The sequence below is a fragment of the Arvicola amphibius genome, chromosome 3 (assembly GCF_903992535.2).
Source record: "Arvicola amphibius chromosome 3, mArvAmp1.2, whole genome shotgun sequence".
Lineage (NCBI taxonomy): Eukaryota > Metazoa > Chordata > Mammalia > Rodentia > Cricetidae > Arvicola > Arvicola amphibius.
The window spans coordinates 52,333,915-52,405,472 of NC_052049.1; the positions used below are offsets into that span (position 1 = coordinate 52,333,915).

General features: G+C 43.6%; 2 protein-coding genes and 1 non-coding gene across 3 annotated transcripts; 1 reads left to right on the forward strand and 2 right to left on the reverse strand.

Annotated features, from left to right (window-relative positions):
• The first annotated feature begins 5,663 nt into the window (after positions 1-5,663).
• Positions 5,664-34,164, forward strand: Aggf1 (angiogenic factor with G-patch and FHA domains 1). The gene is made up of 14 exons (XM_038323533.2): positions 5,664-6,053; positions 9,183-9,285; positions 9,802-9,995; positions 11,704-11,868; positions 12,656-12,844; positions 16,321-16,642; positions 17,494-17,620; positions 17,964-18,015; positions 22,679-22,780; positions 24,173-24,338; positions 25,239-25,321; positions 29,415-29,542; positions 31,174-31,273; positions 33,173-34,164. The coding sequence occupies exons 1-14, from the start codon at positions 5,859-5,861 to the stop codon at positions 33,371-33,373; spliced, it is 2,127 nt and encodes a 708-aa protein (XP_038179461.1). The 5' UTR covers positions 5,664-5,858; the 3' UTR covers positions 33,374-34,164.
• Positions 34,165-44,775: 10,611 nt separating this feature from the next.
• Zbed3 (zinc finger BED-type containing 3) lies at positions 44,776-45,631 on the reverse strand. Its single transcript, XM_038324414.1, has one exon. It carries the CDS (start codon positions 45,629-45,631, stop codon positions 44,936-44,938), a length of 696 nt encoding a protein of 231 aa, XP_038180342.1. The 3' UTR covers positions 44,776-44,935.
• A 4,244-nt stretch (positions 45,632-49,875) lies between these two features.
• On the reverse strand, positions 49,876-50,014 carry LOC119810956. Its single transcript, XR_005284891.1, has one exon. It is a non-coding gene; the product is annotated as a small nucleolar RNA SNORA47 (small nucleolar RNA).
• Between the last annotated feature and the right edge of the window lie 21,544 nt (positions 50,015-71,558).

Here is a 71,558-nt window from a genome sequence, read left to right on the forward strand (position 1 = left end):
TAGCTTAAGCCCCAGATGCAGAGCCTGACTAGAGCTAAGCAAGGATTTTACAATTAACATACATCCCTGTCTTAGTTAGGGTTTTCTGTTGCTGTGAAGAGACACCATGACCACAGCAACTCTTATAAAGAAAACATTTAACTGAGGGTGGCTCACTGTTTCAGAGGTTCAGTCCATTATCATCGTGACGAGGAGCATGGTTGTGTGCAGGCAGACATGGTGCTGGAGCTGAGTGCTACATCTTTCAGGCAACAGGAAGTCAACTGACTGTCACACTGATTAAAGTTTGAAAAAAAGACCTCAAAGCCTGCCCCTACAGTGACACACTTCCTCTAACAAAGCCACACCTGTAGTGATGAGCAGCGGGCTGTTTTCCTGCCTTTCTTCCCGCCTCGCTCCCGGCTGCTTGGCTAGCTTATACCCCAAAATAACAACACACAAACTGTATTCTTTTAAACACTGCCTGGCCCATTAACTTCAGCCTCTTATTGGCTAATTCTCACATTTTGCTTTAACCCATATTTAATAATCTGTGTAACACCACGAGTGGTGTCTTACCGGGAAAGATTCAGCATGTCTGACCTGGCGGCTGGCTCCATCGCATCTGACCCAGAGAGGAGAGGCGTACTAACTTCCCTTCTTCCCAGCATTCTGTTCTGTCTACTCCACCTAAGGGCCAAGGCAGTTTTTTTTATTAACCAATGAGAGTCCTCCATCACACACCTCCTAATAGTGCCACTTACTTTGGGGGCCATTTTCTTTCAAACCACCACCAGCATCAACTTTCGTTTTGGTTTCAGAGACAGGTATTTTGCTATACTGATCAGGTAAGCCTTGAACTCCTCGGACTGAGATCCTCCTGTTCCTACCTCCTGTGTAGCTCAGATGACAGGTGTGAGCCACCACTTTCAACTTGGTGATTTTTGAAATGTTTATAAAATTGTAACATAAACATATAAGTATTTCAGGTATGGGTAAACAAAGGGGGTCACCTGGTTGGCTTCCACTACCTTTACTCCAGTATTTAATATTACACTCATCCATTCCTTTCTTAAATTTCCAGGGAAAGAAGCAGGTAATGGTCAATTGACCGAAGTAATGTGGCACCATTAATCCCTACTATGGAAATGTTATGAGTCCCCAGATATCCTTATGTGACATCCAGCAATAAGCTTGGTAGCGGAGAATTTGCTATCCACCCATGCAATATAAATCACTGCAGGTGGCTATTCATTAAATTCCAAATTCATGACTCCCTGAGTGAAATTAGATATAAATCAGGCTGTGTTGGGTGGACAACATTCCATGGCTGGGGATTGTGGTGGTATCTCAGCTGTTTGGATTCCATCTGGTGAGACTCACAGGCACCTGCCATGGCTCTCAATCAGGCAGAGCATCTGTTCGCTATTGCTGCCTATAAAACCCCCCAAAACCCAGTGGACTTAAGCCTTTGTCTCTTATCACTCAATTCTCCTAAGCCCACCCGGGAGCGACATAAAGGTGGACCGATCACCACCGGCACTGCTATTGCTTCCCGGGTTTCCCAGGAGCCCCTGTGCTATCAGGGCTAAGCTGGCCATCTCAATGGGGACATATCTGCTCCTGTGTTCTCAGCTTTCTCCTGAGACCAGCAGACATGCCTGAGCCTCTTCTATCCACAGTGATGGGAGGATACTCAGGTGCCGGCAGTATCTCCAACCTCTTGTCTGTTCTGGCACATCATCCCATTGGACAGCTTTCAAGGTGGCAGGGGATTCTCTCTGGCTGGGGAGGGGAATCACAGAATCATGTGGAGAAGAACGTGGATACAGGACAGAACCAAACTGGAGCCATTCAGAGGACCTTTCAAGTGTAATGGGTGCATCAGCGTCACTGGGCCATGGGATTCAAAGGCATCTCCTGAAATGTGAGTTTTGGGGTATGTATGAGGTTGTCTCCGCAAGTGTCTGATTTAGTTATCTGAGTGAAGCAGTGCCTCTAGGCCCAGACAGCATCAGCCCAGCCCACCAAGGCCCCGACAAGCCAATGCTGAACTCTCACCTGGGCTGCTGACGGCAGCTGGAGCACTGGTCTTCTGACTCTGCCCTGTTGAGTCTAAGGCAATGGTTCTCAACATGTGGGTTGTGAACCCTTTGGAGATCACATATCAGATGTTCTGCACATCAGGTATTTACATTATGGTTCATAACAGTAGCAAAATTAGTTGTGAAGTAGCAATGAAATAATTTTATGGTTGGGAGCTACCACACTATGAAGAAGTGCACTAAAGGGTCACAGTATTAGGAAGGTTGAGAGCCACTTAGAATCTAAAGCCTTCAGACTCCAGCTGGATCTACTATCCAAACTCCGAGGGTCAGAACCCTTGAGTACACTGCTGAATTCCTGCATCTCCAGTTTGCCTACAGCAGGTGGCCAGACTTCCTGGCCTCCATAATGAGAAGGGACCATTAATTATAATCAATGTTGTTTATACTTTTCTCCTTTCCCCTTCCTCTTCTTCTCTCCTCCTCCTCTTTCTCCTCGTCCTCGTCTTCGTTGTCTTCTTTTCTTGCTCTTTGTTGGTTCTGTTAATTTGGAGAATCCTGACTGGGAAAGACATATCAACAGATGGTATACAAAAAGGCAGTTAAACTTTTAAAAATCAAAGTAAAAGAGCAAACAGAGAAAAAGAGAAGGGAGAAAGTAAAGAATAGGGAGAAGGAGGAAGTAGAGCAGTCATACTGATGATAAAAATGAGAAGACCCTGGAGCAGCACCAGTAACAAACACTAATTATGAAAAAGATGCTGCAATGAAGCCACAGAAATATGTTATCTTTCTAGGCTGGCAGTGGTGGCGCAGGCCTTTAATCCCAGCACTCAGGAGGCAGAGGCAGGCGGATCTCTGTGAGTTCGAGGCCAGCCTGGTCTACAAAATGAGTTCCAGGACAGGTTCCAAAGCTACAGAGAAACCCTGTCTCCAAAACAAAACCAAAAACTAAAAGAAAAAAAAAGAAAAAGAAATGTTATCTTCCTATTTTTTGAGGTAATCTCTGTAGCATAAATTCTAATTATTCTTAATAATTAGAATTAAATTAAATCAATTAATTAAGACTTGGAGTCAGATATAGGAATGAAGGCTGAGAGATCAGAGAAGCAGAGCAGTTGGTCACTAGAGTTCTTTCCTCTACCAATGCTCAGGCCAAAAGGGCGATACTGTGGGCAGACTCTCTTCAGACTGCACTGAGCTCCTGTATCCTCCTGCCTTGTATTCCTCCCTCCACCCAGCCATATCACTCCTGTCTCCACCTTCCTCATGCTGGGATTAAAGGCGTGAGATCCCAAGTACTGGGATCACCTTTGTGTAAGCTCTGTTTCTTTTCCAGACTGGATCAGTTTCGTGTAGCCCAGGGTGGCCTTGAACTAAGAAAGAGCCCTCTGCCTCTGTCTCCCAAGTGCTTGGGATTAAAGGTGTGCACCACCACTCCCTGGCCTCTAGTGGCTTAGCTCTGCACTCTGATCTTCAGACAAGCTTTATTTGTTAAAACAAAAACAAAATATCACTACAAGTCTCACTAAGTAGCCCAGACCTCAAACTTTCCATCCTCCTGCCTCAGCCTCCCAGGACTGAGGTTACAGGTAAGCATTACACACCTGCCTGATTTTCTCATTTGAAATTTTGATTTTTTTTAAAATTAAAAATGATTTTATGTGTATGCATGTGAGTCTCCTTGTCTGTATGTGCACACATGCACACCACACCCTTAAAGGTCGGGTGAGGACATCCAGTCCCCTAGGACTGAGTTACAGACTGTTGCCAGTGTCTATTGTCAATACTGGGAACTGATACCAGGCTCTCTGCAAGAGCAGCAAGAGCTCTTAAACACTAAGCCATCTCTCTAGCACCTGGATCATGACTTGTAAATAAAAAGTATTCACTTAAAGAAACAGGCTTGATGACAAACTTTTCTTGATGCAAAAGTAGCTTCTGAGACAGAGGCCCCCGTTCCTGTGCAGCTCTGCAGTTCTCGCTAGCTGCCTGCTGCCCAGTGTGCTCTTACCACAGCATGGTGTGAGAGCTGTACCTGGTACTCGTTCTCCTGCCAGATCTGACTCCGGCCACTTGTCTTCTAGGGTGCTCTCTTCCTTTTGAACATCTGAGCAAATGTCCTGCAATCCACACGTGATCAATAAAGCCAAAATGAAGCTCCGTTCCCAGCACGTATAGGCTCTGCTCCAGTAGTTCCCACCCGCATATCCAAGCTGGAGATCCATCCATCACTTAGCTTTTATCTTCACTTTCCGTGTGTGAGTGTTTGCCTGTGAGTATGTATGTGAACCACACATAGTCTGGTCCCTTCCAAGGCCAGAAGAGGGAATTAGATCCCCCAGAGCTGGGTATTGGGAAGTAAACCCACATTCTTTACAAGAGTAACAAACATCATTGACCTCTGAGCCACATCTTCACTATTGACACAGTGCTTTTAATACCTTGAGATTTTTGCTGTTTTCACTTCTCCCTGTTATAAGAGCTATCAGGGGTGGCCTGACCCAGGATGGGAGATTTTGGAGGATACTTAAGACAGTTAAGAACAAGTTCCTGTTTGTCCTGTGTTAAGTCCTTGCAAGCTAAAGTTTCTTTTTGTAATTTAGAATAAGTTTCTGTTTCTTACATCTGATATAAACTATTTGCAACCACATTCACATGGTGTATATCCTTACCAGTTCCTTCCCTTTTATTGTATCTTTCTAACAATGTATAACGTCTAACTTCCTTGCCTGTGTGAACACCTGATATCTCCTGTAAAAGGAACTTCAAGAGGCCAGCAGGGGCTGCTCTCTCAAATCCCAATTTAGGGTATGACAGCCATCTGGCCAATCCCAAATGCACCCAAAAATACAGCTTGCTTTAATTGGATAATTGTGGATTTGGTCTTTTCCCCTCGCGATCCTCAGATTTTACACCAATACTGTTGTTGGTCAACTTTGCCTGCTTCTGTAGTTAGCGACAGTAATTAGTGCAACAAGTTTTTCTATGATGTTGACTTGGAATCAGGAATGGTATAGCTGGGTTACAAGGTTACTTTGTATAAAAATAAGTATTTTTATTCAGATTTTTAAAAAAGGCATCCTATACAACCAAAGCAATTATATGGTTGCATTATGAGAACAGACTAATACTCAAATGGGAAAGACGGAGATCTCAGAAGTAGACTTTTAGATAGATAGAGGAACCAGACAGATGACAACGGTGGTCTGCAAAAAACTATGCCATGTGTGAATCCCAGTAGTCCCGGCAGAGCACGAAATGTCAAAGTTCACATAGTAAGGAAAATAGAAGAAACTTCGGTTTTGGATTAGGAAACATTTCGCGAATCTGACTCGAAATCCTAGATTACAAAATAAAGGAAACAACAAGAAGTAAAGATACAGACTGCTGTTTGGCTCCATAATACTAATCTATAAACTGCAATTTCTAGGCCATCAGGAAGAGAGAACCGCGCACCTGCGCTACTAGACCCTTGTAGCTTCCCGTCGCTTCCTTTTCCCGCCTTGGCCCCACCCACCTCCGGCTCAGCGTTTCCGGCCCAGCCCGGAACTAGAGCGCTTCCGGTTGGTCCTCGGATTCCCCGGCTCCTCCGAGTCTGTCACCAGGCGGGTGTCCTGGCTCACGGCCGCGCGGACCGGGCGGGCTCGGCTTCGTCCCCCAGCTCGTAGCCCGTTCGCCGACTTGGGGGCGCCATGGCCGGGGCCCGCCGCGGCAGGCCGGGCGTGAGGCCGCCTCTCGCTGCCCGCGCGCTCCCGTGGCCGCTGGACCGACTGGCACCGGTGTCGGCGTGAGCAGCCTTCGGGCGCCCGCGGATCCCGCGCTCACGGCCGCATGGCATCCGAGGCGCCTTCGCCGCCGCCCGCCTCTCCCGAGCCGGAGCTGGCGCAGCTAAGGCGGAAGGTGGAGAAGTTGGAGCGCGAGCTGCGGAGCTGCAAGAGGCAGGTGCGGGAGGTGGAGAAGCTGCTGCAGCACACGGAGCGGCTGTACCGGAGCGCCGAGAGCAATAACCAGGAACTCCGCACGCAGGTGCGCGCTCCGCCGGGGCCAGAGCTTCTCTATGGAGTCTTTGAGATCAGTAAAGCCCAGAGCTGTTAAAAACCCCGAATACCTTTAGAGCCCGCTGAAAAGTGCAAGCAAATTTGGACGACTGTCTGAGCAGGCGTGAATGAATTCGAGCACGGGCTACAAGCTCTTGATTCCTGACCCACTGGCAATGGGCGTGTTTGTTTGTTTATTTTTCTAGGTCGCGGTTTCGGTGGAGTTTTGGTTGAGGCGAAGGCTCACTTGGGCCTTGAGCTCGCTGTGGAGGGTGACCTTGAAATTCGTAGTTTGACCAGGCCTCCACTTCCCAAGTGCTGGGATTGTGGGCTCGCCTTGTTTGGTCTCTGTTTCCCCCAGGTTTGGAACACGGAATGTCACTTCATAGTCACCTGACTTAGAGCTCAGAATGTTGACCACGATTGACTCAAACTCGTGGTCATCCTGTCTCATCTTCCCAGGCTGGGATTTAGGCATGAAACAGCACCCACCCCAACCTTTTGACTTTGCTTAAGGCTGAGCTTAGACTCCCATCTCTTATTTTTAACACCCGGATTGCTTATAAAAATCTGGTAATTAATAGCGTGCAGCAGAGGTTACACAATTTATTTTACACACGAATGAACATATTGTCTTGGGTTTGGGTTCATTTGTAGAGAGGTAAACCTGCCTTTCATACAGATACTAGTAGTGTGTTTTATCTTCATAACCTATAGTAAGGATAAATACTTGACAGTGGTGCTTAAAAAAATACATTTTTAGCTTGACCATTGAGTAGTTGCATATTATCCTAACAAGTTATTTCCAGATACTTAATTTCAAGTTAATATGTTCTCCATAATTTAATGCTTAATAAAACTACATCTCCAGGGTAGATACTGAAGTGTCCTCAGACTTTGCCATACTATTCTTTATGTGGTATGTGTGTGTGTTTGTGTTGGTATATTCCTTCCTATGTGTACATGAAAGCCAGAGAGACATCAGGTGTCCTCTCTTCTCCCTCATTTCTTTGAGACAGGGTCTCTTCCTTCACCAGGACTTGACATTTTTTTTTGGTTAGTCTGGCAGCCAGCAATGCTCAGGGATCCTCCTGGCTCTGCCACCCACAGTTCTGGGGTTACAGATGTGCTGGAGACCAAGCCAGCTTGTTCTTGGGCACGGCAAGTGCTCTTAACCACGACCGCATTTCTCTCTCTCCAGTCCCTGACATAGTATTGTTAAACGAGCTCAGAAACTAGCTGCTGGGTTGAAATGACTTCTGTACCCATTCTTTAGAGTTACACTTCTAATTCCTAGCCTAGAAATATTAGGTTAGTTTCTACAGTGTGTAGAGACCTCAGAGAGAGAGAGAGAGAGAGAGAGAGAGAGAGAGAGAGAGAGAGAGAGAGAGAGAGAGAGAGAGAGAATAGAAGTTAGTGGCAGAGTATTTGTGTGTTTGTAAGCAGAAGGCCCCGGGTTGGATCCCCAACACTTCCCTCCCCAGTTAAATAATAGTCTCCAAGTAGAGTTTTGCCTCTTTCTGATAGTTGTGCTACCTTCTAGTCAGTATTCCCTCCTAGGAGGGTGGGGTGTGGTTATCTGTCTTCCCAAATGTTTAAGTAAGTTTTTTTCTGGCGCAGTGACTAAGGAATGACCTAATAGAGCTATAATATGTGCTGGTTTGAGCCTTAACAAGCCTTTTACAAGTTACTTTGTCTGTTAAGATATTTCACGTGTAACATTGACATCGGGACAACTAATCTGTAAAGCAGCTGTGTAAATTAAGACAAAGTTCCTATATAAATGCAGTAGATAGTAAGTATTCCAGTTCATAGCTGTGATGGCGGCAAGCAGTCAGCCCCAGGGCAAGGCCCTCGGCCTCCTAGGGTAGAGAGTGAATGACAGGGATGAGTCTGAGAGCCAGTGTCTCCTTCCGTAACAGTTTTCACTAATTTGTTTTCTTTTGCCTGGTTCTAGTCTTAGTAGTAAGAGCAGATCTCACAATTCGTAAAGTGCCTAGGTGAACCTCTATGTAACTCCTCTCTCTGCTTTTTCTGTGTTTAAGCTTACTGGTCATCAAATATTTAGAAGCTTTTTCATTGGTTTCTTGCATACAACACCGATTGATCTCCTGTCCGACTGATGAAGTACGTGGATTGAGGCAGTTCTCATCCACTCATGGGCATGTTCACACTGTTGCCCTGGCCTGCATAGCATCTTGGCAGTGGTGCCTCAGTGCACAATGCACACAAAGGAACAACGCCACTTTGTCATGTTCACTGTTTCGTTCTGCGGTAGTTGTTTAGTGATAGGAACAGAGGATAGAGTACACACAGCATAAAATAACATTGCTGTATTGAAGTAAATACAGGGTCACTCAGTGGTAGTTGAGAATTCAGTTCGGATCAAACCGTGTAATTTTGAAGCAAGAACTGTTGGCCTTTGAGACTATGAGAATAAACCTTTGCTTTGTTTTTGTCCATGCAAGGGGTAGAACTTGCCTGTATTTGAACTGTATTTAGTTGGACTTTCTACATTGCTGGAGACTGAGCCTAGGACCTCATGATCATTGGGCAGGTGTCTACCATCAAGCTCCACCCCTAGAGTATTGGAGGGATGATTTTTGAGTGGTTTGCCTTTTTTTTGTTTTGTTTTGTTTTAGGCAGGGTCTTACTGTGTAGCCTTAGCTGGCTTTGAAAACTCAGCGATCCACCTGTTGGAGTGAAAGGCCTGCACCACTGTGCCCAGCTGCGATTTGGGTGTTTTCCTAGGAGTATGAAAACAGCCCTGAGTGGGTTACAGTGGCGTGCACAGTTGGTCTTAACTCTCTGGGAGGCTGAAGTAAGAGGATTATTTGAGTCTGTGCGTTTATTATTTGCCTGCTCTGCAAAATAATGAGATCTGTGTTAAAAAGGAAGGAGAAAAGCGGGGTGGGGGAGATAAGAAAAGTCAAAAGTCAAGCCAAGCTGTAACCTGTGAGTAGTTAGTTGTTGGGTTACCGAAAAGGAAGTGGCTGCTTTGGGCACAGCTCCACAACTTCTGCCAGGAAACATGCCTTGCACTGCCATGAGAACCATAGAGAGTACTGTGTGTGTTATTGGATCGCTGTATTTTCCCTAAAGCTTTGTTTCCTTTCAGGTAGAAGAGCTCAGTAAAATACTCCACTGTGGGAGAAATGAAGATAGTAAGACGTCTGATGTAGAAGTCCAGACAGAGAACCAGGCTCCTTGGTCAATTTCAGGTATTTGCTGTCTAGTTTATGACATGCTAAAGTCGGATTTCTTTAAAAATAAGACAGACAAAATACGTAAATATGAAGGCTCTGATAACACTGATTTTTCCTCTATATCACTTGGTTATTTATTTTTTTGTTTTGGTCAATTTATGGGTGACAAAATAGAAATATAGTATGTCTCTAATTTCTTTAATGTCTATATGTTTTCAATGCTAAGTATTCTGTTCTTGTTGCTTGAGTCGAGTTTTCAATATGGAGATAAAGCTAGCCTGGAACTTGCTGGGTAGCTCAGGGTGGCTTCATTTTTATCAACCTCCTGCCTCAGGCTCTCATCAGTCAGTAAACCACCTCTGTCTCTTTCCCCTTTTAATCTGGTCTGGCCCGTGGCCAGGTTTAATGGGTGTTGTTTTGTGCTACTCAGTGTTTCAGTGGGTGCTGTTTTGTATTCACTACGCAGGGTTTGCAATTAGAAATTAAACTTCTTCCATACACCCATCAGCTGTTTCTATGTCTTTGCTCCAGATTATTATTACCAGGCATATTATAATGATGATAATCTTCCCAGTAAAGAGACGGAACTGACTGTACAGCAGAGTCAGTATGTTCAAGCTTCCACTAAAGACGAGTCTCAAGTAGACAGTGATAGTCATGCTGGTACTGATGGAACAGACTGTGTTAAATGTGGACAAGAGGATCATTTCATCTCTGATTCACAGGTAATGAAAGGCTAACCATGAAACCTGGGCCAGGAATTTATCCTTAAATTGCTTATGGAGAAAGACAGAATTCCTTGATCCACTGTGATGGACACAGGAGTTATAAACAGTCTTATCTATGATTATGCAAAGATTATCGGTTTTGTTTTGTCTTTTGAAATAAAAGTTTTTGTTGCTCAGGTTGTTCTTGAACCCCTGAGCTCAGTTGTCCTGCTTCAGCTTCCAGTGTGTTTATTTATTTATTTATTTTTTTTCTTTTTTCTTTTTTTGGTTTTTCGAGACAGGGTTTCTCTGCAGCTTTTTTAGAGCCTGTCCTGGAACTAGCTCTTGTAGACCAGGCTGGCCTCGAACTCACAGAGATCCGCCTGCCTCTGCCTCCCGAGTGCTGGGATTAAAGGCGTGCGCCACCACCGCCTAGCCAGTGTGTTTATTTGTATCTATACGTTCAGCTATGGTTGCTAAAAACCAGAACTGGGAATGTGTTTTTAGTTGTGATTGTTTTTCCTGTTATGATTACATAACATAACTAAAGGACTATGTGTCAGTCTATCTTAACTCAGTCCGTGAACCCTGGAGTTCAGTGAGATGACCCAGGAGGTTAAGGTGCTTGTTGTACAAGCCTGGCAGCCTGAGTCCAGTTCCTAACCCTGGAACCTCCTCAAAGGCAGTGGGAGAGAACCAAGGGCACATGTTTTTGTCTCTGACCTCCGTGTGCATGCGGTGGCACACATCCATAGTCACACGTTATAGGAAAGCTTTGAAGGACTCTGGACACAAGGACAGTAATTTTTTTTGTTGTTTTTTAAATATTTATTTATTATGTATACAACATTCTGTCTGTGTGTATACCTGCAGGCCAGAAGAGGGCACCAGACCCCATTACAGATGGTTGTGAGCCACCATGTGGTTGCTGGGAATTGAACTCAGGACCTTTGGAAGAGCAGGCAATGCTCTTAACCTCTGAGCCCTCTCTCCAGCCCAGTAATGGGTTTTATACTTTATATGTAAAGTGTCTGTTATCTTGACATGGGGTCTCACGATGTTGCCACACTGCTCTTGAATTTGGCACAAACTGTCCTTACAACTGAGCCTGCCAAGTACTGAGTACTATAGGTGTGTGTCCCCAAACTGGCTATACCTGGAAGTAAAAGGCAGCGTTCTCTCTTCCTCCCTCACCTGCTAGCTTCAGGGCCTTTATATTAAGTGCCTCGGCATTGTTTAGAGTTTTCCTGAATTTGGTTTTACAGTTTTTGAATTAAGAACCTTTATCTGATATATCTCATTTAAGCTAGTTTTCTTCTCCATCTCTAGTTTTAAAATATTTTTATCTTTGAACATATTTAACAACTAGATCATTGTTTAGGGAGTATTTCATAGTCTCTGCTTCCCTGTGTTATCAAACATTTAACTTTGAATAATTGTTATCATCTTACTTTAGTGGTTTTAAAATTCAGACAAGATTCTGAGGGTAAATGTAGCATCTGGTTCTCATGTGCAGTGTCCTGTCTGTTCCTCAGCACTGCAAAACAAAACAAAAAGAAAAAAATTCAGAGTCAAGGTTAAATTGAAAAATACTTTAAAATATTTTTTAAAAAGTGGTTCAGATTATAATTGCTGGCCATCTATTCCCATCACAAACTGAAAACAAGCTGAAACACGGCTCTAAGTCCTGCGCTTTGTGTCACTGGTGTGATTTCTGTCTCATCAGGAGAGTGCCTCTGTGTTAGCCTCCGAGGGCCCGGCCTTGGAAGGCGCCTCACTAGCGGAAAGCTTGAGAGCTGCAGCGGAAGCCGCTGTGTCGCAGACCGGCTTTACCTACGATGAGAACACGGGGTTGTATTTTGACCACAGCACTGGTTTCTATTATGATTCTGTGAGTATCTCAGATCTTTTAAATTCCACACTGTTGTATTTTTAGTTGCCTGAGAGCAAAAATGAAGGCCAAGCTGAAGTAAGAAAAGTAAGAATTGGCATTTAAAAATTATGCTTGTGGGCTCCCATCCCTGAAATTCATTCTTCCTGTGGTCTTGTATGTTAATGATGGTGTCTGTTGTTTTTAAAATTTGGTTGACTATAAATGGAGATACCTTTCATTTCAAATATTTCTGTTTTTCAGTGTTTTATTCTCCTTGCTTGTTTTCCTTCAAAGAAAAAAACAGAAAATTAGTGAAGACAGTTGTTTACCAGTTTCTTACAAGTTACCCTTCCCCAAATTTCTTTATTTTTATTATTAAATGTTGAAAGTCGGATTTCTTTTTTTTTGTATCGTTAAGAGGTTTGGGAGTTTGGTACCAGGTTGATCTCATTTTCAGCTCTCTGATCTGTGCCTTAATTTTCATGCCTTCAAAACAGGTCCTTTCATTCTTTTGTTAATATGGTCAGTTGGACCATATGAAATTGCTATTTCTTATAAAGCAAAACACCGTAAACAATGATAGTTTCATTTGATGCAATTAAGATTAATTTTTTTCTTACTAAGGAAAACAGAGCAGTTATTAATTAATAAAATATTTTTGAAAATTTCAAGTTTTTTTTCTAATTCATTGTTTTCTAAAAATACTATACTTGCTAAGACAAATATATTCACTATATTGGAATGTGTTTGACATTTTTGTTTATTTCTCTATTCTGTTTCATTAACGAGTTCTTGACTTTGAAAGGAGAATCAGCTGTACTATGACCCTTCCACGGGGATTTATTACTACTGCGACGTGGAAAGTGGGCGGTACCAGTTCCACTCGCGAGTGGATTTACAGCCCTACCAGACGGCTAGCACAAAACCCAGCAGAGATAAAAAGCTGAAGAAGAGAAGAAAGGAGCCAGGATCTTGTACAGCAAATGACGAAAGGGTAATGCTTTCTTAATTTTTATATTTTACAGTGCTTTAATATTACAAAATCAGTCACTAGAAGTAGGTGTTTTATAAATTTGGAGGAGATTTAAGATATTTAAAATATTTTACATTGTTTAGCTCATCCAGAAACTGATCTAGTAAGTTACATATTGTACAGTTCACAGAAGAAAAATAATTTGTGTATTGGTACATACAGATTCAGTTTTCTTCAGTAATTTCTCACCTATTAAATTGTAAACTTAAATTATGTTCCTGGTAAATATGGGCTAAGGTACATATTACGGTTGAAAGGTTTTTTTTTTGTTTTGTTTTAAATGATTTATTGTTTTTGTATTTAAATATACATGATGTGTTTGTGGGTACACAGGCATGCCTGTGTATGTGTAGGCCAAAGGAAGGGAGCAGATCTTCTGGAGCTGGAGTTTCGCTGGGTTATGAGGGATGTGGGTGCTAGGAAGGACATTTGGGTCCACTGCAGCACTTGGAACTGCTGAGCCATCTATCCAGCCTCTTTTGTTTTTGGAAAGAGGTTGACCAGAAATCTTTAAGATGTTTTATTTTCATTAGGTAGAGAATGTATTTCTAGTAATTTATATTTCAAAAAATTAAGATAATTTCTTTGCATAATTAATGCAACTGTATGTATAAGAATTGGGGGGAGGGGCTGGGATGTACCTTAACTTTGGAAAGTTTATTATGTTCCATGTGTAAGGCCCTGAGCTTGATCCCTGGCATTGCAGAAATCATGTCAAGTGCAGTAAAAAAATTAAGACTAATGGAATGAGACTTTGGTTAATTAAGAACATGATGACGTAGCTAGCAGTGGTGGCTTTAATCCAGCTCTCAGGAGGCAGAGGCAGGCTGATCTCTTGTGATTTTGAGGCCAGCCTGGTCTATAAAGTGAGTTCCAGGACAGCCAGGACTGTTACATGGAAAAACCCTGTCTTGGAAAACAAACAAACAAACAAACAAACAAACAAAACAAAGGACATGTAAAGGAAAAGAAATTTATATCTGAAGGCTGAAGGGAATTTTAAAATTAGTTAGTAAACCATAGTACTTAAAGTGTTATGAATGCTCTTCTCTTATTTCTGCTCCCTCCATGGCTGAGGTGGGTGGTGTGGGGAGTGTGTATCTCTGCCCCCTGGATGGCTGAGGTTGGTGGTGTGGGGAGTGTGTATCTCTGCCCCCTGGATGGCTGAGGTTGGTGGTGTGGGGAGTGTGTATCTCTGCCCCCTTGATGGCTGAGGTTGGTGGTGTGGGGAGTGTGTATCTCTGCCCCCTGGATGGCTGAGGTTGGTGGTGTGGGGGTGTGTTTACTGCACTCACATTGTTTGAATTGTGTGCTTTGGGAATTTTATCTCTTATTTTCTAAACCCAAAGAATTTACTTGAAATAAATTCTGTCAATACTTGGAATTAAGATTCTGTTGGAATTATTTTCTGTTCTCAATGTGTTTTCTCTTTGGAATAAAAACGTATGTTAGTGAACTCTAGTCATTACTTTGGGATGTCCATTGTAATGCCTTGTCCTGGTTACTAGAGTCTAAGTGTTGAAGGGCGGGGCTGCAAAAGCCCTCTTCCTAGCAGGAAGAAGAGTGAGAGGGAGCTGTGAAGCATTCCAATTAATGCCCTTCCTTTTTAAGATATTCTCTCCTCACTTCTTACAGATGAGGACATGTAGAAGGAAGGCAGTGGGCTAGGTATTGGGGAAAATATTTATGTATAGACATATATAAAAATACATGCAAATATATGCACATATGTGTTTATGAATATATACACATATTTACATATACATATATGTACACACATGCGCGTGCACAGATGTGCTTCATTTTCTTGTCTCTTATTGGGTGTTGATTTAAAAGTCTATACCAGGAAATTCCTATGAAAAGCGCCTCCAACAGTTTCATTTATTTTCTCTCTTATGTTTTCCAAGAAGTAATGATGATGATGATAATGATGATGATAAAAATAAAAATAAAGAACAGAAGATTGGAACATGCTTTTTAAATGTAGACATAGCTAAGGTATTTTTAATCTAATTTACATGGCCTGTAAAGCTCCTATTAGCTTTTTAGCTCCTTGCCCTTGTTTTTGCCCTTGGGGAGTTTGTATTGCTGGGAGATATATGTATATGTATATGTGTGTGTGGGGGGGAGGGATTTATACACACACACACACACACACACACACACACACACACACAGTTTATCACACTGCAAATGCTCAGCCTGTCTCCAAACTCTATTTATGCTGCTGTTAGAAATATGCTGTCATAGTTTATAAAATTACGAGTGAACTCCCTTGGTTATTTGCGGCATGGCAGAAAGAGAAACGAGAGTGTTACGTTCCAAAGGGAAAGAGAGTGATTCCTCTGTGTGCTTCTTCTCGGTCTAATAATGTATTGTCTGCTGTGCAGAATGATGCCTAGAGTTAGTGACTGTGTAACTGTCATGTGTACTGGAAATTGAGCCTGGGACCTTGGCATATTAGACACACACCTCACTGCTGAGCTGTGTCCCTAGCCCATGTATTTTATTCTCTGAAAGTTACTGTCAGAATAAACTTTGTGTTACGACCACAAAAAGTACGTAATGCACATGTTCATTGGCTTGATTTAGTCATTCATTCTATACATACTTTAAAATATATGTAATGAAAATACATACTTTTAATTTGTTAATTAAGAATAGTTTGTTCATTTTTTATAAAGCATGCCAAAAATTAGTAGTAAAAGGTTTATTGTAGATAGGTTGAATTTTTAGAATTAAAGGCATATGAATAACACATTTGTATTTTAAGTTTTTGTGCATTTTTAATGTAGTTAAATCTAAAATGTTCAGTTTTGCCAAAACCTCAATTTTGATAACATTGGTTATTTATATTAGTGTTGTTTATTAAAATATTTCTGTGTTTTATGTACACCGTCTTATTTAAAAACTCAAAATAAAAATTTAGAGTTGATACATTCTCAGGATTCACACTATTCAGTAAAGGGAGCCACTAGCTACATGTGGCTAGTGTAGGTTCTATGTAGGAGGATATTCTGTATTTGCAAGATTTTAAAATCATGTTACAAAAGTAAATATACTTTTTAAAAGTTTTTAAATGTGAGTAATACAAAGTTTAGAAGTACAAATAGAAGTTACATTACATTTTTTTTTTTACACAGCTTTTTTATAGGCTAGTACACAAGCCACATAGTAGGTAATGAGGGCCTGTGCTGGGAATATTGGGCCTTGAGAATAGATGGAGGCTGTGGAGTGGCTAGCACTTGGATGTTGTCCCATGTGACGCTTTGCTGGGTATCAACAGTGAATGTTAAGTTCTACAGTGATAGCGTCATGAACCAGCATGTGCAGACTCCTGTTCTGTCGCTGTCCTGTGTCCTCCCGCAATCGATGGAATTTGATAGAATGCTCTAAGATGGCAGTGTTGTCATTGCTTGCTGCTTTCCTCTGTCTAGGATTGGAATTCAGAAGACCAGAAAGTCTGCAGTGTTGACCATATAAACTGCAGCGAGGAAGACAATTCTGCAAATGTGAAGAAGAAGGCCAGAACAGACACTCACCACAGAAGTAGTCCCTTAATGCCTGCTGTTCCCGTTAGTGGGAGCACTGTGGAGTCTCCTGGAGATGAGAATTCAGCGTCATCTAAGGATGAGAAAATTAGAGAGAGTGAGAGTGAACCAGAAGAAGGTGAAATTACAGACTCTCAGAGCGAGAATAGTTACGATGAAGACAGTACCAGTGAGAACAAGGAGTCCTCAGAAGACTCGGAGGATGAAGGTATGCAAGGAAATAATACACAGTGACCATAAAAAAGCAAAACTGCTGTCGGAGAGCCGACAGGGTGTCCGGTTATTTTGATGACATTGGAAATTATGAGAACAATTCTTCGTTGGTTTTTAGAAGGCAAGTCCTGAGAAAATGATCACTGTGTTAACTTAAGAAAGCCGTATTGTATTGAAAAGCTTCCACTGAAGATAAGACTAAACTCCCTCAATTCTAAGACATGTTAAGGCTGTGCTGCTCATGTCTGCTTTTGCAGTTGGACAGGAAAAGTCAATGGCCATTAAAGGCATAGCTCATGACGTCACTTTCATAGGAATTATGGTCATTCTAACCTTTTTGCTTGATATGAAGATGCAAAACACTGTAATTATAACACAAATTATACTTAAATTTGTTCTATAATAATAGTCATGATAGTCTTATGTGTCAGTGTATATATATGTATGTATGTATATATGTACATATATATGCTTGGGTATGTGTGTGTGTGTGTGTATACACACACACATATGTATACACACATATACCTAGTAGAATTTGAAAAGTTTTTTGCTTGTTGCTGTACTGGGTATTGAACCAACATGCTGGGCAGTACTCTACTACTGAGTTTGGACCTATGTAATTTTAGTTAGCTGTGTGAAAATAATTTTTTCTTCCATTTTGTTTTGTTTTGTTTTTGAGATAGGGTTTCTCTGTGTAACTGCCCTGGCTGTCCTGGAACTTACTCTGTAGACTAGGCTAGCCTCATAGAGATCCACCTGTCTCTGCCTCCTGAATGTTGGGATTAAAGGTGTATGCTACCACTTCCCGGTGAAAAATTTCCATAACACTTAATGTTTCTCCAGCTCTTACCTTGGTAGATGAAGAGAAGATCTGGCCCCCCTGTATCCGGGTGATTGTTATTAGGTCTCCAGTGTTGCAGACGGGCTCGCTTTTCATCATCACAGCTGTAAAGCCAGCCACGATTGGGAGGTAAGGTGCTTCATATTGTTGTATATGAAAGTCTTCACTTACTTCACAAAGTGGATGAGCTGCATTGTATTTCAAGCACTGTTCTATGTGCTCTGGAAACAAAGAAGACTAAAGCCATATCTTCATCATATGAAAGCACAATTAGACAAAAAAAATGATGTAAATAAACATTGTAGGGAAGATGCCAACTCTCATGTGTCAGTAAGTGCAATCCACAACTAGACCCGCTGCGCTAGGCTTCCATTTAAACATCTGGTAGAAACATGCCTTGACCCTATCATTGACACTGCTGTGTTTGCACATGTTCCCCAAATCACTAAAGTCCCTTTCCTTACTGCCATAGGGAAAAGGATATGGAACATACTCTCCGAATCCCTGAAGTTGGCGTCAGTAAGGTAAGACCCTTTTTCTCAGTTGTAGCCCTAAGAGGGGAAAAAGGTGTGTGTGTCTGTCCTTAGCTTGTATTCCAGCACTTGGTCAGCAGAGGCAGGAGGGCTAAGAATTTGAGAACAGCCTTGACTAAACAGTGAGTTCTGAATCAGCCTGGGCTATATAACAAGATCTTTTTTTTTTTTTTTAAGATTTATTTATTTATTATGTGTACATCATTCCTTCCATGTGTGCCCACTTGCCAGAAGGGGGTGCCAGGTTTACATTATAGATGGCTGTGAGCCACCATGTGGTTGCTGGGAATTGAACTCAGAACCTCTGGGATAGCAGTCAGTGCTCTTAACCACTGAGCCATCTCTCCAGCCCACAAGATCTTATATTTTAAAAAAACAAAACAAAACAAAAAAAACCCAAAGTCATTTTAGTAGCAAACTTGACTTCTTTTTAGTGAGAAGGTTAATAGTGTAGCAATAGTGGTGAAGGCAGTATCTGTTTGTTTCTTACAGTGTTTGAGAAACAAGTTCTTTATCACATTTTGAAAATTATGGAACTTTTGTGTTTGGATTTGGTTTAAGACAAGGTCTCTTGTAGCCCAGGCTAGCCTTAGACTCTCTAAGTAGCAGAGTCTAGCCTTCTAGCCTTAACCTCCGGATTCTTCTACATCTACCTCCTAAGTAATAGGCATGGCCACCATCCATGGCCAGGGATTATTGCTGTGTTTTGTTTTATACAAGGTCTTCCTCCCCTTGTTCTAGGCTGCCCAAATAACCTGGCCTCTGTCTCCTGTATTAGCAGGAACATAGGTGTGTATTGCCACACCTGGCTAATTATGTCCTTTCTAAGTTTGAAGCAGCAGTTACACAGCATGGATTTAACTTAGATAGCAAATAGTAAAATCGTATCCAGTTAACCCATTTATTGAGTGAAATAAATATGTTGCATTTTGTTTCAATTAAAAACTATTGAACTTTGATTCAGAGCATTGCTTTGAACTCAGATGCTTTGCCACCCGTGGATAATCTAGGACCCCGTTCCTTCTTTCCTCAGAGTTTCAGTGACTTCATGTTGTCACAGCAGAGGGTTGAGTTTGTAAACAAACAGTTGCACCTTTAAAATAGAGGGAAGGCTTAGCTTCTGGGACCCCTCATGCTGTGTGTTTCTAGTTCCGTTTTTACTGTCTTCCTGTTAGTGTTGAGAGTTGAACCCTGAGCTTTGTGAATAGTAGGCAAGCATCTGCCCCTACAACTCCCAACTTTATTTTTACTTAATGGAGCAATGTGAACCTTACAGAGACTTTCTGTATTTTTGTCTATTAAGACTAGAATTTATGCCAGGTGGTGGTGACACACACCTTTAATCTAACACTCAGGAGGTAGAGACAAACAGATCTCTGTGAGTTCGAGGCCAGACAGGTCTTCATAGTGTGGTCCAGGACAGCTAAGGCTACAGAGAAAAACCCTGACTCAAAAAGCTTAAAAAAAAAATGGAATTCATTTCCCGTTATTATTAGGAAAGGCCTCCCCAGCACTTGGAAGCGGGGAACTCTCCTCATCTACCTGTTCACTTATTTGTGCCTCCACAGAAAGCCCGAGGTGTAACTGCAGTAGTAAAGAAATCCATCCCCCCTCTCAGCTAGGCAGGAATGCAGGTGGCTATGTGCAGAGTTTCTTGCTTTCATTTGGTGTTAAAGAAACATTCTCTTGTAGGCAGATAATCTAGGAAACATGAGACTGATAGCACATACTACATATTCCCAGGTAGATGAAATCAGTATATTGATTTTTAAAATCTTTCAGGTTGCCATGAAAGAAAACAGAGACAGCCGGGCGGTGGTGGCGCACGCCTTTAATCCCAGCACTCGGGAGGCAGAGGCAGGCGGATCTCTGTGAGTTCGAGGCCAGCCTGGTCTACAAGAGCTAGGTCCAGGACAGGCTCTAAAAAAGCTGCAGAGAAACCCTGTCTCGAAAAACCAAAAAAAGAAAAAAGAAAAAAAACAGAGACAAATACTTGGACATTGAAAAGAAGCCTTTATGAGTTTTTAGAACATAGTAACATTCATACATAGGTAATTTTGACTAAGTTTGAAGCTTATGAGTTAAAAAAATTAAAAAGGCAGACAGTGGTGGCCATCACAAACTGTGACAGGATTTATTTACATTCTCCAAGCCCATTGTGATGTCCAGTGAGTCAGAGATACAGTCTGTTCACCCTGGAGACAATGTCATGGCCAACGTGATGTCATCTAGTCTTTAGAATATGCAATACAAATGTGAAGCCAATGTTGAGTTTTTATTCACAGTCATTAAAAATTGTTTCTATTGGGAGCTCAGTTTAGAGGAGCTTTGTGGAATAAGATTTGGCAGTGTGAAAACATTTAATACTTTAGTTATTCTAGGTGTATTAACTATAGAAAGTCATACACAGGCAGAGGAACTCGAGTGGCTGGGGAGACAGCAGTTAGGAGCACATGCTATCCCAGAGGTTTGACTACTATATCAGGTGACTCACTGCACCTGTAGCTCTAGCCCTAGGGGATGTGATGCTTCCCTCTGACTTTGTGGGCCCCTGTGCAGACCCGCACATGGACCTACACCATATGCATAGTTAAAAATATTGAAGGAAACCTTTTAGAAAAATATTTTCAGTAGAAATCAGAGAATCTCAAAATCAGTGGCAAACTGTCTTTTTATTTATTTATTATTTATTTTAAATTGTTTTTATTGAGCTATGTATTTTTTTCCACTACCTTCCATTCCTCTCCCCTCCCCTTCTACCCTCTTCTGTGGTCTCCATTCTCCCAGTTTACTCAGAAGATCTAGTGGCAAACTATTACATATTGGTAGAGTCCTAGGAATTTTAATTTTGATAAGAGTCAGATTTGATTAAGGATATCTATATTCTTTATATATGTATATATTTGGTTAAGGGTGTGTGTGTATACACATACATACATACATACACATACGCACATTAATTTTTTTTTTAATTTTAGGACCGGGTTTCTCTATGTAGCCCTGGCTGTCCTGGAACTTGCCCTTTAGACCAGGGTGGTTTCAAACTTAGAGATTCACCTGCCTCTGCCTCCCAAGTGCTGGGATTAAGGGCATCCATCACCAGTGCTGGTTAAGGATGTTTAAAGCAACAAGAATTCTCACAGACAGTGGGAATATAATTGATACATCCATTTTGGAAAGCAATATGGCAGGGTTTAATGTAAGATTAGAAATGTGCATATAGGTGCCAGCTGACGACAGGATGGCTCTTTAGGTTCAAGTGCTTGCTGCCAAGCCCGGCAGTGTGAGTTTGATCCCAAGAAACTGCATGGTGGCAGGAGAGACCTGGCTCCCACAAGTTGTCCTCTGACTCTACACATACACCCTGGCACGTCCATACCCTGAAATACCCAGTGTACACCTAGGGTGCCCCACGTACACAATACACACAAAATAAATAAATGAAAAAATTTGCATATAGTGATTTGACAGTTCCATTTCCTAAATATCTTAGAGAAATAGCTGGATTGTGTGTAGATGCTGTACACACAAGAAGTCTCAGAGCAGGTTTTTTAGCTTAAAAAAATGTATGTGTTTTACTTGAATGTATGTCTGTATACTGTAATTGGATTTTTCTGTGGGCCCCCAGCTCACAAATAATGACACGGAGACTTACCACTTATGAAAGCTCAGCCTTAGCTTAGGCTTGTTCTCACTAGGTCTTATAATTTAAATTAACCTGTTTTTTATGTTTCACCATGTGGCTTTTTACCTTTCTTATATTCTGTATGTCCAATTCCATGTCTGGGTGTCTCCTCTGCGCCTCAGTTATCTCCTCCTACTTCCTCTTTGTGCCCAAAAGTCCCACCTGTGCCTTCTGCCTAGCTGTTGGCCATTCAGCTCTTTATTAAACCAATCACAGCCATACATCTTCAGTGTGCAAATATCCCACAACAGTGTATTACTTGGGTGTCTGTAAGAGGCCCAAAGAAGGTAATAGATTTCCTGAACTGGGGTTGCACATGGTGTAAGCCTCGGTGTGAATGACCTGCCATGTGGGGGCTGGGAATCAAACCCTGGTCTTCTGGAAGAGCAGCCAGTGCTCTTAACCACTAAGCCACTTGTCCAGCCTGATCACAGCAATATTTTTAAAGATAGTAATACCCTAGAAAGCCTAGATACCCAGTTTTAGAAGCATTGACTGTGGGGCTGTTATATAACAAAGGGAACAACTGTAGCCACTTCTTAGACAAACTGCATGTGTAATGCTAAGCCACGAAGCAGAGCTGCAGGATATATGATTAACGTGCTTTGCAGTGAAGGAGGCTCAGTCCCTGTCGTGAAGAACGGAGAACTTGCTTCCTTAGGGAGTTCGTGAGTATTTCAACAGTTTGTATTGAGAATTGTAATGATTTTAATAGACACTGATAGTACTTACGTTAAAAAACAGAAGAGTCAGGATATATATGAATTTTTTGTCATAGTTGAAGGTGGAAGTATAGCCTCCATATTTTCTATCAGAGACCTGTAATAATTTGTATTGAGAAAAGCATTAAGAAAAATGCAAGAGAAATGATCAAAGACTAATAATAGCCACACCATTGTGCACTAGTGAAGTTAGCTCTGGGTTGAAAACGTGCAGTGCTTTATAATTGCTTGGTTGCTTTTCTTTAAGTTTCATGCAGAAATTTATTTCGACCATGACTTGCAAAGCTACGTCCTTGTGGATCAGGGCAGCCAGAATGGTACCGTTGTCAACGGGAAGCAGATTCTTCAGGTGAGTGTAGCGATCGCCTCCGCTTCCTTGTTAGGGCTCAGGTTCCGGTCCTTGTAGATAACATTTGGTTCAGATCAGAGTTCAAATCCAAGTGCGTAACTCGGTTGGAAATTTCCAGAAAGGGCTAGATATAGTAGATGTTGGTCTGGTGGGTTTTGGCTTCTAGTTTTGTCTCTGTTGCTACTTTTAGGTATGAATGTATAATGAAATTTATTTAGATTAAATATTCTTAAAAATTTTTTGTGTGTGCACATGCATGTGGAGGTCACAGAATAGCTTCATGGAGCTGCATCTCACTGGCCCAGGACCGAATGCATAAGCAGCTTTGGTGACCCTCTTTTTTCCTGCTGCTGCTGTGGATTGAGCTCAGGTTCCTCCTGTATATTGAGCAGATGCTCTGCCTCCAATGGACCATTAGGCATCCCAAGCTGCCCTTTGTGCCCTTCTCTTGTATTAATAAAAATAATGCTAAACTGGGGATTTGCTGAAAACCAAATACCCTGACAAAGCAACTCCAGGAAGGAGAGAACCGTCCATTATAGTGAGGAAGGCCGGCTGTGAAGCAGGTGGTCGCGTTCTGTCAGTCTTCAGGGAGCAGAGAGAATGCTAGCTCTGAGCTTACTTCCTCCTATTTTCTCAGTCTAGGATCCTAGCCCATAGCATGGTGCTGCCCATAGTTGAGGTGGGTCCTGACAGGCATGCCAGAGGTCACCCTGAACTCTTCTACGTGTGGTGTGCCCAGAGGCAGCAAGTGCTTCTAGATCCTGTCAAGTTGATCATCTAAACCATCATGGAGGCCTTGTTCTTGTGCTTTAAAAGTGAAAGAAGGCAATTAAATTACATGAAGGGCTGAGAGGTGGCTCAGTGATTAAGAATATTCAGTGTGTAATCATGAGGGCCAGAGTAGTGATCCCAGTGCCCATGTAACAAGTTACACACCCAGCTGAGCTCTGGCTCTGAGCAGTCTTAACACCCCCTCTTCACGCACATGTGCGCCTGCGCGCGCGCACACAAACACACACAAAGGTAAATATTTTTAAAAGAAGGCACTTTTCTGTGATTACATACTTTGCTAGTAGATTAAGTCCAGAGTGGGCTGGTAGGTAAGAAAATTGGTGAGTTTTGATAAGATCAAAATATAAATAGCCTTTGGGGAGTACTATAAGGAACTGTGGGATTGATCCCAGAGTTTGGTTCAGGGTAAATACATCTTCTTCCACTAAGCTACTGTCACGGTAGAGTGTTTTGACAGCCCACCCATCAAGCTGTGTAAGTGTGCATGTGTCTCCTTTCCTGGGTTTTCCTCATTATCATCAATATCTCTTACCATAGATAAAATGTAACCATGTGACTATTTTGTGTTTTCTGTTTCATTAAAAATTTCTCATCTAGCCAAAAACTAAAAGTGATCCTTACGTCCTTGAACACGGCGATGAGGTGAAAATTGGGGAGACTGTGCTGTCTTTTCACATTCACCCTGGCAGTGAGACCTGCGATGGCTGTGAACCAGGGCAGGTCAGAGCTCACCTTCGCCTCGATAAGAAAGGCGAGCCTTTTGGTACGTGACACACACTAAGTGTGGGTGTGATACTTTTTAGAGCTTTAATTCACTAAGTGTTTAAAATGCAGTGTGGCCTGTCCCTCTCACCTCCCACCCTCCATATCTCTGCCATGGCTGAGATAGGTGAGTGTGCCCGCCTGTGTGTAGTGATGGGGTTTGTGGACAGGAGGCGCTTCCCTGAGTGCTGCTGCAGCGCTGAGCAGTGACTCGTTTGGATTTGTCCACTTGTGTGCGGCGCCTTGACTTCAAGTCCTTTCCAGAAATTGTATTTTTAAATTGGCTTTCAAAATAGTGGTTTCCAGAAGGGATTTCGTACTCCTTCTAAGGTTTGACTGACCTGCACTCTGACCTCTTCATCTTCTCCCACCCACACTTAAACGTTTAGCCGTCTTTCTTTTTTTGGGAGGGTGGTGTTCTGAGACAGGTTTTCTCTGTGTAGCTTTGGAGCCTGTCCTGGAACTCTCTGTAGATCAGGCTGTCCTCAGATTCACAGATCTGCCTCCTGAGTGCTGCAATCCTCTCGTATCGCATGTGCCCCCCTTTGCCCTCCCCCCTCATGGTCCCTTTCTGCCTTCTTGGTCCTGTAGACACATTTAAAGTTTTTCACATAGCAGAGTGAATAACACATTTTGTCTTATTTTAGTATTTATTATTTGAAAAAGACATTTTGTCTTTTATTTCTGGTCCTGGGTTAGGTATCTCGGTATAATATTTTCCACTTGCTGATGAATGGATAGTAAAATGTGATATACACATGGAACTTTATTCTACTCTACTAAAAAAATAAGATTATGAAATCTCCAAGAAAAATACACTAAGTGAGATTAAACTAGTGTGCTTTTTTAGTATTAGTTTTCTATAAAGTTTATTATATTCAAACTCAGTTTTTCCTTTTAGTTGGTCCAGCATTAAGTAAGGAGGAAAAGGAGTTGGAGAGAAGAAAAGCACTAAAGAAAATACGAGTAAAGTATGGTTTGCAGGTAACAATGTTGGATATTGTTTCATTTGTTCAATGTACTAAGCACATTAAATATGATTAAGTACTATTTACCGTGACTACTTAGGTAATGTCTGTAGTTCGGGTGTTCATAACTTAACTGCTGAAGTTGGAGTTGAAAATGTAGTGGTTATGTTTAAGTAGACAGTTACAGTTTCCAAGAAAATCCACTGAGCAGCTGAAGGGGAGGCTGCTGCTGCAAGCGCCGGAGCACAGCTGTGTGGACCTGACTTGAGTCCAGAAGTAGACCCGTGTGTTTGCATTCATATAGAAAACCTGATGTTTAAAGTGATATAAACGTAATGAGATGGAGAAAGGATGCCCGCCCCTCTCCCCCCGACAAATGGTGCTAGCTAGAATGATTGGATGGCCAAATGCAAAGAACAGAAATCAACGAGTGAACGATAAGAACAAGAAGACTGTTGGTCCATGTTATACACCTTGTAAAATGTGTTACTGATGTAAACGTAGAAATGTAAAACGTGTTTGCAAGGTAGTTCACTAGGTAGAGGCACTTGCTGCCAAGCCTGAGGCCCTAAGTTTGGTACTGGGACCCGCATGGTAGAAGGAAAGGACTGACTCTCACACACTGTCCTGACCTCCATGGGTGTGGGTTAGCACATGGGTAAACACAAAAATGACTGACTAATCTTAATGTAACAAAGTCTTTAAAATGTGAATGAAAGAAACATAAAACTTGTGGGAATTTGTCCCCATCAATACTAGTTATTGAATTCAGGACCTCTAGCATGCTAGCACTGAATTATATCCCTAACCTCAGGAAATCTTTCTTTGAAAGAAAGGATTGGGTTGCTAGGCATGATGGTGCACCCCTTTAATCCCAGCACTCAGGAGGCAGAGGCAGGCCAGTCTCTGTAAGCAGAGATTGCTTGTTCATTCCCGGCCACCCAGACCCGAATAATCACACGATATTAATTATAACACTGTTTGGCCAATGTCTCAGGTGTATTTTTAGCTAGCTCTTACGTCTTAAATTAACGCATTTCTATTCATCTGTATTGCCATGAGGCTGTGGCCTACCAGTAAGGTTCCAGTGTTCAGGCTTCTTTCTCCTTTGGCAACTACATGGTGTCTCTTTGACTCTGCCTACTGTCTCTATATATCTCTTCCAGCCTGGCTATATTCTGTTCTGCCATAGGTCGAAACAGCTTCTTCAATAGTCATTGGTAATAAAACATATTCATGGCATACAGAGGGGAATCCCACATCATCTCCCCTTTTCTGTCTAAATTTAAAAGGAAGGTTTTAACTTTAACTGAGTAAAATTACATATAACAAGACAGGTATCAAGTAAGAATTGCAGTTATAATATTTAGTCCATTTACATTTGGCTAATTAAGGAAAATATTATCTTCTGTCTTTGTGAGTCTAAAGTTTTATTTCTAATTTATCTTTTATTATAACTAAGGAAAACTATATCTGTCTTCAACTCTTCAAAGACCCCAGAAGGACATACTATTACCTAAATAAACAGGAAGTACATTGTAAGCAACTTCCAAAGTTCTAGAATTGACAGAGACATCTTGCTGCCTGGACGGTCGGGAAATCCATTGTCAGCCTATAGGCCCATAGTATCCAGCAGACTTTTCCATGAAGCAGGAAATTTGAAGATCTGTTCTGCCTTGTACTGGCAAAGCTCATCAGTTGCTTTCTTCTGTGTCCTGCAGAATGTCTGGCAGACTGTTTCATGAAGCAGGGAACACTGAAGGACTATCTCACCTTCTTTTTGGCAAGTTTAGCAGTCATTTTTCTGTGGCTCCTGCATGTCCAGTTCATACAGAATACCATGAAGCATTCCAGGCAAGGGCAGTGTCTTGCCCAAATGGCTAACAAACTCCATAGGAGCCTCTTTGATGCCCATCGTCCTCTTGAAGTAGACTGGTGCTGCCAGAAGCAGACATGTCTCACTGTTGAGAAAAGTCTAAGTTCTTAAAACATTTTAAATTCCATATTCTATAGGTCTTTAAAGTGTTGAAGATTATCTATAAAACTGAAATATATCTCTGTATATCTAGAAAACCTAACTAACATGACTACAAGTTTGACTATTATAGAAGACTATTGATCTGTATTTTTAATTACACATTACATTTTTAAATGAGCTGCATAAACACATACCTTAAACAAGAATAGAAATATGCATATAGCAAATTGACTTAAATTTGTATCAATAAATCAAAGGCTATGCTAATGTAAAGTATTTCTATATCATACCCCTCTTTAAATGGAAACAAACATTTATAAACAATCATTTTGGGAATTTGGGCATAGTTTTTCCAAAGTGCTTCCTGCTGTTTGTTGGACAAAGTATTTTTAGGGTTCATGGAGACCTTTTGGGGTCTTGTCCTATCAAACCACATTAGCCTGGAAGGAATCCACAGGTTCTCATCCTCTGTGGAAACAAAAGCAGATCCTCTTTTCCAAAGCAACATATCCTTAGACCCAAATTCTGAAGTTAAGATACCTTTATGTTGGATTAACTTATCAGCCCCCAGAAACAAATGTCTCTCTGCAGTCAAAAAATTTAAAGAAAACACAATAATATGCATAACCCAGACTTTCTATGCATGTTCATCTTTACATGGCTCATTTTTCTTTACTCCTTTAATCTATGACTGTCTGTACTCTTTTATTGTCTCTTTAAAGACCTTGTTTTATTTTTTTAAGCTATTTTTTTATTATTGTCTATACTTTTTTTTTTCTCTCTCCCACGCCTACTGTACATTTTTAAAACATTCTGTGTCTTGTTTAGAGGCCTTTTATGTCTGAATCTGTCCTATTGTGTATCTGAAATGTTTTTCTGGCAAGGAGCTTTTTGTTTTGTTTTTTGTTAAGTGGGCATGGCTAGGACCATCTCCATGGCCCTGCCTGTTTCCCAGTCCAACATGGTAGAGAGCAGAAAATGGGACAAAGTTATGAACTCAAAGCCCTTCCCAGGGACATACTTCTGTAAGGCTCTGACTGCTAAAGGTTCCATTACCTCCCAAACAGCGCCACCAGCTGGGGACCAAGTGTTAAATATATGAGTTTGTGGGGGTAGGGGCAACCCTATGTTTAAAAAGAAGGGTACTAGATTTTAGCAGACACTTCCCAAAGAAGATACTGTTGGAAAGTAAAGATACCCTCCCTCCCCCCCCCCAAAAAAAATCAGACAGATTTCAGTAAGCATCTATAGAATGACTGTACCAGTCATTCACAGGGTTATCAGGAAACTGATGCTCTTGTACGGCTGGTAGGAATGTTGAATGGTGTGGCTACTCTGGGAAAACAGTGTGGTAAGTTTTTAAAAGTTAAAAGGGCTTACGATGTTTGCCTGAGAGAAGTGCAGTTTTCTACGGAGCCTGAGAGCAAATGTTTGTTCTTGTGTTTTAGTAACACTTTCAAACAGAGAGAGATTCAGATGTCTTTAAATAGGGATAAACAAACCATGCTGTAGTCTTATAGTGGAGTGCCATTTATAAAATGCAGGGACCATTGAAACTAGGTGTGACCTGGGTGCACCTTTACCATGAGCCTGCCCTACTGTGTTAGGTTCTTTGGGATCCCTAGAGAAAGGGGGAAATAGATTTTTTTCTCTCAATCCCAGGGGTTCAGGCTTTATTATTTTGTGTGCACACCTGATGTGTATGTGGGCATGCTTGCCACAGTGCCTCGTGGAGGTCAGAGGATAGCTCTGTGAAGGTGGTGCTCTTCTATTTTCATAAGGAATAGGAATGGGGCTCAAGTCTCCAGGCCCCAGGGCAAGTGCCTTTACCTGTTGAGCCATTGAACACTGGTTCATATGACAGTAGAAGGCCACAACAGTACGTGAAAAGTAGACTGGATTGTCAGCATATTATCTCCTTGTTTTTTTTTGTTTTGTTTTGTTTAATTTTTGTTTTATTTTGTGATACAACTTTTGAAAGCATGGAGCGAAGACAGCATGTTTAATAATGGGCGGCATAGATAGCCACTTATTTTCATTTATGTCTGCAGAGACGCCATTGAACCATGTTTACTAAATTATATTTTTATTTGCTTTCTTTTTTCTCAATCAATGGTTTTTGATTGTTAAGAATACAGACTACGAAGATGAAAAAACGTTGAAGAATCCAAAATATAAAGACAGAGCTGGGAAACGCAGGGAGCAGGTTGGAAGTGAAGGGACTTTCCAAAGAGATGATGCCCCTGCATCTGTTCACTCGTGAGTGTTGACTGATGCCTGTATGATGGTTCTTGTTAAGTTTTTTGACTGACTTGTTCTTTTCTTACCGTAAAGTGGCTTTGTTAATCAATGTGAAAAATGTGATTTTGAGGACTATAATATGACCACACTTTGTATTAAATTAGGTGCATTATTTTTCATTCTAGATTGAGTCAGATTGAATCTTCCATGCAGAAATAAAATTAGAAAATTGTGATTTTTCTCCCCTTGTTCTCAAAGTGTACCACTTGTGCACACCAGGTTGTAGCACGAATAATGAAAAACCAGAGACAGATACTGGGGTTCAACCTGAAGATCAGGAAAACAAAGCAGTCAGCCACTGGCTCTTACCTCTACCTCAGACCAAAAATAGGTGGCCCTGCCTCCATGAATCCTCAGATTGAGTCTGAATATCAGACCTGTCTCTTCCCATTATATATTCTTCTCTAGTGCTGGGATTAAAGGCATGCACCACCACCACCCGGCCTCTATGGCTGACTAGTGTGGCTGCTGGGATTAAAGGTGTGTGCCACCACTGCCTGACCTGTACGGCTGACTAGTGTGGTTGTTTTACATTCTGCTCTTCAGGCAAGCTTTATTTATTAAAACACAATATATACCGGTATAAAGTTTAAATAGTTACAGTTGCGGTAACTTTTCAGTTACCGTGGGTAGAATGGGATGTCCTGCTCTGCATGGAATCAGTTGATGCAGCAGGCAGCAGGGTAAACACAGTAAAAACAGAACATTTCTTATGTTGGAGAACATGAAGATTACACTAGATTTAAATTAGACGTAAAGAGTAAAGCAACTTGGGCTGCTTTACTTGGTATATTATAAAAGAAGCTAAAAGTCACTGTCACACAGTGAGAAAGTAATAAAATACAAAATCAAAACTCTCCCATTAGCAAATCCATCACACAGAATGCAAGTAGGGAACAAAGGGTTTGTTTTCCCTTTTTAGGGATATGTTCCTTTGTGTAGAAAGTCATACTATTCTGTGCTGGCTGTTCCACCTTGTGGAACTGTGGAAATCCAGCTCACTGAGAGTTCACATTTTGTGGACAAGAAGTGCAGAAGTGTCAGTAACCTTTGACCTGTGCTAATCCCTGCCCTGCTCTCCTTCCTGAAGTCGATCTCTGTCTGTCCCGACAGCAGAGCTTCCACCGATTCTGAAGCTTTAAGTGATGGAGCAGTGCAGTATTCATGTGGCATCCGCATCCTTTTGTCCACTGTGGCTTTGTTTGATGCAGCTTCCTTTCATTGCCATAGAACTTCCTTTATGAATTCCTCAGTCTGTCTGTGTGTGGGTATCTTGTTAATGTGAGTTGCTCATGATTTGTTGCCCTTAGGTTTGCTTGCTTGCATGTATGTCATTACGTGCATTTCCGTCACATATGTCATTACGTGCATTTCCGTCACATATGTCATTACGTGCATTTCCATCACATATGTTACTACGTGCATTTCCGTTAGCTGCATCTATGGAGCAGCATTTGTGTCCTCTACTTTATGAGTTATTATCAGTTTTTTAAAGTAGCTGTACCAGTTACTTTTAATGCATGAGTTTATTGTACATATGGCCTTAAAAGTCTTTCTAAATCAGTTATCATCTTAATTTTCCTCTACAGTGAAATTACAGATAGCAACAAAGGCCGGAAGATGTTGGAGAAGATGGGTTGGAAAAAGGGAGAGGGCCTGGGAAAGGATGGTGGAGGAATGAAAACGCCGGTAAGATGTGTCTTCTTTCATTTGTAAATATTTGACGGTACATTGCCAGGCTCTGGGGCTATAGTAGTAACCCAAAACAGACACAGTTAAGGCCTTTATTGTGTTCTCACTTAACACATGTGGGTTTTGTTTGGTATTTTGTGCTTTGGGAAAGCCTTATTAGATTTTTTTTTTTCTTAAATCAAGTTTGTTAAAGCGTTATTTCCTGAGTCAAAGGTTTTCTTGTGCTTTTTAGTTGAGGGGGCTTCTGGGTTGTTTGTTTTACCATGTTGGGTGCTAAACCCAGGGCCTTAAACATGTTAAACAGGCTCTCTTGCCAAGCTACTCTCAGTCCTTTTAAAATTTTTAAATGACATTCTTACTAGTCTGGTGCTGAACATTACAGGACCAATTAGTGTTCGTTTCCCGTAGGCTGTAGGTGGATTCTGCATTAGCTGAAGAAATCTATTGTGCTTAAGCAATCCGGGGCTCTGTATGTACAAAACAAAGAGTAATGTCCAGAAAACAGTGCATCAGTTAAATTCTGTAGTCCCATAGTTGATGGGAGATAAGTTTTCTTAAACACACATATTCTCTCCCTCCCTCCCTCTCTCTCTCCCTCCCTCTCTCTCTCCCTCTCTCTCTCTCTCTCTCCCTCTCCCTCTCCCTCTCTCTCTCTCTCTCTCTCTGTCTCTCTCTCTGTCTCTCTCGTACTTTAGACAGTAGAACTTATGTAGTACTTGATAACTGCCCAAACAGACGGCCCACAGCATGGATATGTACCAGTGTTCTCATGTTCATTGTAGCACGATGGGAAGAATGTCTTATTATTAGACCCTGAGTCTTCAGGCGTGTTTGAAGTTACATCATTTGTGTAAGGTGGGCATGATAAGAACCATATTCAAGGGTGTCCTGTAGGTAAAGCCCTAAGCTTTATACAAGGCACCCATCTGGTAGCTTCCTAACATGAGAGCCCTCATCTCCTGACAGAACTGATTCTCTTCATGGCTCTGGGTGCACAGCCCTGGACACTGAACCCAGAGCCTTGTCCATGCCAGGCAGACACTGCAGTGTCCAGTGACTCCCAGGCCTCCTCTACCCAGTGCTTAGTCTTTTTGTACATTTACTTGGGTGAGGCTAGGCAGTGGTTTAAACAGACCGTGGCCTTTAGTTTTGACTGGAATGGAGTGATACACTCTGTACCATTCCGGTGTTTCCCTCCTGTGTCTATGGACTGCGCAGTCCAGTACAGCTGCGAATGCAGCCGAAATAAAACTTACATAAAACATAATGGGACTTTTTCATCACAATCGAAAAGGCCATGGCTGTCTAAGGACCATTTTTTAAATAGGGTTAGCTGTACTTAGGTCTGGCAAGACAGTGCAGACACAGTCAGCTTAAGCTCCATGGGAAATAGTGTAGTAAGGAGTCCGCTTGTTTGTCCCGGCCACCCAGAACCGAAATAACCACACAGAAACTATATTAATTAAATCACTGCTTGGCCCATTAGCTCTAGCTTCTTACCGGCTAACTCTTACATATTGGTTTAATCCATTTAATCTGTATATTGCCACAGGGTTGTAGCTTACTGGGTAAAATTCCCAGCATCTGTGTCCGGCGGCTCCATGGTTTCCTCCCTGACTCTGCCCTTCTTTCTCCCAGCACTCCTATGTCCTGCTCTATTAACAGGCCAAGACAGTTTCTTTATTTATTAATGGTAATGACAGCACAGAGAGGGGATTCCCACATCAAAATAGTACATGTATTCCTATATGTATTCATGCATTTGACATGTTTTCCTCGCATGAGCCTTTAATAAGTCAAAGAATTATAGAAAGCCGTCTCTACCCAGAGTGGCCCATAGCAGGTTTTGGTGTGTTTGGGTTCTAAAACAAGTTCTCTGTTCAACTTTCATAATAGATCCAGCTTCAGCTTCGACGGACACATGCAGGCTTGGGTACAGGGAAGCCATCCTCAATTGATGATCTCCACTTTCTCCAGAATAAGAGCAAAAAGAACTGGGACAAAGCTAGAGAAAGGTTTGCAGAAAACTTCACAGATACCAAACCTCTGAAAGATGCACCAGGGGTCGTGCCGTGGGTGAAGGGGACTGCAGAATGAAGGTCTGCAGGAAAGACTGGAGCTTTGAAAAGAGTTTGGAAACTTTTATTGTACAAACTTGGGTCCCCAAAATGTCAGTGACAGGAGGGAGCTCGTCAGATGGCCCTCCTCCACACACATGTGCTTTACAGTTTGTAGAGAGCATCTTCCCTGCCAGGCAGGAGCTGAATGAACTCACACAGGACGTGGACTACGGTTCACGGAGCACAGGTGGGGCTTGTCAGACTTGGTTGTTTTATCCTGTCATTTCCCATAGTGTAGAGGGCCGCTAGACATGTAAGCAAAATCCAAGTGACCAGTAGTGACTTCAGTATACATTTGTCCTGTCTCCCTGTGTCCATTGTTATAAGATGCACAGACAAATTCTATGTGTGTACTTGTTTACACCCGTAGAACTTAGGTTTTTGTTCTTTTTAAGTTGAGAAACCGTGAGTAGTGGAGCAAATCTTATCCTTGAAATAACTGCGTAAATTTAAGAACTGATGAGCAGGTAACGTGTTATAGAAAATTAGTCTCAAACTGTTTTCTTCTGTGAAGAATGTTGATTTGTACTATATATTCAGCATTTGCCTTTGGGTTTTTCCTAGCTGATGAAATATTTGATAGAGACCACTGGGTGTGTATTGGCGTATTCAATGTGCTAGCATTTTTAGTTTTGATAAACACCATTGCAGGCAATGGGATCGTGCCAGAGAAATCTGACAGCTAGTGCAGATGATCACTTAGCCAAGGCTTCAAAAACAAACATTTCCTGGAAATGTCTTCAAATGCAATAAAAAATTTTTAAAAGACTTGATTTCTTGAATAAATGAATAAATATTGGTCTCCTTTGTATACGCAACCAACCAGAATTGTCCTCTTTGCACTGGCAGACCAGTGGCACAAGGACAAGCCTTTGGGGGCGGTGTCTCATTCACAGCTCTTCACTGGGAAGTTGACGCTAGAGCTGTCTCTTTTTTTTTGGCAGTAAGTATAAACCGTAGCTCCCATCTGCAAAAAAGAAAAATGTCTTCAAGATTCAGAACAAGTACAAGAAATTTTCATAATGAAAGATACAGTCGTGGAAATAATTCATAATGAAAAGTTGCCCGTGGATCTCACCCCCTAGTGGTACAGGGCATGTGGGGGTGGGCGCTGAGGAGTGAGTTATGACTGGAGGAGAGAAAGAAGACCGGTTGACAAGGCCCCAGAGGACTGGGTGGGAGAATTTGGTCGTATAATTCCTCATTTGGATACTGTTTCTTTGTGTCCTTACACATGCATGCACGCACGCACGCACGCACGTGCACACACACACACAGACACACACACACACACACACACGCAGCTTGGAAGCAGCAGGAGTGCTCTGCTATTTCTCTAAAATAGAAATCAAAATTATATTTTGGTGCTGGTTTCCCGACCTGGTGGCAGCAGACATTCAGAGCAGGTTTGCCTCTGCTGGTTCTCCCTCGTGAGCTCAGTAAATGACTGCTATTTCCCACCTTTAGTCTACTTTGGAGGCAAGTGCTTTTCTAGGAGTTTTTGCTAAGAAAATGGAAAACTAGAAAACAGCAGTAAAAGCTGAGATGTATGTGCATAGTACTTGCATTATTAAACCACTTGGCAGGTCTAAAGCTCAGGGCCTCACTGTTATTGTACTGAATAAATGTCTGTTTCTGTCTGGAATTTTATCATACATGTCTCTATCATACAACTAAAGAGATGTATGCGTAACCAGTTGGTAAACTATCAATGTAGAATATATGTGAGCTTCTATTGGCTTAGAAGCATAAATGTGAGCTATATACAATTTGGATCTTGCATAAAGTTGTTTTAAATGCAAATTTTAAGTAGTACTTTATTCACATCGTACAGATTTGCTAATTTACATAGTAGCTTTTAAGTTCTTGTTTAAATTGAACTACAAGTTACTGAATTTTAATCAACATCTTATTTTTGTCCAGAACATGAGAAATTTACAGTTGGAGACTGAAGAAGCCATCCACTGTACCAGAAATCATTTTCTGGTATTAATTAGCTAATGGAAGCTCTCCTCAAAAAGAGAGGATTTTCCCCCAGCTTTTGAAACAGGGTTATTTCAGCATTTCCTTTTTACTGATTCTGAACTGAGATTGCTCCACCCAGCTCCGAAGGCTTCCAGGTTTTCTTGTGAAAGGGCAGGCATTAACTGGGCATGTTTCCCCAGGGCATCAAGGAGTAGAAATCCCAAACATAGGAAAACAGAAGGCATGAGGAACTTTGTAAAGTTGTGGAATTGAAGGGGTACACGGCTGGTGCCAGGGAGCAGTTTTAAACTAGCCCCTAAGTTGTCCTTAGGGACATGTCGACACAGTCTCCCAGGAACCTGGCCATATGTGTATTTTTCTCTTAAAATGTCACCTTCATGCTGCCCTGAGTCTGACTCAGCGTTGCAGAGAATGCTTTGGGTTCCTCAGAGTGAGACGGCACGCCTGTGTATACTGCTCATCAGAGCCCAGGTGCTGCCCGGTCCCTCCCTGCCTTGTCATAGTTTTGGTTTGTGGTAAAGCGACTTTTGGAACTCTGGACATCGCCGTGTCTTGGAGGACTATGCATGGGGAAGCACGGTACAAGATGACAGCCCTTTTCTGTCAGGAAGCCAAGTGTCCTCAAGCTAACACTGCCCCCTTTTTTTCCCCAAGAGACTCATTCAAAGCAAGGAACAGGTGGTCACAGCTGGCTTAAGCCAATCATGAACCAGCAGCAGGTGGAGCCGAACTTGTTGCTGTTGGAACACAGTTGAGGTTCCGTGGGCAGCGAAGTGAGGCGGTAGATCCTGAGTAAGCAGGTAACCTAACTCTCCTGAAGTAGAGTGTGGGGTTGGTTAAACCGTGGTGCAGCCTCACTGCCTTGTTACCCGTTCAAACTCCTGTACACTGATAAAGAAACATTTGGCTGGGCTGGAGAGATGGCTCAGTGGTTAAGAGCACAGGCTGGTCTTCCAGAGGTCCTGGGTTCAATTCCCAGCAACCACATGATGGCTCACAACCATCTGTAATGAGATCTGGTGCCCTCCTCTGGCACGGGGGCATACATGGAGGCAGAATGTTGTATACATAATAAAAGTAAACAAATCTTAAAAAAAAAAAAAACATTGGCAATGCTTTCTGACCTTTAAAGGCAAGTTGTAGGATGTGCGCTCACACATGGACTTAGCGATCCGAGGAGGCAGACTTTTACTTCCATTTTACTTTCTCTGTGTGTGAATTCTAAGAGCTCATGCATGCCTGCATGAGCGCTCTACTGAGCTGCACCCCAGGGACTACTGAAAGAGTTAAACTGGGAAGGGGCTTTCACTGGATTGCCCTTAGCAGGGTGACTGGTTGATTGGAGGGGGAAGAGGACGGCTGGAGACGCAAGTCCTCAGCCTACAGCCAGTGCTGTGCTGTCATGGAAGGCAGGAAACCTTGTTTGTGTTTCTCACCGTTGTTTTCTTCAGCGCCTAGTTCAGACCTAGTTGGTAGGTCGTTGGAAATTAATTCATGGCTGGAATGCAGTGCGCTTTGGCTGTGTATCAGGGGCTGCACTAGGTACTTAGCTTGTATCCCCGGCTCTTAAAGAATTAGAAAACCCAGGCTGAAGAGGTAGTTTTGTTTGTTTTGGGGGTGGGGGCTGGGGTAGAGTCCCCAGCATCGTCTGTATTTAAAAAAAGAAATAGAAAAGGTAGGGGCTTTATTTTGTTGAAGGTCAAAGCCTGCTTGCTGGAAGTGGCAGAGACACCCCATCCTGCTGGCTGCGGGTTCCTTTAAGTGGGTAGAAATCTCAGGTGCTGCAGCAAGAAATATGTCAAGTGCTCTCTCTAGTGGCGCTCTTTGACTGGTAGCGGTGAGCCGCTGGAGTGGGCAGGCAGAAGCTGGGTCACAGTCCGTGTGCACCCCGCTCCCATGTCTCTAACCCTGCAGTGCCAGTGTTAACAGTTCTTAGTCTGTGGTCTGAGACCCTCGGTCCAAACGCTTGTCAGCTCCCTGGGTCTCTTCCGGCACGGGGGTTGCAGCTTTTCTTCTCTGACTCCTTACAGCTCCTCATCCTTTAGCCTCAGCCCCCACTTTCTTGTCCTCTCTCTCGATTTCCCTTCTTGCTCTGGCCACTCTCAAACTGTTCAGCCACTGGCTCCGAATGCTGCACTTTATAACTTCCACACTGCGGCTCCTGCTGGGCCAACCAGGGTACAAGCCAGCATGTCTCAGCGAGCTTGTGGAGATCCCGGGGCCTGGTGCCTCTGCTGTGGCTTCCCTCCCTCCACCCCCATCTCTCCTTGCCACTAGCTCAGGTTACACTGCTGAAAGTAGGTAAGACCATTCTAAAGAAAAGCCTGTTGTTGGGCCTGCTTTGCCCCAGCAATGGAGGCAACAAAGGAGCGTGCCTCTCAGCCGACCGGCGGAGTGAGTCTGAGCAGCCGGCTTGTGTAGCTGGGGAATGTCTGCACTATCACAGTTTGTTTTGGACAGTCAGTCACAGCTCCACTCATCGATGCTTTGGATTTGGACCAACCACAGCCTTGTTTCTAGACACCCGTTACGTCTCACTGTTCGACCACCAGGGGGCGTGCTGCCCCTCTGGCCAAGATGGAAATAGTTGCAGGATTCTTGTAGAGTTCTGCTAGTCTTATGGCAGCAAGAGTCTAGCACAACTGTTTTGAAGAGCCTGGCTGAGGTTAGCGCTGCATCCACAATACCACCATCAGGAGCGATACCAATAAGTAACATGCCACCTCTGCTTTGCCTGGGTCTTAGTCAGGGTTCCTATTGCTGTGATAAAACACCATGATTGAAAGCCCGTTGTGAGGAAAGGGTTTGTTCGGCTTACACTTCTACATTCTAGCCCTCATAGCTTGCTCATACTGTTTTCTAATAGAGCCTAGGACCACCGGCCCAGGGATGGCACCTCCCTCAGCGAGCTGGGTCCTCCCCATCAATCTCTAATCAAGAAAATTCAGGCATTCCTTAACTGAGGTATTGTTTCAGGTTCTTAGCGAGGCCACAGAACAAGGCACATGGACAGCCTGCTGCCTTCATGGAGCCTATGTTTATTTTCAGCTAGAACTGGGCAAAATGCAAAGGCCAAATGATCCGTGAAAGGCCCGATAACAACATGGTTTTGATCCAAAGAGTTTTCATTCATATCCAGAGTTTTAAAGCTAGATTTCTGGGGGTGGGGGGGGGGAGGAGTTTTATTCCCTTTTCATGTTTTCAGATCTGTCTTCAAATCTACTTAGAGGAGTCTTATGAACTTTGTCTTTAACTATTCTTAGTCATCCTTTTGAGATTTGAGACACAAAGATAACAATAAAATCTTGCTGAGGCTGTGGACCCTCATTTGATGGTGCAGCATCTTATCTTACGGCCTGAGCGTGTAGAAAGACAGCAGCATAGACATCGGGTCACACCCTTCCCAATCTAGCAGTAGATGAGGGTCACACCAAAAATCAAGACAGAAACCGTGAGTCAGGCTGCAAGGTGTTGGTGCTGACTGAGACAGTCCCTGGAGGCCACAGAGGGGAACAGGAGAGCAGGGGAGGCCCATGTGTACGGATATAAGGACGTCCCTGTCTGCTCAGGAAGAAAGTGCTCGCAAAGTTATTCTTTGGAGAAGTGAGCTCTCATCATCTGTGTGAACTCGCCATGGTATAGTACCGCTCAGTGAGCAGAAGACAGAAGTAGCTTGCGGAATGTTATTAGATGTATTTGAACAAGTGAGAGTGAATTACTTAACTTCCCATTACTGGCAGACTCAAAGGTTAGAAAGGTCACCAGCTCATTCACCTGAACATAACTTACCTTGACCAAAAGCCCATGAGAATCATTCTGAGAGAACAAGGCTTTCATTACCATTTAATACTTCTTTCTTAAAGCTCTATTTTAATTCTATGAAGTCTGGTCTCGGAAATATCATAATTAAGGCTTTCATAAGAAACATTTAATACTGTTTAAGGACATAATGGCTGCTAGCGTTCCGTGTCATAAACCAACTAAAACGGGCTTTAATCTCTTCTGTAACTATGATGCCTTACTTAACCCTAAGGCATGGTGCTGTCAGGCCCTCTTATTAGTCACACGAAAGTAATTATGGCTGCACCATCATTTCCTCTTGTTAGTCAGAAACATTAACCTGGCTAATCATGCACCATAGTCTCTGGGCTCTAGCACTATTTTTAAATATGAAAAAATTTTCTTAAAGATGCATATTTGCTAACTCAAAGAATATCTTTAAAAATGGGCTAGAGAAACAACCTAAATGCCCCTTGACCAAAGAATGGATAAAGAAGATGTGGAGTACTACACAGCAGAAAAAAATGACATCTTGAAATGTGTGGGCATATGGATGGATCTAGAAAACATCATATTAAGTAAGGTAACCCAGACTGAGACAAATATAATATGTACTCACTCATAAGTGACTTTTAGACATAAAGCAAAGAAAACCCAGCCTACAACTCACAATCCCAGAGAACCTAGACAACAATGAGGATCCTAAGAGAAACATACATGGATCTAATTCACATGGGAAGTTGAAAAAGACAAGATCTCCTGAGTAAATTGGGAGTGTGGGGAATTGGGAGTGTGGGCAGAAGGGGAAGAAGGAGGAAGGGAGGGGAGTGGAGAAAAAATATATAGCTCAATAAAAGCAATAAAAAATGGGCTAGATCTGGTGATTGCTCTGAGAGGCGTTTGTAAGCAGGACATACTTTTGAAGTAACTGTATACTCTCCCAGGTCACTATGTAGGGGATGACTGTAAGGCTTGTTGTGTGACCTGCAATCACAGATAGCAACTTTGATTGGAGGGAGCAGTTCCTTTGCGGTTGGGAAGGAGAGACTTTGCAAACTGTTTCTGACCTTGTGTGCAGCCTCCCTCAAGCACCCGCTCCCAGGGAGCCTGTCCTTCCCAAGGGCCTTAGGATGGGGTTTGAACTCCTTTTCAGGTAAAGTAAGAAATGGAGTCCTAGTCCTTGGGTCTAATCTTACGTCAGCATTGGCCTAGTGTCTTCCTTACCCCACCCTTGGCTCTACAACAGCATCATAAATTTCTAAATGCAGGTAATGAAATCTAGTTACCCAAGCAACTGGGTCCCTGAACTAACAATTGTCGTTCTAGTGTCTTTTCTGTCACTGTAGTGGAAGAGAGCCAAAGGGCTCTTACTTAGATTGTCCCATCCATTTTCCAGGCAAAGGAGCACATTGAGGAGGCTGAAGGGTACAAAGTCTTAGAAATGGAGCTCCCGAATCGAGCTGTCCTAGCTTCCTTCCTGTTGCTCTGACAAACACCCTGACCAAGGCAACAAGCAGAAGGCAAGAGCTTATCTGCCTTTCACTTCTGGCCACAGCCAGGCCTTGAGGAAGTCAGAAGCAATGCTGCTTGCCAGCTTACCAAAGGGCTCAGCTTTGTTAGCTCTTACACAGCCCAGGATTGCCTGCCAGGGAATGGCGCTGCCCACAGTGGACTAGGATCTCCTTTGTTAAGCAAGACAGTCCTCAACAGGCATAGCCAGTTTGAGCTGGGTAATCCCTTAACTGAGACTCCCTTCTTAGGTGACTCTAGGCTGGGACGGGTCGACAATTGATACTAACTAGTATAATGTCCAGAAAGAGAACAAAATAAATCAGCAAAAGGCAAAACCAGACCAGTGTTCGTTGACTCCAGTCTGGGGTTTTTAAGGGCACAGCAGTCACAGTGGAAACTCAGGCCATGTCAATCAAATCCAAGCCAAGGATGGCAGTTCTGGTGGTATCATTGCCCTGCTTGCTTTATGCCCTTGTTTCTCTACCAGTCTCTAGCAGAGAAACACTGTAACAGGAGAGAGTTGTCATTCCAAGCACCACATTCTCCCCTCTCATTACAGCACCAGGGTGGTGCCATCGGCAAGCCCTGTCACCTTAGACAGCCCCACTGATACATGCAAGACATGTCCTGGTTACCAGCCAGCAACGACAGCTCCCTGTGCACAGTCTGCCCTGGTCAGAGTGTTGACCTAATCCCTGACCCCACCTCTGAGCTCTCAAATGCCCCCTCTGCTGATTCCAGAATGCCAAAATGCCAAACGCCATGCCGCTTGTCCCAACAGGACAAGCCCTCAAGGCTTGCCAGGAGCCCTCAAGGCCAGAGGCAGGATGCCCACATAGGAGGCTGGAGATAGGTGGCCCGCCACTGCCACCTTCTGCTGAGTGGTCAGCACACTTTCCTCTTCTGTCAAATGATGGCAGAGTGAATTAGGGATGTTTTTCTCTCTAGGCTTTTTTGGAAATGGTGGCAATATACACCCTTGTCTTTGACTAAGAAAGTCGAGTGCAGAGGGAAAGGATTTGCTTGCAAATGTCAATAATTTGTATAAGTAAGGTTTGGTATAGAGAATTACAATTGTTGATGTGTAAAAGGCAGAGTTAGCTTCTTCCCTGACTCCCACAGCCAGCACCCAGGCCGCTCTGGCTCCTGTCCATGTTCTCTATGGTAAAGACTAGAAAGGGATAACTCTAAAAGGGGCTCCTTAGTTTGATGGCTCTGATCATTGGGAAGACAGGAGTAAGATTTCTCAGAATCGTCTTTGCTTCTAAAATATCCAAATTCAGATTTCACAGCCTGATTTAAAAATGTATCCGAGGCTAAATTCCAATCATTAAGAGTTATTAGGCTAACATAAACATTGCAAACAATTAGTGAAATGGTGGACTCTGGGGCTTTCTGTCTTAAACTGTGACATTCATTCAAGCCAGCTGCAAAAAAAAAAAAAAAAAAAAAAAAAAAAAAAAAAAAAAAAAAAAAAAAAGGAAGTCTTACAAACTATTCCCCCATGACAAGCAAAATTTATCTATTGGAGCCAAACCGAGAATCTAATAACTGTCACCTTTCAAACCTTTGCTTATCAACTAAAGAATTAAAAAAAAATTGAGCAGGGATGTGGCTCATATGCCTTTAATCCAAACACTCTGGAGGCAGAGGCAGGTGGATCTCTGTGAATTTGAGGCTAGTTTGGTCTACATAGAAAGTTCTAGGTCATTCAGTGCTAGTGAATGACCACCCCCTCCCACACACACACATACACACACGCTACTTCCAGTTAATCTGTTAGGATTTTTTTTTAGAGAATTAAAGATAAATGAATTATAAGACAGGACAACTTTTAAGCACAGATGAGTGACTTGCCCAGCCCCAGGGAAGACAAGACCCCAAGCAGCCATATACTGACTGGCCTGGTCAGAGACGTTAATACCTTTACGGAAGATTCATGATCTCCCAGATGGGTGGACTTACCACATGCTAGGCAGCTGTGCTGCTACCGAGCCACACCCCAGCCCTGGGTGGGATGTTTACACCCGGAGACTGAAGGGGTTTAGAGGAAGGCAGGCAAAACGGGGCAGAGGTACTAAGAACAGGGCTGTGGCCAAGTTGAGAGACGTGGCGGGCAGTGATAAGATGAATCCCAGGTGTATGGAGCATGACGGAAGGAGGGTGCCGTGCTTCACAGACATAAGCTCAGCAGTGCCCAGGCTTCTGTGAATGCATTCCAGCAGCATTCTGCTTCATAGCAGTTGGGCAAGGGCGAAGGGAAAGCCTGTGAGAATGTGTCCTCATCTCCACGATGAGCACGCCAGCGGTTGCTACGTGCGGTCTGGGAGTGGTCTTTGGAGACAAGGTCCCGGGTAACGCAGGTTGGTCTCAGGACGACCTTGAACACCTGATTCTCCTGCCTCACCTCCCACGTGCAGGGATTGCAACAGTGCGTCGCCATACATTTAGCACAGCTGTGGCACGTGGTGAAGGCTCAGGCGATGTTAATATCACTATTTCCACAAGCAGGAAATGGAGGCAGGACAGGCGACCAGGGGACAGTGCAGCAGCTAGGAAGGACACGGCACCTGCAGACAGCTGGTCACGTGCCGATCCTGACTTGACCACTTCACTAGCTGTAATCTCGTACAAATTAACCTCCCATTTTTTTTTCTTTAAAAATACTTTTATTGAATTTACTGTGTGGGGGTATGCCATAGAGCATGTATGGACGCCGGAGAACTTGTGGGAATAGGTTCTCTCCTTCCACCGTGTGGGACAGATCCTGATTGCACCCTGGTCTTCAGGCCTCGCGGCAAGCACCTTTACCCGCTGAGACACCTAGCTGGCATTTTTCTTGGGCATGAAGCAGGAGGCACGGTAGCAGTACCTCACCTAGGAGCTGTGGTGTGCTTGATAATGCTTTAAGTGTCCAGAAGACACTAGCTATCAGTTGTCAGTGGTGGCAGGATATACAAGTCGTAGGGAGAGTCATGGAACAGGTAACTGGGCATAAATGTCCAGACCCAGAGAGAATAGTCAAGGCTGGGATATCCCAGTGAGTAGCTTGCAGAAGTTACCTAAGCTCTACAAGGAAATGGACCAGGAACTGGATGTAGAAGTTGGCCCACATAAACCACCAGACAAATCTGAAATATATGTGGATGCTTAAAAAAACTGTCATATATATGTGATAACATATATCATATATATATATATATATATATATATGGATATTCATTTTATTACCCTTTCAATTTTCCTAGATGGTTCAAATTTTAAAAAAAAAAGTACTTGAGGACAAAAGTGGTCTGAATAAAGTGTTTGGTAACTGTGTACACCTTTAGTCTCTAGGAGGCTAAGGTAGGTGGATCTTTCTGAGTTCGAGGCCAGCCTAGTCTGCACAGTGAGTTCCAGGACAGCCAGAGCTACATAGAAAGACAGTCTTTAAAGACTGTCTTTAAAAAAATAGAAAATCATATTAAGGAGAGCGACAAGGGCTGAGAGAAATAATATTTGGCTTTGGATGGCAATGACACATGGGAAGGGACCAGTGGAATCGGGCACGGCAAGTGTGGGCAAGGACTTCTTGACCTTCAGGGGTAAGGGGCATTGTGGGGGAACAAGCTGGAGAAAGGGAGGGAAAGAGACAGGGGTTGATACTGGAAGGTGATGGAGCGGTGTGGCCTCAAGTTTCTCCTTTGGTTCAGGGGGAGGTCTTTGGGGGCCTGTGGGGCAAGGAACTGATCTTCCTAGTGACAGATGATGTCTTGCAAGTAAGGTGACAGGCAATGGGAGAATATACCTCCATTGGGTCGGATCCAGGGAGAGATTACTTAAGGAAAAAGGTGCTCATGGCTTTGGGTGAGCCATGTGAGCAGACGGGAGCAAAGGAGTCTTTCTGGGACTGGCCCAATGCAGGGTTCTATAGCTGCTGAAGGAAGGGAACCAGGAGTCAATGAAACTCAAAGTCCCTTTTTGGAACTTGGTGCTGGGCCAAGTTTAAACACTAGGAAAGAGTAGACCCTGGGGGGGGGGGGGGGAAACGACACACATTTTCATTTCCATGCCCCTCTCCCTACCCCTGCCAGGCATATAAGCACGAGGTGTGATGAGTCTTTGGTGTTTAGTGAGCCTTCTGAATTTAAGAGCCTCCAGCCCTAAGGCACTACCATGAGGTTGCTGGAGTAAATCTCATGCTATGTGGTCCATGCTGAGCACCCTATCCGGGCTCCAGTAAGAAGTCCTTGGGGGCGCTGCCAAGCACAGAGTGGCCTCGCTATAGCAGGACCTTGGTGATAACGTCGCCGGGGACGTCCCCATCAGGATCCTCCTTGAGCAGCAGAGGCCGAGGAGAGGGAGGTGCCGAGAACCCGACCCCTGGGCTCTGCTCTCGAAGCCAGGTTCTCAGCGCTTCGCGCTCGGCCTGTAGCTGGCGACGCGCCTGCGCCATGGCGCGCTCCTCCTGCCGCAGAGCCCTGCGCCTGCGCTCTAGCGCGCGCTCCGCCTGCCGGAGGGCCGCCTCTCGCCGCTCCAGCTCCAGTTCCCGCCGGCTGCCGCGCACGGCGAGGGCGCCCATCTGCTCCAGCAGGCGCGCCCAGTCGCCCTCTGCGGCCAAGGCTGCGGGGCCGGGCGGTGGAGGGCAGGGCGCCGCGGGCGGCGAGCTCCGAGCCCCGCTCTTCTCCAGCTCCCGCAGGTGCGCGCCGCTCAGGTGTCGCCACAGGGCCCGCGTCCACGCCTGGAAGCCCGGATGGCCGCCCACCTGCTCTCCGCACAGCCGGCAGGTGGCCCAGGTGCCCGTCGGGTGCCCCGGCCGAGCCGGGGCCAGATGGAAGTAGCCCCAGGCTTCGGAGTACGGCGCCCCCAGATGGTCCGGAGCGGCGGGTGCCAGCCCGGGACAGGGGCCGCTCTGCCCTGCAGTGTCATCAGGCCTCCAGCTGTCTTCCATGGTCACAAGGGGCTTTTCACTTCTCATTCCTTCTGCAGTGTCTGTATCCAGGGGTCGGGGGAGAGGAAGAACAACAGTAATCATTATTATATACACACAGATCCTATAAATGTTAGTTGAGGACAAAACTTTCCTTTTTATGGTGTAAATCTTGGAGTGTATTTTTCCTCCCCTCCTTAATACTCAAGCATTAAATGCCAATGTCTAAGAAAAATGTGTCTAGCCCTTCTTGCACTAAGCGTTCTCTTCCGAAGAAAAGTAGCACATATATCAAGAAACTGCTAAGGCCTGGAGATCTTACAGTGCTTACTCAGCATACACAGTGCCTGGGTTTGATCCCAAGCTCTACATATTGAGAGTGGTGATTACAACAATATATTTAGAAGAAAACTGGCCATACCGAAAGCCATTATATGCTTTCAAATATGCACAAAATGGACTCCTAAACTGTTGCCTTTAAATCAAATGATGAGCCGGGTCTCAATGATCTTGAGGAGCTGGTTATAGCCCTGGAGGTTCTTAACCCACCTAGGTTCCAAAGTAGAAACACGTGTACAGGATAAGTCAAGATTGATCACAAGACCCATAGAAGTCCAGAGGAACAGTCTTAGGTAGCAGGAGAATGACTAGTGGATGCCTGTCTGGTATTGTCTTTCTTTCTTTCCTGGGCATTTTATAAGTGCTCAAGACATATGACAAACAATTAGCCTTTATTGTTTATCCTAACTAAATGGTACAAGCTTGCTTGGCACTTCCACTTGAGGGTGGGGGAAGAAAACTAACGGTGCATGCTTTGTCTGAAGGATCTACTTGGGGATCTAAACGTGGTGTTGTAACTGTAATGACCAAGTCTGGGATGTCTCTGTGTGCATCGCAGCACGGGTGTGCAGACCAGAGCGCACCGCTGTGGGATCGGTGCTTCTCTCCATCTTTACGCAGGCTCTGGGGTTGTCACGCACGCATGGCTAGTGCTTTTCTGCTGGGCCATCTCACTGGTCAGTGACTGTCCTTTCCATGAGGAGCACAACTCACCCACATAATATGCTCACACCCCCAAGGCCATAAAAAGGAGGCATCTGTTCTTTAGTGAACGAGTTGGAAATGGGCCAAATGTACGGATCTAGACAAACTTTCTCCGAAAGTTAAAAAAATAATAGTTAGACCCTTTGGGTTCTTCTGAGGACTTAGGAAGCATCATGGCCAAGGGAGAACCAGGTAGCCAGTGACTGCTCATGCTACCAGGTCCTGAGGGAGCAGGGGCAGAGATCATAAAATTAAAGAATCTGTTAAATCCATAAAAAGACCAGGAAAAATAGAACATCTGCATAGGTACATGTTGTAAATATGTATATATATATATTATATGTGTGTGTAGTGTATATATGGTATATATATTTGGGTTCCCAATTTTACAAAACAAATAATGGGTATAAAAGGTAGAAATTTCCTGACATAATAATAATAATAGTTGGTGCTTTCCATACTCAATCCCATCTCCAGACAGGACATCCAAACTAAAGATCCAAGAAATTTCAGAGTTAAACTATTCTGTAAACTAGAGATATATGCAGACTATCCATCCAAAAGACATGGGTCATAAGTTCTTTTCCGTGGCCCGTGGAACAGGATTCCTTGTTCTTAAATTCTTAATAAATACAAAGGCAGCAGAACCAGAGAGGAACTACAGGAACTAGCCATACATGTAGAAGTAGACCACACTTTTTTTTTTTTTTTTTGGAACAGTGGATCTTGAAAAACTCAGGGAGGAAATTTCAAGTGAATACAAAAGCAGAGCCTCTGGGGTGCAGTCAGAGGACGATTTATAGCTTTGTGGCTTACATTAAAAATCCAGACAGGCTGCAACAAAAGACTGATGAACCCCAGGGTGTTACAGATGAACAAGCTAAACTCCAGAGGAGGAGGTGACAGGAAATTATTAAGACAGGGACAGAAATTAATGAAATGTAAACTAAAAGAATAATATATAAAAATCAATTAAAAAGTCAGTTCTTTGAAAACAATAATCTCAGGATGACAACCCTCTAACTGGTCTGACCAAAATAATGAGAGACTATCTATCCCAGTGTGTAAAACTAGCGACGAACCGAAGGAGGGAACATTAGATCCTAATGAACTCTGAGGGATTTGCACACATTTTTGAAGATGTTTTCCATACTGTAAGATCCAGGAGGAATGAGTAAATTCCTAGCTGCATATGACCCACAAAATTAAAAGTCTAGAGGATACGATCAATTTAAGCAGTTTTGTAACAGGCATTGAAGTCTCCCAACAAAGAAAGGTGGGGTCACTGCTAAATTCTATCAAACATTTAAATGAAGAAGCTAATACAAATTCGCCTCAAAAGTACTCCGTAAAATAGAAAAAGAAGCATCCTTACTACCCTCTCTTTATAAAGCCAGCATTGCCTGGATAGTAGCCAAGTCTGGACATGGACACAGCAAAGAGAAAAACTACAGACTAACATCCCTGATCGCAATAGGTGCTGAGGTATGTTCTGTCTGTCTTCATTTCTTCAAGGCTTTCCTGCACCTGAGAAGAAATCATGTGATTTTTGTCTTAAGCCTATTTATGTACACTCTGTATCTATCATCAAAAAAAATTACCAAAAAATGGTGGCCAAGACTTAGGAAAAAAGGAACCTTTCTCTAAGGCTGGCAGAAATGTAAGTTAGTATAGTGATTATGCTTATTAGTGTTTGGGGGTCCTTAGAAAATTAAATCCATAAATACGGTATTATCTATCTGTATCGTACATAGTATACATATACCTGAACCATTCAAAGTCAACATACCACAGAAATATTTGCACATCCATGTTTATTGCTGAACTATTCATAATGGTCGAGATATGGAACCAGGGGCTGAAGAGATGGCTTAACAGTTAAGAGTACAGTGCCCTAGCAGAGAACTCAGGCTCAGTTCCCAGCCCTCATGCTGGGTGACAACCACTTAAAACTCCAGGGCCAGGGGTACTTATGTGCACACCCCGCAAATACACATAATTAAAAATAAACTAGTAAAGTACTTTTAAAAAAGATTCTGAACCAGTTTAGATGTCTGTCAACAGATGATGGCATACACATATAAAGATGTGGCATACACATACAAAGAAAAGTGAGATTATGACATTCGCAGGACAGTGGATGACAGCGAGGAGTCGTCTGTGAAGTCAATAAGCCCCACTCAGAAAACCGCCATGGTTTCCCTCAGATACAGAATGTAGGTTTTGTTTTTTTTTTTTTTTGGTTTTTCGAGACAGGGTTTCTCTGTGGCTTTGGAGCCTGTCCTGGAACTAGCTCTTGTAGACCAGGCTGGTCTCGAACTCACAGAGATCCGCCTGCCTCTGCCTCCCGAGTGCTGGGATTAAAGGCGTGCGCCACCGCCGCCCGGCCAGAATGTAGGTTTAAGTTAATATACAAACGTATGTATCTGTGTCGGACATGGATGCAGAAAGTAGAGAAAGGAGTCTATAGGGCTAGGGAGGGGACAAGAAAGGATAACAGGATACATATGTCATAGAAACAGAAGGTAGAAGCATTTAGGGGAGAAAGAAAACCAGCAAGACGGGTGAGGGGGCACGAGCAAGAACAAAATATGGACATATATATATATATATATATATATATATGTATATATATACATATATATATATATATGTCACAGTGAAACCCAGTCCTCTGTCTGCTGACCAAATATTAATCTAAGAAGTAAAAAGTAATGTAAAAATATTTACTTTTTACATGACGTTAGTTAATTAACATGATGCTAATATTAGAAACAGTTTAATTAGCTAGCTTTACCTAAATTTTTCTATATACCCTATCTTTGTTATTGTTAAGAACTCCGTTTTCTTCTACCTTGAGTCAAACCTTTCCAGGGCTCCTTTTAATGACCAGACATAAACAGAAGAGGAAATGCTCTTATAGTGAATCTAGTTTATTTCATAAATTTGAAATGCCTTGATGGCTGCTCTGCCATTCTGACTGTCATGTGAGCCTCAGGTTTCTTTCTCTTGTGCCAAGGGCTCAGAGTCCCCACTGCTCAGCACCTCTAACAGTGCCATGGGTGACCCGTCACTGTCGAGCTTTTGACATCGCTGTTAACTGAGAGCTGGGTTTCCTGTAAATTCTGAGATGCTCAGAGGAGCAGCAGCCAATTGTGCCGTCTGTTGGAAGAGTTTAGGTGGACACAGCAGGAGGACACTAGCTCTGTGCTTTGTCCCTCACCTGAGTCAGGGACAGGCAACACTACAGAATGTGGACCAGCACAGTGCTGCCCCTCCAAGGTGATGGAGAAGGACATCCTTTGCCTGGCCAGCCCTTTACTGTCGGAGGTCTTAACCAATGGGAGACAGCACGGTATGGAACTGCCCCACCTTCTCAGTCCTCCATAGGGGGATGCGTCCTGGCTCCATGTGATATGACTTCATAACCAGGGCCGAAGCCCAGTCCTAACATCTGCCCAGCCTGGAATACAGCCAAGTTCATTCCAGCTTCACCTGGAACCCAACAGAAAAGCCCAGGCTCCTCCACCTGCCTTTGGGATTCCTGTCACACAGAACACACCGGGAGTTCTTACAGGGGGACTTTAAAAGGCAAACGACCCAGTACAAAACAGACAAGAAACGTGAGTAGGCAAATGACTTCAGGCCAATTCAAATGTCTGTGGGAAGGCAGTTCAGGGAAATGCTATGACGGCAAGAGCAAAGGGGCACTGTACATCCACCACCCTAACATCCAGAGGTGGGCAGGTATAACCATCAGAGTCAGGAAGTCGGCAGAAAACAGGGCACGGTCACTTTCCTGCTGAAGGTCAGAGAGCTTTGAGGAAGTCTATCTGGAAGTTTCTACATTAGTTAAAAACTAATAGATGTGATATCTATTCTTTAGAACTAAAGGTGCCAATACATGAAGTCTTCTGTGCTAGATGTTTATTTCATTATTATTTAGAATGGGAATCATAGCTGAGTATACAATGTCTGTTTGCATCAGGAAATAGTATGCAGCCATTCAAAGGGTGGGGAATCTGCCAGGTGTTCTAGGGGAAGGTTTTGGGGTGGGGGGAGGAATTGTAGATGCTGTAAAGTGTATATAAATCACATCATTTCTGGATAATACCTGATCACTGTAGTGTTGTAAAGACACAGGTGTTCTTCAGTTCACAATGTGGTTACAGCCTCATTATATGTGGGAAATACATTTCTACCTATGTAGAAACTGCATTTAATACACTTAGTCTCCCAAGCACCGTGACTGAGCACCACAGTGCGCTACAGGGCACCAGCTGTTTCCTCTCACGACTGCCAGGTTCCTAAGAGCTGCAGCTGGACATTCCTATCTAGCTGCCCGTGCTGTGTGTTGCTGACCAGAAAAGATCGAGTGTCAAAATTCAAAATATGGCTTCTATAGAAAGTCTCCTACTTGCACACCATCATGGCGTCCAAAACTCCTATATGGAGCCATCTCCACAGACTTAGGTTAGGAAAATAAGCAAGGAGACACTACAGACTGAGGTGGAAGTTGATGGGAAAGGTGAGGGAGAGAAAGTAGTAAACACAAAAGCCAAAGAAAAAGCCTCAAAGAACACCATTCAGTCGATATGCCTATGCCTTAGCGCAAAGTATGTATGTGGCAAGATCTATATGTAAATAAAAAGTGGCTTTTAATAAACAATCCTTGGCATCTCAGCTATGAGTTCAGATAGGGACAGAACTTACTTAAGGAGGCTGAAGGAGACAGTCCTGGGGTAAGACCCATGCTGAGGCACTTGGGAGATCCACAGGCTCAGGGTGTTGCATCGGGAGGGAGGAAGTGAATGTATAGGACCCGTCAGCATAGCATGGTTTCCCGTGCCTTGCACCAGCAGCACCGTCTGTACCCATGGGAAGCAGACAATGTGATGCGAGAGGAAGGGGCTCAACCTGTGCATCTCCTTGACCCAAAGCAGACACCTGGCTGCACCTGCTGCTGCAGGTGCATCCACTGGATGCAGATCACATGCTTCTACAGTGGACTGAGATGTGGGATGCCTGACTCCCAGCACCATGTAAATTTAAGGCATGCACTAGAGAGGAGAGACCAGCATTTCCTGCTCAGATGCTCCTACACTGAGGTTTTAGTGGCTGAAAAGCAGTGTTGTTTCTGGTGGACATTCAAAATGGGAAGAATCTCTAGTGATTCATAATGGCGAAAGGAAACCAAAAAGGGTAAGAGACTCATGACCATTGCGCCTCAGATTCATTTTCACTTCCTAAATGGATCTTCACACACACACACACACACACACACACACACACAAATAAACTGCTCATCACTCAGGCCCAAGGGACTACAGGAAGGTGGGCTAGCCCAAGTCGGGTGATGCTCATTCTCCCTTATCGAGCCCCAAATAACGATGCATAACCAAGAGCTATGTGTGTAGCTAACAGAAAGAAAATGAAAACCAAGAGCACCCTTTGTTCTTTTCCTTGAACGTTTCCTTAAAAACAGGCACGCGGACACCAAGAGATGCGATTATTTTGCTTACATCCAGTTACTCTATCCAGCTCTCTCGTCCAAATGTTCACTGTGTGCTTGCTCAGGGACCGACAAGGGCCCGCTTGCCGACTATCTCTGAAGAGCAGCACACTCTGCCTTCAGGTAACTACCTCACCACCTGGCAGGGGATGAAGGGATGTTTCCAGCGATAGTTCCTATATCCTTGGTTAAGATCAGACCAGGGTTTGGCTCCAAAAGAGTTCTTCTTTGTTAGTATATAACTAGGCTTCTGGGTTCCTGTTTTGACATTAAACAAATTCAAGTTACATGAAAGTATTGCTAGGACTTAAGCGATTTAGCAATGGCATGTAATGACGGAACTTTTGAGTCTAATTTCAAGGAGGCAGGATGGCCAACTAGAAGTCTTTCAAGGCAAGGGGAGAGCACCACTTGGCGCCTTGCCTCTAGTTCTCCAGTGGCTAAGCTTTGCCTGGGGATCTACTTTCTAGAAGGAGGGATAAACCTAGATCTGTAGGAGATAACAGATCCCCATTAATTATCCCTGCATTTGAGTCTCTCCTGAGAAATTCTGTTCTAGCAACCAATCAAGTTAAAGCCAGCTTCCTCAGTATGACCTCCCCAAATACCAACTCAGAGGCTGAAAGGAGCCATTAAAACCTATAAGTATGGAGCCATTGGGAAGGCTCAGCAGATAAAGGCCTGCCACCTAGCCTGATGACCTGAGTTTAAACACCAGGACTCACATGGTATAAAGAGAGTACCAACACCTATAGATTGTCTACACACATAGGCACCCACACGCATACACAAAAACAAATAAATGCAAAGCTTAAAAAAACTATTAACATGGTCTTCTTATACACTGTATGACCATATACATATATGTATACATACATACATATATATTTGTTTCACTATAAAATTTGTCATTAGACAAGCAGACATTTCCACTGTTGGCACAATAGCACCTTTCTCTATTAATTCTTTTGTTGGTAGTGATTCTTTTGTTTTCTTTTTGTGCCGTTGGAGACTGAACTCGGCATTCACACATGCTAGGCAAGGGCCCTATCACTGAGTTCCAGCCCCTATAAATATGATGGAGGAGGGTCATATGTCTACGTGTTACTTTCATTGGTTAATAAAGAAACTGCCTTGGCCCTTTGATAGGACAGAAAATTAGGTAGGCGGAATAGACAGAATTGTGGGAGAAAGAAAGCAGAGTCAGGCAGACGCCTCAGGCAGACACCATGCCTCTCCTCTCCCAGACAGCCGCAGGTAAAGATCTCTCCTGGTAAGCCACCCCTCGTGGTGCTACACAGGTTACTAAATATGGGTTAAAGCAAGATGTGAAAATTAGCCAATAAGAGGCTGAAACTAATGGCCCAGACAGTGTTTAAAAGAATACAGTTTCAGTGTAATTATTTCGGGTGCAAGCTAGCCGGGTGGCAGGACGCAGCCCGCCGTTCCTTCTACATAAATGGAGTGAAGGAGACAGAGCAAGAGAAAGAAAACTATATTAGGTCTCAGATTCAGGACAAATGGCAAACCGGGGTGCCCCTTTAACATATCCAAGTGGGGGGTGGCCACCAGTATCTCTCAACAGCACCAGAATCTGTTACAGAGTCCTGGGCTCCTCTTAACACTTCTCAGCCTGCCCCTTTCTCAAACTCTCCAGCCCAAGGGCTGGGCTTCCCTTCCCCCAGTCTCTGATCCCTAAATAACCTCAGCCATTTTGGCTACACAGTATCTTGGTCTCTTGCCCTTCTGGCTCGCTCCTGGTCTCTTAGTTTCTCTCTCCTTCCCTCTCTTTCTTACCACCACCCTCATGGCCCCATTCAGCCCAGACTATTCCAGATGCCACTGGCTGTGCTCTCCCTCATATCTACAATAAACCCCTCCACCCATCCCTAGGGGCATCTCCCCTCCTCCACCCCCTGCCATCACCCCGGAGCAACACCCTCATCTCCCCCATCACTCTAAAGTCCCCTGCTTTGAAGTACACCTTTATTTGAGAACTACCGTGCTTTGTTTAACACATACGGTCATTCTACAATGGACCCATGAAAATTAATTTTATTATTTTATTCTTCTGCTTGCACATGTGAGAAGAACTGGGTAGGCTGGAGGCCAAAGGAGCCGGAAATGTTTTCAGAAGGAAATAACAAGCGAAATCCAGTCCTGTTTGCCCTGTGGTCAAGGCTAATCACTTCAGCTTGCCAGACAGAGTAATAAACAAGTAAGTGTTTACCGAGCCTGGATCTAGCATGAGAAACTGACATGACTGTGAAATCTACAGATTATGTGGTGGCGCTAATGGCACTTTCATTTACTGCATCCAACGGTGTCTTAAATCAAAGCAGAACAGAAGAATTTAGCCCTGGCAGCTAAAGTAAGGAGGCCACCACCCATCACCCGTGATCTGTCCATCCCTGCAAACCTATTAGCTTCCTGCATGTATTCATATATTTATAAATAGACCCAGACAACTCGAAAAATTAGTCTGGAATCATTAGCCTGAAGGCATACATGAATTTAAAAGCCAGTAGAGGGGCTGGAGAGACGGTTCAGTGGTTAAGAGCACTTGCTGCTCTTCCAGAGGACCAGGGTTCAGTTCCCAGCATCCTGACCAGCTGCTCCTAAGTGCCTGTAACGCAGCTCTGTGGAAACGGACACTCACTCTCGTTTCCACAGGTATCCTCATACACACACACACACACACACACACACACACACACACACACACACACACACACAGGGTGGAGCATACACATAACTCAAAGGAAATCCTTTTTTGAAGTCAGTAAAAATCGTTACTGCAAAATGTAAAATGTGTTGTGAAATAAAGGGGTGTGCAAAAACATTAGAAAAAGATTATATACGGGCTGTAAAAAAACAAACAAAAAACAAAACATATGCTGGACTCATAGCTAATTATGTTACCTTAATGTTTTAAGCTGAACTCTCAGCTATTTCTATTATTAGCTAAAAGTCAGCAAAACACTATTAATGCATTTTAAAATTAAAAAAAAGCACTAGGCCCTAAAATGGATCTTTATTGCACCTCTGCATTAATTTTATAGACATATATTCCCTTGGGAAAAGTGGCGATCCAGTTTGTCTTGTAGATACCCATTTCAAAGGGATCATTTTTAAAGCACGGGATTTAAAAGTGCCATGCTCTGAAGACCTTTGTAGCTTAAAAGATTTTTAGGTCGAGAATTACCTGGTTTGGACTCTTGGTCATTTTACACAATTTCCTATACTTTTGGTCACTTGCTTCGAATTATTTTGGAGGCCAAAAGTTGTACTAATATAGTACAGTAATCACCAGGAGTGGTCCATGTCTTTAATCCCAGCATATGGGAGGCAGAGGCAAGTAGTCTTCAAGAGATCTAGGCTAGCCTTGTCTACACAGGTGAGTTCCAGGTCACCCAGGAATACACAGTGAGGCCCTGTCTTAAAAAAAAAAAATCAGGAATAACACTAATTATTTCAATTTATTAAACTAATTCTTCAACAGCTGTTCATAACAACCCTGGATCTCAGCGATGACAAGTACTTATTTCTTTTTCTTCCAAAGAGAAAAAAGTCAGCCTTTTTAGTAAAGCTTTGGGAAGGGTCACGGATGGCTTACAGAGCCAACAGCTCCAGTGCGCTGGAAGGAATCAGGGAACTCTTTTGTTTGTGACTAGTGGAGGAGGGGATACTGGTTTACACCGGTTTTCTGCCCCCCCCCCCCCCCCCCCCCCCCGCGCACATTAACCAAGTCACATTAAGTGGAAGAGATCCCTGCTAGGCGCACAGCTACGGTCTGGGCTCAAAGTCAGACTTCACCACGGCAACTTTATGGGGGTGGTTTTTCCATTTTTCCCCGGTGCAGGCTGACCACGGAGAACTGGGAAGCTCAGACAGGTTGGGCCTCTCTGCAGAGCCAGGGGTGGCAGGATCACCGGCAGGAACTCGCGGCTCCTGCCTAAGAGCAGCAAGGCCTGGGGTCTCCCGAAGTCCCCGAGCTCCTCGGGGCCTCCCCGCACCCAGCTCAGAGCGCTCAGGCCGCAGGCGTCCCCGTCGTCGCCCCACCCCCCGCCTCGCCTCCACCCGAGGCCTCTCCGGTCCCTGCGGACCCCGAAACTACCGCAGCCCCCGGTGTCCCTGCAGCCCGGTGATGTCCTCGCGGTCCCCCGCGTCCCTCGACATCTCCACTCGGCGCCGCAGGCGTCCCTCCCCTCCCGCCACGCCCCCGCCCTGGACCCGCAGCCCAACCCTAGCCGTGCTCACCCGGACGTCGCGATGGTCGCCCCTCGCCTCCGGGCTCCTCGCAGACATTTTGTCCCGGACGAAAAGTGCCGCTTCCCCCTTAAAGACACAGCGTTCAATTCGCGTGTCTGGGGGCGTCAGGGGGTGGGGGTGGGGGACGGTGACGTGGGGTCTGAACGCGGAGCGCGGCAGCCCCTCTTAAACCATCCGTTGATGAGGGGTTTAGAGCAGCGGGAGAAGAACTAGTTTAATACATTGAAATTTGTTGGGGTTTTAAAACGGTGCAATAGCGCGGTGATGCTGAAAATGTTAACTGCGGTTCTGCACGTTTGCGTTACCTTCCAAGACCTGGATTCAGCTGGCTGGGCGCGCTGCTCGCGTTCTTTCAGTTTAAGACCTCTGATGGTGCACGACTCACAAATCCTTGCAATCAAGATCTAAAGAGGAAAAGGTGTTCACCAAAACATCAGCATTGGGTACTACTTTTGTCTTGATTATATTCAGCTATAGCGTCTACGTTATTTTGCTACAATTACATCAACCACAAGCAGCATCCTTCTAGGCGCGGTTTTCTGTATTCCACGTCCCAGGTAGAAAGATGAACTTTTTCAGGACTTGCCCGCTGGAGTGCGTGTGAACGCCCTGGGACTTTGCAGATTGACGGGAAGTCCTGTTGTGTAGTGTTTGCTGTTTCAGCCAAGTAAATATTCCCACCACGTAGATAGTAATCTACAAATAGCAGTAAAGAAATTACTTGACAAGTTCCTGGATGCACTAGTTAGCTCTTATGCACAATCGGCACATTCTGCTCTTTATTTATTCATTAAAAACTGCACTATTTTTTGTTGATGATGTTTGTAAATTACTGGTGTATTTGAGCAGTGCGGATGTGGGGTCTGTGCATTTTTATGAGTGTAGTGTCAGTGGGGTCCAGAAGAGGGCATTGGATCGCCTGTTACTGACTGAAGTTACAGGCTCTTGCTAGCCACCCAATGTGGGCTGGGAGTTCTTTCCGGAGGAGTGGTCCCGCTTTTTCCCTCTGAGCCATCTCTTCAATCCAACGTCTTGCTAGCCGGAAGTCAATGAGCAAACAGACATAAAAAAAAAAAAAAAAAAAAGGAACAAGAAATCATCGTGTAAACAATACAACCCTTGTTAACTGCTTGGGTCAAGTAGTTTAGAAATGGAGGTGCCAGGGAATGAACCCTTGGCCTTGCTCACACCGCGCACATGCACCGCTGTGGAACTATTAATATAACTCTCCTCATATTTTTCTTAACCTGATAGGCAAACTAGAGATGGAAAATCTACTTGTTGAATTTTCTCTTTACTATGCCAAGAGTGATTTCAGAAGAAAGGAAAAGCTATTTGAGTACCTTGAGAGGAATAATTATGCAATGGAGAGGTTAACTATTAGATCCTCTCCTATCCCTTTTAAATTTATTTAATTTTTTTCACACACTGTATTTTGATCATAGACTTTCTTTCTAAAACCCACAAAACCAATTTTAAAAATCACGTTTAAAAACACGGTGTATTATAGTCAGGGTTCTCTAGAGTAACAGAACTTATAGAATGAATCTCTCTATATGTAGAAAGGGGAATTGCTAGAATAATTTACAGGCTGTGGCCCACTTAATCCCACAATGGCTGCCTATAAACAGAAAGTCCAGGAATCCAGTAATTGTTCAGTCTATGAGGCAGGATGTCTCAGCTGGTCTTCAGTATACACTGGAATCCCAAAGAAGTGGGCTCTAATGCCAGTGAAGGAACGGACTTGCTAACAAGGCAAGAGTAAGCAGGCAAAGAGCAAAAGCTTCCTTCTTCCACGTCCTTATATAGGATTCCAGAAAAAGATATGGCCCAGATTAGAGGTGGGTTTTCCCATTTCAAAAAAATCTGGATTAAAGGTGTATTGTTGCAGAATATTCATATAACTATGCAAAAATGTTTTTATTTGTTTAGCTATGTGTTGCATATGTTTATGTATGTAAAGATGTGTTGCTGTTTTACCTTGCCTGCCTGATTGGTTTGATAAAAAATTGAACAACCACTAGCAAGGGAGGAGGTATAGGTGGAACTTCCCATCAGGGAGAGTGTGTAGGAGGAGGAATTTAGGCTTTGAGAAGAAAGAAAAAGAGATGCTGGGAAGAAGCCCAAGGCCAGCCAGTCAGATAAGGAGGAAGCCAGAAACTAGGACTTGCAGTATGAAAGAAAGGTAAAATAATAATAGTAGTAATAATAATAATAATAATAATAAGAAGAAGAAGAAGAAGAAGAAGAAGAAGAAGAAGAAGAAAAGAAAAGTGAGACAAATATAGATGAATAGAAACAGGTTAAATGAAGTTAGAAGAGCTAGTGGGACAAGCCCAAGCTAAGATCAAGCATTTTATAATTAATAATAAGTCCCGTTTGCTAGGTAGGCTGCTGCAGCCTGCAGTGGCTCAGAAACCCCCACCTGCTGACCATCATAAAAATCTGCTTGTTTTCCCAACAAGCTGCTGCCTTCTACGCTCCAAAGCATCCCTACAGTTTATCCCCTACCCAAGGAGTGGCCTAGGTTGGTGGTTTCATTGGACCTTGCTTACAGAATCTCAGTATAGGCAATTCCTCTAGTTTTTATTGTTCTCTTAACAATATATAAATAGCGTCTAATTTTTATTTTTTTAAAAAATCCCTTATTTCTGTCTGCTGCCCTGAAATTTGGCAAAGAGTAGGGGCACAAGATATTTGTACTCCAGATTAATGCCAGAAACAGCTCAAAATCTTCTGTGTAATTTATTTAAGACAACAACAACAACAACAACAGAAAACAGTTTGAGAAAAATCTTATGGAGATTGCCTAAGACATACAAGCCCCAGCCATGAACTTGGAGTACATCTTTCTGGGGTATCCTCTATATGGCTTTGCTCTTTAGTTTTTTTTGTTTGTTTGTTTGTTTTTCTTTGTGTGCTACTTTATCTGGATTTTGTACCAGACTAATCTGGCCTCAGTAAAGGAACTGCGAAATGCTCTTTTCTCTTCTGTTGTTTGAAAGAGTTTATGAAGATCTGAAAATGCTGGAACAGTAAAGAAGGTCTTTTTTTAAACAGAGGAGAATGTCTGGGTCTTGCTGCTTGTTTGCAGACATGCTTTGTTGTTGTCTAATAGTTTCACACATGAGTGGTAGTCATTTTCAACCTCCCATGCCCTGTCTGGTCCCCACCTCTCTTCTCCTGAAACCCTTATTCTAGCAAGAGCTTCTCCTGCTTTCCTGCCTTTGTCTGTGACCCACTGAGTTTAACTAGAGATGTTTGCATGCATGTGGGTGGGGCCTATTTACTGGAGCAAAGGTAACTTCTCAATGGCTACACCACTGAAGAAAATGACACCCTCTACCCTAGCAACTATTAGCTTCCATTTGTCCTTCAGGAAGAAGTAGAGCCTCATATGGGCCTCTCCCACAGCCCTGAGGGAATATTACTGGGCCCAGCTTCCTGCAGTCTTGTTCAGATAATCACCACTTCAGCAGTTCCTGATCGCAATGGCTATACCCTATCCAGAAGACATCTTTTGTTTCACATCTCTGTATTCTCTTCTGTGACATTCTCTGACCCTTGGTGGGGGTGATATTGTGATTCCATATGGGGCTGAGCACTCCACCTTCACAGATGGGTTGCTGTGCTCACCACTGCCCACTGATGTTGAAAAGATTTTCCTGATGAAGGCTGGGTGCAACATTCATCTATGGGGATAAACATGAGGATTTAGAAGGTGATTTGACAATGGGACCCTGTAGCAAAGCAATAGTTCCCCAATAGGGCCTCTGACCTCCCAAGCCACTGACTCTTGACCAGATTTACAGGAGCAGGCAAACATTCTCTCCTTTGCAGAGGGCCTCAGCTCTAGTCAGAGAGCAGTGGGTTACCCTTATATAGTACCAATTACCATATCTTGCCTGCAATCACTGTAGCTCTCAGAATTTGCAGTTGGCTAAGACTGTTGATCATGCCCCGCCCCCCCAACAGTCTGCACAGCCCCTTCTGGTACTATGAAAACTACCCAGTAGGACAGGACACCCACCTTGGTCCCAGCTTGATTTTGCTATGTCCTATGACCAATGCCAGTGGTCTTTTCAGCTATTACAGGGTCTTACTCTCCAATAGGTAACCAAGAGCAATGGTAATAGCCTCAATTATTTTTTTCAGGGGCCTTTGGGACCCGCTTGGCCAACAACGCAGAGGGTGCTATCTACACCTGGCACTGGAACTTTTCGTTAGTAGCCTATGGCTGCTGGGAGGAGCATTATCCATCCATGGAAGGTAAAATGGATCATCCCTTTTAAAAAAATACTAGTTAAGTCTCTTCACGTGTTTCAGGTCTGGATTATTTGTTTCTTGTGGCAGTTTTGATAGTTTCTGTCTTTTAGGGATTCATCCATTTCACTTCATGCGCTGGGTATGATCGTTAGGGCATTTAAGTCTTTTTTATTGCTATCAGTCGACAGTGGCATGCTCTCTTTCATTTGGTCCCCACACAGGGTCCTACTAACCTGTCCCTTGATGTCATACCATCTGCTGTCAGTTAGGCACCTTGTAGGAACACCTGCGTGACGTTCATTATCAGACATGGTGCTCTGGTGCTCTCCCTTACAGCTGACCACTGCACCCCAAGTTTTCTCTCTGTAGACCCAGATACTTTCTCTGATGTCATGTGTCACAGGACACTCCTTTCCAGAACAGCAAGGACCCGGTGTGTATAACAAGCCAACCTCTCGCTTTAGCTCCCAGGTGGGCTGGGTGAAATTTAGTGTATTAGCTCCGCAGAAGAAATGGCTTAATGCATCCGATATGTATCCTTTTATTGTTCTGGCGACTGATGGTCAAAACCAAGTCAGCAGGGCCATAGTAGCCAGTTTTTAGGGAAAATATTTATGGCGATTTCTCCTGGGGACATAAATTATAGAGCTGTATGTTTGCACCACTGGTTTGGTAGCAGGGAGAAAAGATGGCTGTCTTCCTATGGGGATTCTCAGAAAAGCATTAGAAATCAATTTATATTTCTTAGAACTATTAGGAAGAAACGGCTTAGAGATTTGCCCCAGATTTCCACCTCCTTGTCAGCATCCATTAGCCCGCTCTCCAGGCAGGCCTGCCTTATTGTTTTACATCCTCTCCTCCTGTGGTCCAAAGGTGCCCTGTAAAGGCCTTTCTGGCTGCTTCCCTTGATACCACATTTGCTGTTTCGGTCAGAATTAAACCTGACGACTACTCACATCCAGAGAAGTGCTGCTGTCTGAAAGTAGCATTCTGTGTCTGTTTGTCAGTTGTAACTTAAAGGAAAGGGGTAAATAGCTTGGTTTATTTAGCATATTTTTTCTGAAGGTCCGAGTGTATGGTACATGATGAGATTCATAATGGTGGCAGCATATGGAGAGTGTTGTGTGGCGGGCTTCCTTACGGGCTCAATCCCTGGAGAAGTAACCTAGTGCCAGAAGACCTTCATTAATCCCTTCCAAAGGATGTGCCTGTACCTAATCAACCTTCTGGTTGACTCCCAACATGGCTACAGTGGAGATCAAGATTCTGAAAAAAAATGTGGGATTAATTTCTCTTGTGTTCAAATACTTGACGTAATAACACAAGGGAGGAAAGAAAGCAGGGGTATGGAATTGGCAGAGCGCTTGCCCCAGCATGTACCCAGTACTTATGAAACTAAGCCACTGTAGTGAGAGCTGTGGGCCGCTTCCTGCCACCCAGCTCTCAGCTGCCTGGCTAGCTTATCCCCAGAAATAACAACACACAAGCTGTATTCATTTAAACACTGCTTGGCCCATTAGTTTCAGCCTCTTACTCACATCTTGACTAACCCATATCTAATAATCTGTGTTGCACCATGAGTGGTGTCTTAACGGGAAAGCTTCAGCATGTCTGACCTGGCGGCTGGCTCCATCGCATCTGTCCCACTGAGGAGAGGCATGGCATCTTACTAACTTCCCTTCCCAGCATTCTGTTCTGTCTACTCCACCTATCTAAATTCTGCCCTATCAAAAAGCCAAGGCAGTTTCTTTATTAACCAATGAGAATCCTCCATCAAGCCACGATGGCACATACCTGTAATCCCAGCAACCAAGGGGTAGAGACAGGAGAATCAAAGTTCATTCTCAGATGCCGAGCAAGTTCAAGATCTGCCTGAGCTACTTGAGACTCTGACTTAAGAAGAGAGGGAGAAGATCTACTTGGGCTGTTTGAGAGAGGTGAGTCCACTGCCGTAGGGAAGTCATGGCCACGGGAGTGTCAGGTGGCTGGTTGATTCAAATAGGCAGTTAGAACACGTCCTGCACAAGAAGCAGACCCGACATAGCCTTCAGAGTTCACTTCCCAGTGACCCACTTCCTTCAGCGGGGTCCTGTCTCCTAAGAGTTTCATAATGTCTCAAAACAGCACTGCCAACTGGGGACCGTGAGTACAAACACAGGAGCCCAAGGGAGACATTTCACATCCGGTCAGAGCCATTCCCAAGTGATAGCGTGAGAGGAAGGACATGAAAGCAAACAGGAAGAAAGAAAGAGCAGCTGCAGGCCTTGCCTGGAGTGCACAGAGGAGAGCAGAACAGCCAGCAGGACCCAGGGGGAGTGTGCCCACTGCTTGTTCTAGTGTCCACTGTGACGGGCTGGAGCAGACATCTGCTGTGGGCTAATCTCTCTGCCATTCCAGGAGCCCATCTCTCCTGCTGTGGTCAGGGTTGCCATGACCTGACCCTGTTCGCCAGACATTTCCCACAGGTTCCAGAAGGTTTTAAACGTCCCTTTCATAGAAGGAAAAAAATACGCTTGCACAAAAGTGCTGGCTTAGAGATTTTTTCTGAGAAAACTATAAAGAACAAAACCAGAATGAACTCATTTTTCTTTCTTTTTTTTTTTACCTACTTTGCACTGGGAGAAAATTAAGTAATTAGCTATGGATGCATGACTTGGATTAGACAAGTAGAGATCTGATATTCCGGTCCATAGCGTGTTGCTCTGTCTCCAGAGAAACTACCAGAATACTGTTACACTGACTTTGTCTGGCTCTGCTTGGAGTCATGCAGCCTGTCTGCCTGTCTGGGACTTAGTCATTCCAGAATCTTCTGCCCTCGCCTCCCGGATTACCTATTCTTTGAGTCCCAGCACTTACGAAGAATTCTTAGATCACTCTGAAATGGCAGGTGCCCAAAAAATGGCATATTTTATATATTCTCCTCCTCCATAGAGCCAGGTATATGCTGGGCATGATTCTAGGCAATAATAGATTTCAGTAAACACTTGGAGAGGGATTGAAACTCCAACACGAAAAGCATCATTAGGAGTAGATCTCAATACTGGAGCATGTGTTTAGCATGTTTGATGTCTTGGGTTGATCCCTAGCACAGCCCCCCCCCCCACCACACACACACCAATGCATGTGTTGCACCAGTTATGTCCAGCAAGAGTCACCCACTCCATGGGCACAGAAAGCAGGATGGTTGCTGCTGGTAGTGGAGAAGAAAGAGGGCACATCAGCGATTGATGTGGGCAGTGTTTCAACTGTGGTAAAAGCCTCCAAAGGTTGCATAACAAGGTGGTGTCCTCATTGACTCAAGACCATGCTTTTAAAGGCCCGGTTTGAACGGCATGGTGGGCAGACTCCAGTTCCCGAGCTCAGCAGCCCACTTGCCGGCCTCATTTTTTTTTTTTTTAAATGGGAAGCTTTACAGCAAGCTTTTACTTTGGGGCTGTTGTCTTTAAAGTTTGTCTGTGTGAGAAGACTTGGAACAGAGTCAACACCCACAAGCAAAGTTCTCGTGTCTCAGAGTCTTGGGGGAAAAACTCAGTAATGACACACTCATGGGAGGTTTCTGATCTGTTTTCTTCTGTTTTGGTTTTTGTTCTGTGACCTCTGTATGGGTTTAAGCACAGCAGACCCCACTAACTCCCTGTGATGTGTGCCCTCACATGTGCCCAACCCCCTGGAAGGCACCAAGCTGGTGGCTAGGCAGGGGTGGGGTAGCCCCACCCAGAATATCAGGGCTCTTTTATTTCAGGCTGCTCCCCCTCCCCCCAGTTCAAAACAAACTGCCAGCAAGCAGCTCCTGTGTATATGTCCTTATCTGTGCTCCTTTCTCTAGATCAAGTAAGAAAATAAAAAAGTGACTCTCTTACCTGGGTTGCCTAGGTGCTATAGGGCACAATGGGAAGGGGAGCATCCCCTGTGAGAGGACCCCTTAAAAACAGGATTGTGGATAGGGAAAAGTAAGTTCTTCATCCTTCCCTGTACTGTATGCTGTGGGAAAGCCAAGGGGCTAGCAGCTGCAGACTTCAGTTTGAAGGCCCTTTTCTTTATTGGTAATTATTGGTATGCTATGACATCTGTTTCAAGTTCTGTAAAGTTGGCATCTAAGATTACTTTTTGACTTTTGTTTCCTATTGGGACATTTATCAGGTTTGACCATGGTCTAACAAACCTAAGGCACAGCTTACACTTTGAGATAGCTATCACTATACTTCCGTTTATTAGCATGATACTGTGCTTATTTTGCCCATACCTCAGTACTATGGGATAGTTTCCTCTTTTCTTCAAGTAGGTCTTCATTGGATGGTGACTGAGAGTTTCCATCTTCTCCCTAGGTTGTACATTTATAGCAGCAGGGAGAGCAGGAATTCTGGGTACCTCAAACATACCATTTGGTTTGAATGACATAAAAATGATTTCTTTGAATTCTATCTTTGGGCCCTATAGATGCAGCTGGTACAGAGTGGAGAGCAGAAATCAGTGATCTGGCTTCAGTCCCCAGTCCATCTATCTGTTCTAAATGGAAACCCTGCACTGACTACCCTTGGGAATGCCCAGGGGTTAGCAATGGGGAATAAAGGCAGGGCAGTAACTGGGGACACAGGTTTTGACAATGGTGGCTCTGGAGTTGGGTTCTGCTACTCCCTGGCTCTGAAAGCATGCTGCAGCCTCTTTGCCTCTCTGCTCCTGCGTGATTTCCCATGAGAGACTTGTATTCCACCCAGATGGAGTGGGCAGTGTCAGACAAAAGGAATAACTCCATCCTTGTGTAGCCCGGTGGGCCAGAGATTTTTCTTGGAGTCACTTATAAGAGCTTGGATGAACTATGCAGTTATAGCATTAGAGGTTTGTAGTGGCTCATGCCTTTAATCCCAGCAAAAACAGAGGCAAGGCAGATGGATTCAAGGCTGCATAGAGAAACCCTTAAAAAAAAAAGACCAAAACACAACAACAAAAGGAAGTTCACCCCAGCATGGGTGGCATCTCCTGAGAGCCTCATTGCTGGTGTTCTCTGGGTGGGTTATAGGCAGCTACAGCTTCGAAGCGGCCACCCAACCCCCAGTAATTGTTGACCACTCTCGTGAGCTTGGTGAGCTATGGCAGCTTTATCTTCCCTCCATGAGAGCCTGTCAATAGGTCCTATCTCCTAAGGGTCTCCTGTGGTGATTCAAGATGGCGCCCGTCATGTCCCACCCCTTTTGGTAAAGTGGTTTTATTATCTTCTAGTCCAATGTATCTGTCTCTTCTGTTTCATCCTTGCATGACTCCAGTGACTTGGACTTGATTGGGGTGGCCAGACATATAGACAGACAGACAAAAAAAAACTCAGATCAGTTGGTGAGCTCTCAGCTGGGGAAACCCCAGCATCCCAGAGCGAGTGTTTATTACACAGAGTTGAACAAGGATACGGTTTACAGTTGGACAAAGAGGTGGGGTTATTACATACAGATAAACAAGGAGGTGGGGTGTATGGTATAGAGCTTGGTCAAGGGGACATCAATCTGGGCAGGAGCAATCACTGTAGGGGACAGTCTTTAGGCTGTAAACATCTAGGGGTGGGAGGAGAAAGCTATGATATTCATATCATGCACACGCTTTCTCACATTAGGCCTCCCAAGGAAGGCTTTGCCATCACACAAACACCCAAATCTTTTGTTGGACTAAATTCTAAATGATTGCTGAAATTACTCTTAAATTTCATGCATGTGTTATGTACATTTCAAATACATATGCTTGTGCTAATTATCATTTAATGATGGTATTTTACATGGGAGTTAAAAGAATTACCAGTTAGTTCTGGGGAGATAACTGAGTTGGTAGAGTGCTTGCCTTGAAAGCATGAGGACTTGAGTTTGATCCCAGGACCCCTGCTAAAAAAAAAATCCAGGCGTGGTGGCCAATGCTTGGACTCCCAGTGCCAGGGAGGCAGAGACAGATGGATTCTTAGGGCTCAGTGGTCTGCCAGTTTATCCTACTTGGACAGCAAGGCTGTCCTCTTGTTCACACTGCTATCATACAGAGGTATACACACACACACACACACACACACACACACACACTCCAGTTATATGGGCAGTGTCCTCTTCCCTACCTCTCTTCCAAGTGTACCTTGAATTGACTCCAGTGGGTACTTCCTTTGGAGACAGATTTTCTAACAGATTGAAATCCCTGCAGTTTGCTTCTAGTGCATTTGGTGCCTCCACTGTTGGGGATTTCCATATTCCCCCATTTCAACCTCAATGTCCTCAAAAGAGCATTTTTTTGCCCAGTGACTGAAAGATGAAGAAACAGAACTTCCATCTATATGACCACTGGAGATTTTGTGTTAAAAATTTGAAACAGTGGAGCTGTCAAATATAATGTCTTTATTTGGCAAGGGCAACTTTTTATTCATATATTAAATATTTTACTGATTTGAGCAAGATCTTTAAAGTTGAGGGCTTTTTCACTTTTATTGTGATGATTATTGCTTGTTAACTATAAAATTCATGTGTTTGGTGACAGATCATTACGTAGGTCTAAGACTGTTTTCCGTAAAGCTACACCAGAGTGTGTCTCAAGGGTCTGTAACTCAATAGCAGAGTCCTTGCCTATAATCATTGATTCCTTGGGTTCCCTCTCCACCCTCCCTAAATTTACTGGAATGAAAAAAAATCATCATTTTTATATATTTGTACTTTAATTCTTTTTTTCTTTTACTCTCTGATTGATTCGTATGCTTATATAGACATGAGTCAGTCAAAGAAAACTCTTTGGAAGTCAGCTTTCTACCTCTTGGGGTTGAAGATGTCAGTCTTAAGAATTTGTTCTGGTTGTGAAATTTTATGAGTCATCTAATTAGGCTCTATAAGGAATTGTTCTTACTGTCGTTTGAATTAGTGAACAAAGAAAGATGCTCTGGAGACTTCCCAAATGGGGTTGAAAGAACAGCAGGACAATGAAATATTTAAGCACTTTCTAACGGCAACAATGAGTTTGTCCCCAGCTACTCCGATTGCACACATCCCCATCGTAGACAATTGGTTATACACTTTGTGCCCAAGGCCATGGAATCTTTGCTAAGTTGAGTTGGAGAGGCAGACTCCAGTAGTGACTAACCAAAGCTGCGTCTGTCCCCAAGACTTCTTCTGGATGCTCAGCTTCCATCCATCTCTGCCTGAGCTGGGGTTTCAGGAAGAGACTCCTGCCTGATGCTGTCCTTTTACTGACAGATGCATGTACAGTATCAGAGGTCAGACCTCAAGGATGCTCATGGGCCAGCTGCATCGTCAGAATCACTGTGAGAGCATGCGTAACTACCAAATCATACCTGGGAGCTGGGATTTGTCCTTGGACACATCCTGAAGTTTGAGCACCGTGCTCATCTAAGGTATGGTTGGTGAAGGAAACAAGACTGGAAATACGGTGCAAGGCTAAACAAATGGAAATTAACCTAGTTTGCTGCCTCCATTACAGCACAATGTCTCTAATTGCTAAATGGGCAACAGTTTGTCCTTAGGATTTATTCTTCAAAATCAAGACTTATTTCAAAGTAGGGCCAGGGGCTACAGAATCAAAATAGAAGATGCTGCTGATAAGGCAAGTTACAAAGTGACACCTATCACCCGTGGCCTAAATGAAAGGGCAGGGAAACCTTGGGTCAAGTCTAATCAACTCTTCTCAGAACAGATTTGCGATGGGAGCTTGGCACCTGGAACTTAATAGCTGGTTACAAGGACTGCCACGAACAATGGGTAATCTACATCGCTGCTTCCTGTTAGATGTGTCATAATTGTGTCTGTCGTGGCAGCAAGGTAGAGGGGTTTGGAACATGTTGCAGCTCTCTAGAGAAATTACAAGATGCTGTTCTGAGAATGGGGACCTGCTGTCAGCCACAACTGAAGGCTGCACCCCTAGCATCAAAGGACACAGCACATACCCAAGTGCCTCTTTGTCAGAGGCCAGAGACCCATCGTACTGGGCTCTAAGCCAGCCAGTTGTTTCAGACAACACTGCCTTCCTCTGTTCTCCCTCCCACCCAGCCATCTCCTCTCAGTAAGTTAGGGCTCAGGCGGTGACTGTGTAAGTTCTGTGTCAAAATCATTTGGTACAATTCAACATCTTTTCAAGATAAAGGTTCTCAGCAGTCTTGAAGGTGAAGATGCCATGAGTTGCCACCTGGGGTCTTTTAATAATTAAGAAAAACCATTTGGGCTATTAAATTAAGAATGGATTGTGGTGAGATGGGCCAAAGTCAAAGACATATCTAAGAAGGATATTATACTAGGTCAGGGAAAGATGAAAGCTTAGATTTTGAAGGAATCCATAAAAAGGAAAGATATTTGGTGAATACAATTGACAGGGCATTGGTGCCAACACCTGAGAACGGGTGAGAAAGGGCAGCTCAGAGGGGCTTTGCCGCAAGTTGCTTTTGTGTAGCATCTCATTCGGACATCGCTCTAGCCACGTGAGATAGATTTGATTTTCCTCTTGCTTTTAGATAATAACTGATGTCCCAGTTTATCACTTACCTGCCCAAAGCTATTGAATAGTGAACAGAATTTTTTAAATGTAAAGCTTCTGAAGCTGGAGATTCTATAAGTTCCAATGAGGATCATTAGGAGAGCTACATTTAAAAAAGAAAACTTTGAATCTCTGAATTAACAAATGGTCTCCAATGCAACCATGAAAAATGGGGAAAAAAGAGATTGGGTATTGCTGTGGGACAATGGCCTTGTACCCTGTAAAGATTTGTCCCTTGTATTGGTTTAATAAAATGTTGTTTGGCCAGTAGCCATGCAGGAAATATAGGTGGGACAACCAGAATAGGAGAATTCTGGGCGGAAGAAAGGCTCAGTTTGCAGTCATCACCCAAACACAGAGGAAGCAAGATGAGAATGCCTCATTGATAAAAGGTACCAAGCTGCGTGGCTAACACAGACAAGAATTATGGGTTAATATAAGCTATAAGAGTTAATAAGAACCAATAGACCAACCATTTTATAATTAATGTAAGCCTCTGTGTGTTTCTTTGGGACTAAATGGCTGTGGGACAGAAACCTCTATCAACCTGGTATAAAGGTCGTTATGGTTGACTTTAATGTTGACTTGCTACGGGTTAGGATCATCTGAGTAGGGAGACAGTTCTTACCTGAAGAACTGTCCTGGCTGCCTTGATTGATGTGGGAAAATCCATGCAACAGTCATAAGGTGCAAAAATGCAAACATCTAAACAGATAAATAGATAGAATATGGCATTCACACACAACAGAATACTCTGTAGTCCAGATTGGCCTCGCACTCACTGAGGAAGGCCTCCAACTGTGGCAATCCTGCTACCTCAGCCTCTCAAATCCTGAACTTGCAGGTGACAAATCATCCTAACTATTATTTATATTGTTGAAGTTTTGGTTGTGACTCTTAGCATTTAACAGATGAACTGTCTTTCCAGCTCAGTTATTCATATTTTAAATGAGATTCCAATATATATGCTATGAAATGGATACTTGAAAAACCTAAAAGAAAAAGTTTTGTTCAATTCTATTCATACACAATTCATAGGACATAAAGTTTGTTGGTGGGTGGGGTAAGGGGAAGGAAACCAGGGAGGTTCCGTTTGGGCTGATGAGGCTGATGAACGGTGGTGATGGTTGCTCATTAGTGTGTATCTACTTAACGACACTGAACTGTCCTCTTTAAATGGGTACAGTGATAACCTGTCTATTTTATCACAGTGAAAATTGTCTTAAAAGTGAGCTCCCTGTGTTCAAGGATGAGCTGTGTCTTATTTGTCAGTACACACCATTTGACGGCAGTGATGCAAATTCAGTTTTATAAAGTGGTATCGTTGTGTATTTCCTACAGAGCTAAAAAAAATCTGCTGGTATAGATTTAAATTGAATTTTCCTCTATGATTTCCAAATAACACTTTCAGAGATCTGCCATAAATGAACAGTGGGGAAAGAAAAATCTCCTCTCCTACTTCCATATCCCAAGGCTTTCTGCCTCCTTCCTTATGCTATGCCAGGAAGATTCTAGTGCCTGGATCGATTTATAGCAGATCATTATTCTGCCAAAGTCTGAGGAAACCATCCTGGTCATGGATCGTTCCTTGCCAGGACGTAGATTTAAATCGAGAAAGAATGCTCCAGCATCCACAGAAGTCTGTATTATTCATTTTTTCCATTTCTATTCCTCCCCAACAGCCTTGTGACCTAGTGCCACAGGCATGGCCAGGTTCCTGCGCGTGGACATTAAGCAAGTCCTTTCATTTCCTCAATAAGCCATTTCCTCCTAGAGCAGAGCCGTGCTCTGCCATCTGCCGAGCCCTGTGTCTGACGGTGTTCCTGCAGTCGGGGCTTGGATGTGGGTGAGGGTTCAGGGTTGCCTAGCAGGGTGAGCCTGATCCCCTGAAAGGTTTAAACACACCCAGTGACTCAGCGTTTTCAAACCCTATCTCTGGTCTTTAAGTCTTAAAGTTTTCTAGCAGGATCCTAACTTTGGAAGAGGATTCCTGCCTCAGCTCTTCATCCAGTCTCTTTCATAACCATTATTGGATGACTTAATTTTCATTACAGTATCCCTTGTACCTGCAGAAGAGGTTTCTTTCAACATTGCCATGGAGATCGACTCAAGTCCTGCTGTCTTTGAGTAGCTAGTAAGCTCACCTGACTCTGTCATTTCCTTTTTCCAAGACTGCCAAAGCAATCCACAAGGCTAATGAATACTCTGTTCCTTGTGCTGTAATTAACATTGCCACCATATTGTCACACCTACCCTGTGACCTGGGGCTTCCCCTTCCACCTATGCGTCATCCCTGTCCTTCACAGGGAAAAGCCCTGTGTTGTCACTGCATCTGCATTGACTATCCGCAGTGGCATGCTCTCTCTGTCCCCCGACAGCACCCCAACC

Excerpts from the sequence above, each read along its gene's own strand:
- Zbed3 (XM_038324414.1), bottom strand. The coding sequence starts at position 45,631 with ATGAGAAGTGAAAAGCCCCTTGTGACCATGGAAGACAGCTGGAGGCCT.
- Aggf1 (XM_038323533.2), top strand. The coding sequence starts at position 5,859 with ATGGCATCCGAGGCGCCTTCGCCGCCGCCCGCCTCTCCCGAGCCGGAG. Across the intron at positions 22,781-24,172 it reads ACGGGAAGCAGATTCTTCAG|CCAAAAACTAAAAGTGATCC; the intron begins GTGAGTGTAGCG and ends TTTCTCATCTAG. Across the intron at positions 25,322-29,414 it reads GAGTAAAGTATGGTTTGCAG|AATACAGACTACGAAGATGA; the intron begins GTAACAATGTTG and ends TTGATTGTTAAG.